Source organism: Pseudopodoces humilis, chromosome 19 (genome assembly GCF_049639895.1).
Source record: "Pseudopodoces humilis isolate 2021_Gansu_Grassland_sample_001 chromosome 19, ASM4963989v1, whole genome shotgun sequence".
NCBI classification, from domain to species: Eukaryota; Metazoa; Chordata; class Aves; order Passeriformes; family Paridae; genus Pseudopodoces; species Pseudopodoces humilis.
Genome location: NC_142218.1, coordinates 1,711,846 through 1,775,930, shown reverse-complemented (window position 1 = coordinate 1,775,930; position 64,085 = coordinate 1,711,846). Strand labels below are relative to the sequence as shown.

The 64,085-nt window shown below is 47.6% G+C and overlaps 3 protein-coding genes across 8 annotated transcripts; 2 read left to right on the top strand and 1 right to left on the bottom strand.

The window, feature by feature from the left end:
• Positions 1–4,719: 4,719 nt before the first annotated feature.
• GDF5 (growth differentiation factor 5) lies at positions 4,720–8,310 on the bottom strand. The gene is made up of 2 exons (XM_005533286.3): positions 7,677–8,310; positions 4,720–6,121 (listed from the first exon to the last, which is right to left on the bottom strand). Exons 1-2 carry the CDS (start codon positions 8,308–8,310, stop codon positions 5,253–5,255), a joined length of 1,503 nt encoding a protein of 500 aa, XP_005533343.1. The 3' UTR covers positions 4,720–5,252.
• A 4,121-nt stretch (positions 8,311–12,431) lies between these two features.
• On the top strand, positions 12,432–39,854 carry LOC102100329 (uncharacterized). 6 transcript variants are annotated; one of them, XM_088064471.1, is made up of 32 exons: positions 12,432–12,548; positions 13,135–13,191; positions 13,880–13,962; positions 14,530–14,695; positions 15,334–15,440; positions 16,711–16,938; positions 17,003–17,119; positions 17,510–17,606; positions 18,085–18,183; positions 18,905–19,066; positions 19,372–19,550; positions 19,988–20,170; positions 20,298–20,442; positions 20,720–20,866; positions 21,038–21,268; positions 22,729–22,922; positions 23,283–23,410; positions 23,577–23,746; positions 24,516–24,695; positions 25,309–25,443; positions 25,665–25,808; positions 26,257–26,537; positions 29,615–29,774; positions 30,353–30,665; positions 31,053–31,180; positions 31,427–31,547; positions 32,147–32,280; positions 33,226–35,742; positions 37,304–37,459; positions 37,837–37,950; positions 38,087–38,137; positions 39,168–39,854. In XM_088064471.1, the coding sequence occupies exons 1-32, from the start codon at positions 12,432–12,434 to the stop codon at positions 39,456–39,458; spliced, it is 7,335 nt and encodes a 2,444-aa protein (XP_087920597.1). In that variant the 3' UTR covers positions 39,459–39,854. The 6 variants fall into 6 exon arrangements, with proteins under 6 accessions (XP_087920597.1, XP_087920593.1, XP_014117290.2 ...); XM_088064467.1 differs by lacking the exon at positions 17,003–17,119 and having other exon boundaries at positions 37,307–37,459; XM_014261815.2 differs by lacking the exon at positions 17,003–17,119.
• Positions 39,855–56,891: 17,037 nt separating this feature from the next.
• On the top strand, positions 56,892–59,952 carry FSIP2 (fibrous sheath interacting protein 2). Its single transcript, XM_088064747.1, has 4 exons — positions 56,892–56,997; positions 57,749–57,984; positions 58,317–58,406; positions 58,687–59,952. The coding sequence occupies exons 1-4, from the start codon at positions 56,892–56,894 to the stop codon at positions 59,950–59,952; spliced, it is 1,698 nt and encodes a 565-aa protein (XP_087920873.1).
• Positions 59,953–64,085: the final 4,133 nt, after the last annotated feature.

Below are 64,085 nucleotides of genomic sequence, written 5' to 3'. Positions count from 1 at the left end.
AATGTTTTGAAGACATTTACATGAGCAAACAGAAATGAGTCTGGTTTTATCGGTTAAAGCCTTATTTCTGACTTTATGCCACAATCAATGGCATTGTGTAAAAACAGCCAGATGGAAAATGGATGTGCAGAAGCAGTACCTTCGTATAATTCAATTTAATTAGTTTAATGGCATTTCTCTGGCAGTATGATGGGCAGAGGCTGCTTAGCCTGGATTCTTGGATGGCAAAGTATAGCTTAAGATGTTATATCGAAGAGATTCTAAGGGAAGAAAACAGTGAAAAGAACATTTGCTGTCCCCTAGCAGAGGGTTAGCCAATTAATCACTGTTATTGTTGACTAAGTCATTTTTTCTTGACAGCTGTGCCCTTCAAAATGACATCAGGGGAAACTGAATCCATTTGCATTACTTCAGCTGGCCAAATCACTGTAGAAAGTTGAAACTAGTTCTGAAAAAAAACAACGAGGAAAACAGGGACATCAGTGAACTCTGAATGACAGAATAAATGGGCTATTCTGAGTACTCAGCAAAGTTCATTTACTGCTCTGTATTTACTATTTCTCAAAAAAATTTAAGATTATTGTTTATTGAATTTGTTGAGAAGCAATGAAATCTCCTGCAATTTTATTTTTAAATATCATTTTGCTACCCAACAGCAATAGTAAATCCATAAAATAACACGATCGACTAGGACTATGAAGTAAAAAAAAAAATATTGTTTGCTTTGTACATTCTTACTAGTCTTGGCTAAGATGTTATAAAAGCAGTATCTTTTAACACCTTTTATTATACAAGGGTCAAGGGGTTTTTATGTTTCTTAAAGAAAGCTTCAAATAGCCCACATAGTGGGCTCCTGCATCTTTCATATGGCTGCTGTATAAACAAGGCCATTTTACACAGGAAATGACATAACCATGTAAAAGTGTACATGGAGTTTAGGCACATATTCAAACACTAATGGGAATGCATTGTTTTCAATGGCATACTTTTATGTTTACCTATTGAGCTTAGTACCCATTTTTTAGCCAAATACAACAAAAATTATCCACACATACCTGTCTTATAGTGTACTGTTTATTTGAAATTTGGACCTTCACAAAGACTCTCATGGGACAGATAATGACCTTAAAAAGTAAATACAAGTGAGGCATTCTCAGTGAGAGAGTGAAACCTGCCATCATAAAGGTGGAAAGCTAAACTTTTAACCTGTATTGCTTTACAGCTCAGGTTTCTGCCATCCAGTTGCTCACACCAACTCACCCATGGGAAGAAAGTCATAACAATAATTTAGGGTGTCTATCTTTGCACATTATATAATTACCTGGCTAAAGAAAGTGGTGCCAAATTCCTACAGTCATAGAATCACAGAATCACTCAGGTTGGAAAAGACTTCCACTAAACCACATCACCAAATGTCACATTTGCTTGTTTGTGGAACACTTCCAGGGATGGTGACTCCACCACTTCCTTGGCCAATGTCAAGATTCCCTGTTTCTCTCCAGTTTCTGTGCTGAGTGTCAACTCCAGGGTGTGCCTTATTCCCAAGCCCCTGCATTTGGAGGGGAATGAAGATTGAGTGAACCCTGCCTGGGTCTTTCTTTTGTGCTGATCCGTGCCATTCATGTACTTTGGGAAACTTCAATGCCTGTTTCTGTTCACATGCCAGGTAACTCAAACTGCAGATTGCTGTGTAAAGTCTTGACAAGATTGGCAACAATTTGTGAGAAGACAGAAGTTTGTGCCAGGGGATTCCAATGCCTCCAACAGTGTACCAATAAAGCACCTATAGGCTAGTACACATTTACACCATGGAGAAAGTCAGTAGAGCATTCCAGAATAAAATAGTGTTGAACTGCAATTCCCAGACTTATCGAACAATTTCACAATATAAATGCAAAAAGACACTCTGGACATGACAATACTGGTTTATAACTAATGGTATAAACCAGAATAATCAATTTGAGACCTAAAAGTGGAAAAACCCTACCCTATTCCTATGCCCACAATTATAAACTCCTTGTTTTGAGCTGACCCAAACTTGAGCAGTGCCAGGGCTGTCCCTTCTGGATGCCACCACATTTGAGAGACCAGCCAAGCAAACTGAATGTCATGTTACCTCCTAATCCATACACTTGGGCTTAAACTGCTTCTGTTTTGGCCAAACCCATTTCTGAAGCAGTAATAATCCATTATGATTTCAGCATTTTACTGTCTGTAGTTTCAAATTTGTTTAATCTGATATTACAGACCTACTGGTGTTTTTTTTTTTTAATTTTCCTTTCTAACTCCCATCAAGCAGAATGTAGGCTTTTGAATGATTAGCAAAGGGTGTTTTTTAAGGCTTTAATTTGTCAGTATTTCTTTTAATTTTTCCTCAGATCATACTGTTTGCTTTGGGATTATTGCAAAACCTTGGCATATTTTTCCATTTAGGTGCTGATACATCCTCAATTTAAATACCATTTCCTTGAGTCTTTAGCTTGCTTTATTCATGCATTGAAAAAGTCATACAAGGACAGCAAGAAAGAACCTCAGAGAGGTTAACACCTTAGGTTTTAGAAACTTGCTATCATGACCAACCTCACCAGGACTCTTAGACTGGTCACCAGCTCTGCAGTGTGAACCAAACAGGAACTGCCCTTGTCAGATTTACAAGCTATCATGCCTTGCGTGTAACACCAGTGCTCCCGTCCACAGTTGTTACAGCACTTGATGAATCCAGGTGGTACTGAAGCAAACTGCCCCATGCAGGCACGCCTAATCCCAGGAGTTAACTTGTCTTAATTTAGATTTGCTTCAAGTGTATTTAAATAGGCAGTATTTGCTATTTTAAACTGATCACCCTGAGCCATTGAGGAACGTGCCTGTGTGGTTAATGACAGGCATGGCACAGCTGTGTGTCACACATCAGAGCAGATTTCCTTGGGAATGTGGAAACAGCATTCCCAGAGAGTGGGAGCAGCACTTGCCTAAGGAAGAAAGGAGACAACCCTTTGTCATGGTCATCTGGCAAACCTCTCCAGGAGATAGCTGGAGCCAGTGCTAGAGGAAGTTGCAAACACACCTGAGAACAGCCAGGAGCAGGAAAAGAACTGCTTGAGCAGATTGGGGGAAAAAAAAGCCTGAGCTGCTCTCCTGGCTTGGGACTTGTCAGGGGAATGTTTTGCCTCCTGCTGTGGCAATGGTAAAAATCAGCGGTACCTAAATCAGCTTTTAGTAAATCTTAGATTTGTAGTTTTGAAAGACTGGCTGGTGATGAGCAGTTAGTGCTGGGGTCAGTAACTTCTGTGCCCAGCCTAAGGCTCCATGAGGATGAGGAGGAGCAGGACCTGGGAAGGGCGCACTGAGACTCCAGAAGGGAGATGCAGAATTCCTGTGGGCAGCCCTGACCCACCAAAAAGACCCATAAAATGCCCAAATTTCTCACACACTTGTTACAAAGTAGCTTCAAGTGCTTGTCATTCTAAGTGCCTGCTGCCCTGCACGCTGGGGATTCAGCCGCAAGCGCAGTTTTGTGGTCCCCAGGTTTGCAGCAGTCAAGCAGTCCCTGCAGGCAGGAAAACCAGGCAGTGTCAGTCTCTGCAGGCAGGAATGATGGCACTGAGGAAATCCCATAGACCAAAGCTCCCTGCAGGGCCGTTCTGCATCCCTGAGCTGCAGGTGAGGGCACAGGGCAGGTCACCTGCACAGGGGTCCCCCAGGTGTCTGGGAGCAAGGCTGCTTATCCAGGTACATTAATCTGGTTAAAGGCTGAGCTGCCCAGAGAGTGCAGGAGGAAGGGCAGAGCTTTATGTCACTGTTTATGGCCATTGATCAGGAATTTAGGGTTGTATTCTGCTGGTGTGAGCTTTAGTATGTCCAGACTGGGGTAGTGAGCAGAAGGACCTTGGGGACTGTACTCAGCTCCTTGCCTCTATCCACACCTGTGATGCTGTGCAGAACCAGGAAATCTTAGGACTCAATGGTCTAAGCAATATCAAACCCTAGCATTTATATTTTGTACTATTGGTAAACTCCTTCAGTAATTTCTGATGGTTCATAGGACCTTTCTGATCCGTCTGTAGTTGAATATTTGGTACCCACTTTTGTGGATGGAAATATACAGGGTCAATCCCATTTATAATCCATGTCTATAATAGATAAAGGGGATATACAAGCACACAGCCCTTGGAGGATGGAATAAAAGAATACCAAAGCTCTTTTGCAACCATCTGCATAACTCATTTTTGCCCTAGACACATCAAGTCATAGTGTCATTCCCCACCAGATCAAACCAGTCCTTCCTTTCATATCTTTCTTTCAATGTTCCCACAGCTTCTCTCTGTGGCAGCAAAAAACACAAATGTGTTTTGCATACCCCTGGTATTCTGCTGCATGGAAAAGTCCCTTTCACTTGTATTTATTGTACAAAAACATAAAACAATTTCTTAATTGCATTATAATTATGCAGAGTTGGACAGCTAGGCACAATGCAGCACTGTGTCAATAATTTATTACATTTTATGCCATAATTGAACACTTTTACTATGAGCGTTTGAGAACAACTTGGACCTTATACAGACTAATATATTTTGCTACATAATAATGGAAAGGTGGATACTTAAGAAAGATATGTAGCTTGGAGGAAAACATACATGGAAGCAAATAGTTCCTGCATCACCTATCTTCACATAAAACTTAAAACTAAACCAACATATTATATTTAATGACCCCTTTTTATATATGCATAGTTTCAAGAGCTAATCAGAAAGAAATCATATTACAGTGCAACTATTTACACCAAGATGGGGGCACACCAGAACACAACACTTCTCAACATTGGGACTCTTTTCTCACATTTATGAATGGACAAAGCCCAAGGGAATCAGGCAGAAATTCAGTCTCAAGAACAATGTTCAAGGAACAAACAGGTCATATCCACAGCTCACTGATACCATCTCTATCCACTGCCTCGAGGCTAAAAGCAGGAGATCTCAAGGTGTAGAGGTATCATCTTCTCTGTCATGGACTTCACTTAAGAGTCAGTCCTGTGTTGCCAGCGGCACAAGGCCTTAAATCCAGCTGTGTGACAGCATCCAAATGCTACTGAAATATGTCCATGGGGAAAACACAGAAACAGTGGACTTATTGCTACATCCTTGTAAACGTACTTACCCTAGGGGTAAGAAATCTAGTTAACTTTGTTTGATGAGAAATTATGTCCAATGTGTCATATTACCTTTCATAATATATTCACACAAGCAACTGTTCTGCTACCTACAACCACACGACTCCACCACCATGTCCTCATACTGCTTGTAGACCACATTATTTGCAGAGTCAATGAAAAGAATGCTGATGGGGCTCAGCCGGGTTGGGACACAGCAAGTTGGGGGGGTGGATTCGGGATCCATGGAGTTCATTAATGTCTGGATAACTGCGTGGTTGGTGGGCTCCAGGTGGGATCGGAGGGGGAATTCACAGAGCCCTTCGCAGTGATACGCCTCATACTCCAGAGGAGCTATTATCCAGTCATCCCAGCCCATATCCTTAAAATTCACATGGAGGGCTTTTCTGCTACACCTTGCCTTCAGGTTCTTGGTGGGCCTCTTCCCTTGCCGTGTTGCTAGAGGAGCTCTTCTCTTCCTCCTCTGGTTGAATAAGTACTCATAAACAGTTTTGTCATCTTGGCCGGATCTAGCTTTGATTTCATTGAAGAACAAGTCTCTTTTTTTTGTCCTCCCAAACACCAAGAACAGAGCCTTTTCATTGACCTGTCTTCCTGTTCTATTAAATCCCACACTCCTGAGATCAACAGCTCTCCCCCTGTCAAAAGTTTCCAGTTCAAAACACAAATTAGCCAAGTTTTTAAAGTTTCTGAAAAGCTTCCAGATGTCAAACACTTCCCACTTGGGTGTATCAGTGATACTGACAGTCCGAGAGTCCAAGAGCGTTGAGGCTTGTCTGTTTGTAGAGCAACTAAATAATTTTACTTGAGAAGCTTTTCCAGAAGAATGAGACTTCCATGTATCAGAAGGTTTTTTTCTCAATATTCGAAGCTCTGCTCCCAGCAAGCCATCTTTTTCTAATGCACTGATGTCAAAAATATATTTTTGTTTTCTTATAGTTGGTGCTCGCTCATCTAAAAAAAGCACACAGATTTTTAAATGTATATCAAGCACAGACCAATATAACTTAATCAGTTCTTAGTGGTTTTCCTCAAATTTGCTTATAAGCCTTGAAGTTAGCCCACTGAACAGAAAGAGCAATTTTTGTCTAAGGGATCAGCTCCATGCAGGGACTCAGAAGAACTCAGGGACTCACCAGAGAAATGAGTTTCTGCATCCGCCTTGGAGAAATCTCCTTTCTTTCATCAGTGGGAATTTTCTACCTTCAAAGTTGTGATCAGCCACTTGAAAAATAATACTTTTTCAGGGCTGAGCAGTGACAGGACCTATTCACCATTTCTATCCTACTTAAATTACTGAAACAGAGCTTGATAGTAGCCAGGCCTTATGCTGGCTCCAAACATGAGCAAATTTACTCTTAGATGATACAATGGTAAATTAGTTCTCTAAAACCAGCATCCTCAGGAACTGCCAGACACAAGGATAATTGCCTAGTTAACTAAACACCACATAATTCACAATTTTTCAAACTGGGCAGAAAATCGTTCCTTTCATTATCCTGACTTTACATTTGCTTGCTTCAGCTGGTGAGGAATATGGCTGAGCCACCCTTCCAGTGACGTGAAACTAACAGTGCCTTCCAGTGGCAAGCTGGGAACCTGGAGGCAGCACTTGTGAGCAGAGTATCCCCCCTTCCCAGCAGCCAAGCTATTAATGAAGAGATGGCAAACAAGTCCAGTCCTGGTGAGTCTTTCATCACAATTCCTTCACCAGCTGTGTTGCTTCCTTGATCATGACAAAACTCTTACAAATGTCACTGGAAGCAGCAAGGGCCTCCCAAAGCAGGGTGGTGAGGTGAACATCATTCGTTGGGAGGCTGGTTGTTTCTCCTGTGAAATCAGACACTAGCCCAAATTTTCAAAGGTGTTTGGAACAGAAATGGTGAGCTGCAAATTCTGGAGTCCTGGATGTTATTACCCTTGGTAGCCTTGCTGAGCTATGGGCTTCTTGGTGGTACCTGAAAGCTTTAAGCTAGTACAGATATACCCACTCCACAGGATAATGACTTCTGGGTCTGCAGTGTAGTTCCTCACAATTCTACCTTGAACAAACCAGACTGGCCCTTTCATGGTGAAAATTGTGGGGTTTTTTTCACAGAGTAGCTCTATTCTTAGTGTATTATATGTTTTTAGGCACTCTACAGCCTAATGTTAGCTGTTTCCATGAGCTAGTTTCCAGCTAGCTAGAAAGAAAATAAGACAAAAATGCAAAAGATTTTAAACACCTAAGCATGCAAAGACTGACTGATTTTCAACAATATGCATCTAAAATACTTCCTAAATGTTTTCTTTGGCTGCCACACAACCACCTAGTTCTGCCTGTAAATGAGTTTTCCAAGATAAGGCAGGAGGACAAAATCTGCAGCAAAGTTGTGTGATTTCATTTACATTAAATAGAGCTATTTGACTTTACCAAAATATGAATATTTTCTAATACACTCTGCATTTATAAGCACATTAAGGCATCTCTCTCTGTCCACACTCACTCACACACCAGCTCCTTTCTTACCTTGTCCTTTGTCTATAAAGCTGGTTATTGTATTGGCAAGTCCAGCCTCCAGTTTTACACTTCCATTAACACCCTTTCTTTCTGCATCTGAGAGAGTCCTGTACAAAGAGAGCATGTATTCATGTGGCGTTATCGGGGGATGTCGGAAAGTTTCCTTAGCTTCCCTCTGGGTTACAGGCTCTTTAGTCTTTTTGGTTTTGAAAGAATCACTGTCAGTACTGCTTGTGCCAGTTTTTTTCAAAGCCACCTTGCTGCTAAGATTTTGAACCTTTGGAGTCACTGTCCTTACTCCAGAAGGTCTGCTGGGGAGATGTCCTACCTTGCCCTCCGTGGCTGCTGTTCTTGAGGGAACCTTCTTTGAGTCATCGTTCTTGGCCAGCAGAGCTCCAGCCTGAACAGCACTGCTTTTAGTCCTGGCCTTTGAGGTCCCAGCACTGTATCCATGGCTTGCAGTCCTCAGTGTACCTGCCCGTGTGGAGGGATTCCTCTCCTTTCCTTCTGCTTTCAAAAAACCTAGTTTAGATCCTGGATTACCCTGGCCTGCTTCAGAATTACTCAGCGCTCCAGGAACTAGATCCAGAGACAGCCAAGTCAAATGCCAAAGCAGTAAAGTGAGAAAATGCAGGATTTTCATCCTCTGGTCTTCCTCTGAATGCCACTAAAGAAAAAATCAGAAAAGGTTCCTCCAGTTTGGCAGAAGAAAACATGAAAGAAATTAAAAACCAAAGTTAGCAAAAATGGCTTTCGTTTGAGATTAAAACATTTCAAATATTGTTGTTCAATCCTTGTATCCAGTCCCATAGTGGAAATGCTCATGTACTCAGATACGATCTCCCCTGACTTCAGTTAGCAGCTATAAAGAACTTGTTCTTGAAAAGAGAAAGTTTACCACCTCGTTTTCTTCTGTAAAACTGACTGAAAACTTGAAGGAGTCTTGTTTAAATCCAAGGGTTTTTTTTTTTTTTCCAAGAAGGAAGAATGGCGTAATGCTGCCTCTGTGTTAAAAGGTTTTTTTAAAGTTTTGAGTTTTGAATCCTTTCCAGTGAAAATATTTCACACACAGAGACCTGCAGGTGCTCAGAAATCTTTTACAAACCTGAACTCTGGAATTGGAAACGGAATTCCAACAAACCTATTTAATTACTCTCTGATGTCATGCTGTCTAAACTAATTTAACTGCGATATATTTCTTTAAAAAAATCTTCTTTACCCTTTTCATTAGCATGAGTCATACTCTGCCTCATGTGAAACAGCTCCACAGGCTCAAAACTCCAGAGGATGCCTTTTCAAGTGGCAGTATGACCTCTGCCTCAGCCCTCGACGAACTTCACATTTAGACAGGACAAACTGCAAGATCAACAACTGAGAGCTGTCACACAGTCCACTGGACACATACATAAACTAATTTAGAAATAATTCATGTAGCTCTTTTTCCAGAGAACTTTGTCCCCCTGTGACTGAAGGAAGGGCTGTGCTGTAATGCAGGGGCTTAACGAGGGTAACATTTAATTTTACACAAACACAACAGGGCCGTGCCCGCAGTCACTGTATTTTGGCTTATTTATTGCTGTGCTTTAAAAAACCCCCTTGTCAGCCCAGCTGGAGAAGCAGCTCCTGCCGGAGGGGATGCCCCGCGGGGCGGGCGCGGTGCAGCGGGGCAGCAGTGCACCCTGCAGGCAGCCGTCCTCCTCCTTCTCCTCCAGAGCCGCTCGGGAGCTGGAGACAGGCTGAACCCCATCTTTCCTCCCGAGACTGCTGAGCACCAGCCTTTGTTTTAATTTTAAAATGTCCAAAAACTGCTGACACCGGGGTCCCAAGAAGGCTGCAGGTCAAACCCAGTGCTTCTCACGGTCAGGGCTGTCCTGCGGCTTTCAGCCATCCAGAAGAGAGTGTGGAGCAAATGTGTCTTTCATAAGTTGCCAAAAATGAACTGTTCTAAATGAACCTTCGGGAAAAGAGGCATTGGGCTGGACTCAGCAGGGATTACTGGGACCCTTCTCTCATCTTGCACTGATACTAAGCCCAGTCCTTATCCTGCAATTGCTTTTCTTTTAAGATGAAAGGGAAAAGGTACACCACTCTTTAGCTTGTACTGTGTGTGCTGTAGCATTCCCCACCCACCCTGACTAGCATCAGAAACACTGAACAGCTTTCATAAATAACAACCTTCATGACATGAGGAGCTCTGAATGCTTCATTTGTTTTGATGGAGGAACTGAAGGACAGAAGAGTTAAGTAATTTTACAGATGTCACAAATAAGGTAGATTCAAATCATGATCCTCCTGATTTTGATCTAATGGCCCTTCCTCTGATGTCAGTTGTGCTTTTGATATTTCCCTACAAAGTAAAGCAGCTTCTCCTGGGAGTTACCTCTGGTGAAACCATGCCCCAGTAGTCACTCCACACCATCCCATGGCCCTCCCAGCCATGCCATCACTTTGTCCTTCCCATATTGCCCACCTTTCTGCTGGGTGGCGTGCTGTCTCTGGTTCTGCACCATGGGGGTATTGATCAGCTTGTCAGTAAGCCACAAAAGTAGCTAAATGTTGAGCTTCCACTTTTAATCTATCCAGCTTCCAGTTTTCACAATGCTTGTAAGAATTTAATATCCTTAAAAGGGTATTTGCTTTCTCAAACTTGGCTGAGATTTGCAAGTAGATTTAAAAGTTATTTAAGAGATGGACATGAAAGAGCAGGAGGTTGGACAATGTGATTACATTGGCCTTATCTTAGTAAATCAGATTAAAGCATGATCATTCATATGTTCAAAGAATATTTGCATGTCTGAGATTAAAATATCTTAGTGGGCTGGACAGAGCTAAACAGAAAAAAAAGGAAAAGCAAGCAGAAGAAGGCGTGCAAACTAATCTCCCTCTTTAAAAGAGGCTGTCTTGAAGCAAACTCCATCTCAGTGCTTGGAACCACAGGAGCACAGATGCTGTAGAATGCACTGAGCCCCACAGACCCCAGAGTGGAATGCTGACCTTGAACAAGACCCACGGACTTGGGGGTTCCTATAAACTCCCAAAGTGGAGTAATTCCAGCTGTCTTAACTCAAACTCCACTGGGATCTTCAATATGCAGCTAGAAACCTTCCTGCTGGTGAGGCTTTGGATATAGGACACAGTTCCAAGCCTCTCACTGCTCACCACCTGCCAAATTTCTGTGCACCCTCATGTGGCTGATTCATGTAGCCCACCTGTCCTTCTCAACCTGTTCTGTGACAGCAGCTCCTCCCTCACACGGTGTGTGTATGGATTTCAAAAGGGAGGGTCACCCATGTTCCTGCTCCCTGGAAGTGCATTGTCTCCTGCTCTCCAGGTCCTGAGATGGTGCCTACATGAGCTGTGATGCCTTCTCAGACAACCTCAGCAAACCCTTCTGGATGTCCAGCATGGTCTAGAGGAAAGGATCGGTCTGGGGAGCCAGAGGAAGATTTCATAGTGTTGAAAACATTGCCATTCCCTGGGGATGAATGGCTCCACTGGATATGTGATGCCAAGAGTTAGAATTTGTTCTCTGGTGCACACTTGCAGCTGAAGATGCACATGGAAGTCTTCATTCTAGTGACCTATCAGGAATTTCATTGTCCTTTCCCAGGTGGACTAATTTCCAGAAAGGACTTACAGGACTAAGTTAACTCCACATATTAGGCCATTTGCTGTCACCTTGTTTTGCTTATTGAAATTATCATTATGTTTCTGTGAGGATTTAGACCTCTCTACTATAGCTCTTGGGGGACTGTTTTTAAAAGGATGAAGCTATAATTTTAGGAAGGAAAGTAACAGCTCTGTGCTTTTCAAGGGGAAAGATTTACACAAAACTTACAGATGTTATAATTAAAACTGACTTGTCTTGGGCCAGAGCAAAACAAATGTAATGATGTTTCCACTCCCATGTGAAGGTGGCATAATTTTAAAACACTGTGCTACAATGTTGTGATACTGAATTAAAAAGTGGAAGTCCAAAGAAATAATTGTGACATTAGTTTTCAAGAAACTTGGCTACATCTGCAAACAGTAGTGAAGTACAAAGCACAGAATCTTAGAAACATGGAATATCCTGAGTGGGAGTGTTATTTTTGTTTCTTGATTCCACAGATGTACCTAATTCCTTCAACTCTGAATTAAGTAGAATTTTTTTTTCCTGATTTTTGGTACCTTTGCCTGTACCAGTTAGAAAAATTCAGGGTTTGTTTCAAGCTTCCTCAAGCCTTTTCACTAACAGAGTCCCTCCATTTGGTATACAATGTTAATTAGTCTGAATTGCCTTTGATAGGTATTGTTCGTCTTCGTAATAGAAGCACGATTAAATGGTTCAGGATTTGAGACAGAGATTCAGAGATCTCAAATTACTCAGCTGACCAAAGAGAAATTTGGTGGCAATTAATTCATTCTACCTCTTTAAAAAAAACCTAGAATGTCAGTGATGAGGCATTCACTGTCACGGGAAAAAGCAGGGACTGAAAACAAGCCAGTATTATTCAGCTGCCAAATACTAAACGAAACATGTTTTTAGCATCTAAGTCCCCGAGCAATTTCCGATGAATTGCGGAGGGTTCACTATGAGTTTTTTGTGATTACAGTCCCTGCCGGCGCTGGCGCCGCGGGAAGGCCCCGCCGCCCCTCACGGAGCCTGCGCCGGCTCCGGGCGGCCCCGGGCGGGCCGGGAGAGCCGCTCCGCCCGCGGCCGGCGGGGCGGGACCCTCGGGGCGGGCCGGGCTGGGCAGGGCCCCGAGCTGGGCAGGGCCTGCCATGGCGGGCAGCGCGGGCAGCGGGGAGCGCAGCCCGGACTCGCTGCGGCGGAGGCTGCGGAGCGCGGAGGAGGCGCAGCAGCGGCAGGCGGGGCTGGTGCGGCAGCTGCAGGACGAGGTGAGGAGCGGGCGGTGCCCGGCGGCGGGGAGGGGGTGCAGGACCGCCCGCGCTGCCGGCGGCACTCGGCGGGAGCCCGCGGGGCCTCCCCGGGCGGGCGGCGCCGAGCTCGGGGCGGGGAGGCCGCGGCAGCCCCCGTCCCGCCGCCGTGTCGCTGCCGAGCCCTTCCTGAGTTCGGTGCCCGCAGCATCGCTGCTGTTCTGCCCCGTTAGCAGGGCTTGTCCCGGGCTGGAGTCGGTCCGGTTTGCTTGCAGAGCAAGTTTGAAAACTCATTTCGGTCGCCTCAAGAACCCCACCTTGAACGTTGGCTCGGGGTACGTGGGGGCCGTAGGTCAGGTAGAGCTGCCCACATCTGTCCCATCTTTCTGCTTGCTGCTGCTGTCCCAGGTGAGGAGTGCTACGTGTGAAAGATAGCCCGCCCCAATCTTTGTCATATTAAAGTGAAGCTTCCCAATATTGCAGTGACTTCTTGTTGAGTGTATCAGCATCACTGTGCTTGGGCTGGACGGACTCAGAGAAAAGTTAATATGGGGTGAGCAGAGTATATTACAAGCTGCTTCTCTCTTCATTCTCTGTATCCATTCAGGTACTGCAGTACCAGACCTGGTGTCGAGTGTTGGAGCAGCAGGTGAAAGCTGGAGGGGTGAGTGTGCAGGTTGTGAACTAAAAAGGGTGTATCTAATGTTCCCAAATGCAGACTAATAAAAACCCTCCACAAACGAAGGAGAGGAAAGCAGACTTTTACTGTCTGAGGATTTTTCTGTGATCGTCTGTGAGTTTTCCCATTAGTGTTTTGTCCAGTTGCAATTCTTAGAGCAGTTAGTAGTCCAGAAGACCCAGCGGAGGATTTTAATTTTGTTAAATAGTGCTTCATTGGAGTTACATTTTTCGTGGGTCTCAGGAGAGGACTGTGCTGCATGTTACATGATACAGCTGTCCTGTAAAGTTGAAACAACTTTTTGGGAATCAGGAAAGCTGGTGGTCAACATACAGAACTGGCTCTATGGTTTTCTTTCTGCTTCATGGCTAAAGTAAACCTAGAAGCCAAAGGGTGGAAGAATAGAAGAGTATTCCCAGGCATCAAGTCCAAGTCATGAACTTGAGTTCATGAACTGAGAACACATAGCTTTGGCAGAGTGAGGAGAGCTACTCACACTAGCACCCTTTTCCTCCCTCTTCCATGTAATCACAACACTGTTACACCTGGAAGAAGCCATGTTGCACCTGTTAGAGCTCCTGAGATACCCAAAAAATGGACAGGAAAATGGTAGATGCTGACAGTGGTGAAGGAAACACCATCATTTGACTAAACATTTCCTTTCTTCTTAAAGGGATCCCTTCCGGGCAGGTGGAAAGCCACAGCAGACCACAGCCTGGAGAAAGCACTGCTTCAGGTGGAAGAGGAGCAGCAAAGGTACAAGGAAGAAGCATTTCTTTATACTTGGTATCCTGGCTGCTCATGGAAGTGAGGGAAAACCTGTCAGTGCTACCTGGTCTCCCCAAGGGAAGCAGTTGGGCAAGCTACTTTGACAGGAGAAAGGTCCACAATCTGCTTTTTGTGGTGCAGTAATAGTGCTGTGTGCTGAATGGCTCTGCTTTTAGTGGGGAGGTGGTATGTGTGTTCTGTGTGAAAGGTCCCTTTCCAGCCTGAATTTTTCTGTGGTTCAGTAGATGAACGACCCTGGACAGTGCTAGAAAGGTGATACATCTAGTGACCATCAGCAGGGAGAGGGAGAAAATTCTAACCTGTGGTCATTGTTAAGGTTGAAGGGGAAACCAGAATCATGCATGAAAATTGAAGGCTCAAAGCATAGAGAAGCAAATGATGTTTTCATCACAGAGAGATCTTCATTAACCCTGTAAAGTGCTTTTACTGCCTCTCAGACAAAAAAAAAGTCAGTATTGAGGGAGCTGGAAAATCATAGGGATGATGGATAGCTGTTGTTCAGTGACCTCATTGTTGTTTCTCTCTCTTTCCAAGGTGTGAGAATCTGGCAGAAGTGAACACTCTCCTGCGGGAGCACCTTGATAAAGCCAATGAGGTTAATTCTGCCCTCAAAGAAGATGTTGGAAAACTGACAGCGGATTGGATGAGGGCCCGGGAGGAGCTGGAGTTGAAGGAGAGTGAATGGCGCAGTGAACGTGAGGTGAGGATAGGCTTTGGGAATGCCAGCTGTGATGCCAGATGGGAATTTTGTTCCTGGCATGGACAACTTGCTGTGTGGAAGCTGTGGCTCTGCAGAGGGTGTAGTGGTGCCAGACAGGAGTGTGAGCGGAGGGTGCTGTGAGGAGATGCCCACCTTATGTGACTGCACTGCTCGGTTGTGAAGACAGAGCTGGGCACTCTAGGGCAGTCACAAGAACACTTGTCTATTTAATAGTTCCTAAATCCTTGTTTTGAGCAATGGAGATCAGGGAGGTCTGTGTGTGTTCAGATTGAAAGTGGCCAACACAGGAACAAGACAGGCCTCCTGTACTGACTAGCTGTTGTAAAACAACCTGGCACTGGGCTTGGAGGGGCTTGTGTTTGTTTTCATCTGCTGAGACTTTGAGGTGGTGAATCACAATCAGCTTGCTTTGGTGCTACCCAGTGTTATGGGAGAAGTGTGGATGTTCCCTTCTTGGCAGATGCTGTGGGCCTCTGTGGTACCTCTTCAGTCCTTGATGCCCTGGTGGAGTAATTATTAAAGGGCACCTGTTGATGGTGATTTATTCTCCTGTCTGAGAGATGTTACAGTGACAGTGAAGGCTGAATTGGCATTTATTTTTGTCTTTGCATGTTTAGCTTTATGACAATCACTTAAGGGGGGAACATAACCGCCTGCTCAGCCTGTGGCGGCAGGTGGTGACCTTCCGCCGCCATTTTCTGGAAATGAAGACTGCCACAGACCGGTGAGTGGAAGCTGAGGTGAGATCTCTTGCAGAAAAAGTGTGGCTTGCTTGCTTTTCAGCCCTGCTTTTTGAACCTCAGTGTTGCATTGGTTACAGCAGAAGTAGGATTTCTCCTTTGGCAGTCAGAAGCAATGCCATTCAGCATGCTTTGGGCTGTTCTCAGAAGAGTTGTTTGCTGCTGGTCTTCAGATAAAGCTGAAGGGCTTGAGCCATGAGGACTGCAGAGGCTCTGAGCAGGTGATGACTGTGGTGATGTGTGGGTATGTGAACACAGGCACAGAAGTGCATGGACACCTGGGAAGAGACTCACTGAAGCTGTGCATGCAACATATAGAGTGGCCCCTTTTATGAAATTATAAAAACCCACCTTTAAAAAATCTTACCAATTTTCTTTTTCCACTGCTGCTAAGAGAAGTATGATTAATGCCTATTTTTTCACTTTTCATTTCTAGCATACATTTTATTCTGGTCAGTTTGTATCCGCTTATTCTTCTTCCAGCATTGCTGAGAGAAAGAATATGCTGTTACTGCATTTGTCCAATTTATTTTGCTTAGTTTGATACATCTTTTTATGATTGTTTTCTTGTTCTTGGGCTCTCTGAGGTTCTTTTCTCCCAAGAAAAATAGTGCAGCCATAATAGTACCTTCTGGTGTCAGCATGCACTTGCAATATCTGGTTTGTAAGTTAAAGTTAACGTGTTAATGTTAACATTGTAAGTCATTTGTCTTAATTGATTATGAGTTTTCCCTATTGTGTAGAGTCTGCCTGACCTGGTATTTAGTCCTTGTATTGTTTGTGCTTTTACATTACAGCATTTCAGGCTGATTCTTACACCACCTTTCTGAAATGCTTTATTATATAGGTATAGTCTTGAGCCTCTTAACAAGTCCAAGTGGGGATGAAAACAGAGCACTCAAGAACACAGTGTATAAAAGCTGGGGATCTTGGTAAAATTCGTGATATGTATTAATGATAATTAGAGTATGATAATGAGAGTAATTAGAGGTGCTTGTGGCCTTCTGGCCTGTACCATATCTTACTTCTTATATCTGAGGAGAAAACAGACTCCACTCTTGGCAACCTGGTAAAGTCATTACTCAGCTGTCAAGATGTGTCCTGGTCCCCCAAGTGTCAGAGGAATGACTTGTCTCCAGCAAAGATGTCACCTTGCCTGCCAGCATTTCCTGATGTATGATTGCATGCTTCAGAAGTGAATCAGCTGGTAAAGATGGTGGAATGAACATTGGCTCTTTCTTGGTTCCTCTTCAGAGATTTGTCAGAGCTGAAGGCAGAACAAATGAGGCTTTCTGGATCTATTCTTGTGAACTGCTCCCGCCTGAACTCCTGTGTGCAGCTCAGGGAGTCCATCCCTCTGGGTAAACCTGTCCAGAAGGATCAGGCAGAGCAGCAAGTGGAACCAAAAATAAACCAGACAGCTGAGGAAGTGATAGCCTTACAAGTCAGGTGGGACATGGAGAAGAAAGAGCTTCAGGACAGGTAAAGGTGTTTTAACTTTGCTATTACCAACATTATCTTCTATGGCAGCTTCTTGGGTTCACAGATGGGCTGTGTTCACATTTATAACAACCCTGCACAGCCCTGTATCTGTCCCTGGTCAAACTCTTACCTTCAACAGAAAGGATGGAAAAAGGTATCTACCTGACAGAAATGCTTCCAAGTAAGACAAGACTGGAAAAGAGATGGCCTCTGATAGTGCTTTTACTGTTAACTGATTCTTGATGAAAAAATGAATTCAGCATAAAGAGAACTGTGTTTCTTGTACAGCCCTTTTACTGCTGAAGGAGTTGGGAGGAATTTGCCCAGAACCATCATAAGCACTGCAGCACCTCCGTGCTGACAATTCCTTGCAAGACTGAGTGCAGAGGCATTTGGGGCAAGAAGTGCCATTTTGCAACATCAAGCTTATTAACCTGTTGAGATGAATGCTGCCTTTGCTGTGTTTCCTGGTTTGAACTTTGCTATGCTGTGCTTTGGGGAGCTGCTTGGCTCTTTAACAGGTGCTGGTGTGCAAAGCTTTTGGAATGGCACGTAGACCTTTTCTTCTCAGGGTGATGGAGCTCTCAGCCTTGCTTGTACAGTCTCAGAAGCAGAACGAGGAGAAGGAGAAGACCATGAAAACACTTAACGACACAGTGGAGATTCTAGTATGTTTTACCTTTACCTGGGAGATAGCCCAGGGTTTGCTCTCCAGGTGAAGACAGAGGTGTGGTTTCCTTAAGAGCAACAGTGGTAAAGATGCCAGTGTATGGGAACGTCAGGCATCTTGCAAAATATTCCTTGTGTGTTTGGCAGATGTGGAGTCAGTCCAGATGCAGGCAGTGGGAGAGGAACTGCAGGCAGTTCAGGTGTCTTCCTCTTAGGGGTGCACCAATGCTCTTCTGCCTGTGATTTCAGGTCTCTGGGGATCAGAGTTCCTTGGAACTGACAGTTTAATAGCAGTCTATAAAAACTAGTTTTTGGTCTTCCTCTTAGTTTTAGCAGAGAAGAAATGGAAGAGATATGGGCAGGAATATACTGGAATCACTAAAGCAGAGACTTAGCAGTGTGACTGCTACTGAGGATGGGAATGCTGCAGATGGGAGCAGTTCTTCCCTGCCCACACTTTGTTTATTCTGTTTTCAGGAATCAAGCTGGATAGAGAAAGAATTTGCAGCTTCATTGACTAACAGTGCCAAAGAAGAGAATATTTTACTTCAAAAGCTCATTAAAAATATCACTGAGGTGAGTATAGACCTGGTACAGGGACCACATCCCTGTAAATTTGATTTTGAAGATCTTGAGGAAGGGAACAGACTGGCCTAGGGGTTAGAGATAGATATTGTGTACTATCTGTGTTAACTACCATTGCCTTTTTAATTTTTAGACCACTTTTCTGACACAGAACCTGTTCTAGCTTGTGAGTTGCTGTGACAATTCAGCTGAGTCATTAGAAGTTGCCTTCACCACCCTGCTAAGGTCTCTCTTGGACTGTGTTTTTGGAGAGTGCTACTTGACGTTGTATTCCAGTGTTTCTTGGGCAATTCCCTCACCCTCTTTGAGCAATGAGTCTGTTCTTCTTCAACAAGTTCACTGACTCCGTTGATGCACTTATCAGCTCTGCTCCTTCCCTCTGTGTTCACTGACTGTTATAATCTCCCCAGAACTGCAACTTTCAAGGGTAACGTTAACTTAGTCCTAAAGTTCTCTTAATAGAGGAGGGTTTAGTTGTTAGCTCTTCTACACAGCTGTGAGAAGGTAAGTGTTCACTTAAAACACTTGTGAAGAGGTGTATTCAGAAAACCCTGGAGTACTTGTAGCCACAGGGACAAACCTTCTTTGTGGACTGAAGAAATGAGAGAATTGAGTTTTTAATGACTCCAGGGTAAAGTAGGAGGAAAGGAGAACAAGATAAAGAAAACCAAGTAAAATGTGTAAAGACTAACAGCTGGATGTGGGCTTTCAGATGGTACTAGATGACAGTGACAGCATGGTCAGCATTATCTGCACTGACGGTTCCCAGCATGCAGTCTCTGGGGACATCTTCTCAGCTCCGAGATACGTTGATACAGGACATGCCTTTGGATTGGTTCTGGAAGCACTGGCAAGGATGCGAGGGGCAACACAGGTGAGAACTTCTGTGTCTACCCCAGTGGCCACAGGTTCAGTGCTCAGGCCTTGCTCAGCTTGACACCTTTCCCTTTGCTCAGCCACTTGAGGCATTTTTTCTCACCTTCATACTCATGCTCTTGCACTGCTTTGCTGGTCTTCCCAGCTCTGTTCTACTGTTTTTCTTTGCTTGATGCCCACCCCTTCAGCACAGCTTTTGCCTTCAGGGGAGCTGTCTCTGCTAGCTGTTTCTTCCTGCCCTCTGGAGCCACCATCCCTGCTCCTTATTGCTCATTTGTGCTCCTTCCCTGCTTGTTCCTGCAGGCCCTGAGAGAAGAACTTTCTGCTAGGCAGGACTCAAACAACATTCTGCTGCAGCAGCAGAGACATCAGGAAGAGAAGTGCAGGGAGGTGCAGCAAAGGCTTGAGCAACTGGAGGAGAAATGCAAGAAGTCCAGCAGCCACCAACAGCACCTTCAATCTTTAGTAGAAACACTCAGAAGGTGAGCTTTCCTCCTCCTGCATTCCAGAGGCAATCTGCTTCCAGGTCTGGGAGTTCAGAGGTTCCTGGGTGAAGAAGTCACCTGCCCTACCATGTGTGGCTCTTGAGCATCGTCCTGTCAGGGTTTTTCATGCTCTACTGTGACTCCTAAGGCTGTGTGGGAGATGCACAGTCATGTTGGAATAGAAGACTCCTTCTTCTCACCATACCACTTCCCTGAATTCTGTTCTTTGCGTGCCCCTGCCCAGCCACTGCTTCTCACTGAAGGAAGGCAAAATCCTTCCTTCCTTTCCCTTTTGCCTCTGGAGGATTTCCTTGGGAGGGAAAGAGCAAGGTCTTCCTTAGCCCACTGCCCCCTGCTCCAGCCTGGAGTGCTGGAAATGGGATCGGTGACTCTTGAGGCCACTTTGTTCTTCTGACTGAGCCTTGTCTCTGCAGTGACTGTGCAAACCTCGAGAAAACTCGGGAAGAGTTACAGGAACAGCTTGGATTAATGAAGCAAGAAGCCTCATGTCTGCGTCAGAGTAACGCTGAGCTGCAAATGAAGGAAGAGTCAGCCCTGGCAGAAAAGGCAGAGCAGCAGGACAGGATGGAGAGAGCACGCCAAGAGCAGGAGCTCCTGTAAGTGTTAAAGCTTTCTCTGGCAGTGCTGGGCTTGAGGAGGCCAGTGTGAAGGAATGAATGGTTCCTGCTCCTCTCTTGTAGCATAGACTGTTTTTCTATAAAAACCTCTTTCCCCTCCTCACAGAGTGAAGGATTTGGTTGCACTTGAGGAAAAGCACTCATCACTGCAGAGCGAGCTGATTGTCAAGAGACAGACACTGGAGAAATTGCAGCTTCAGAAGGATCTGCTGGAGCAAGAGAAGGATGAGTTTGCCATGGCTCTGGAGAAGGTATGGACACCTTATTCCTAGGCAGCACTTGAGGGAGTGGGAGTTGTGCCACCAAGATCACATGAGATGCTGTATCTGGCAGTAGAAGAGAGGAACACTGTTGTTCATCTTGGAAAATGGTGATCCAACCACACGGGCTCTTTGGGGTCATTGGTCCCCATGACCTTATCGGGAGCTCTGCCCTAGGAGTAAGTCAAAGACACCCAGGGGAGGTGGAGTTGCTGCCTGCAGTCTGGGATTTTGCTGCCTTTGTCCCATTGTTATTTTGCCTCTCCAGGCAGAGCGGTCAGTGGCTGAGCTGATGGGGACTCAAAACAAGATGAATGCTGAAAGAGCTGATCTACAGGCTGCAGCAGCAAAAATGAGCAGCATCAATGAAGCTCTTGCATTGGACAAAGTGCAGCTGAACAAATATGTGTTGCAGGTGAGTTGTCAGAGATGTTACTGTTTGTCTCCAGCTGCTGCTGCTTCTCAGCTTTCTTACCTTGGCACAGTCTGACCAGCTGACTGTGGCAATGTTTCTTTTGTGTCTGAGCCATTCTTTCACAGTAATTCTCCCTCTACTTTTATTTCCTCTATGCTTCTGTGGCTGTAGCTGGAGCAAGAGAAGGAAGTTTTGTCTGCTAAAGTGGGTGAGATGGAGAGAGCAAAGATCTGTGAGCAGGAGAAGCTGAACTTCTGTGAAAGAGCAAACAAAGAGCTCTATGCAGAGAAAGCCCAGCTAGAGCAACTGCTGAAGGAAGCAGAGGAGCAACAGGAGAAGCTGTGGTTAGAGCTTAGGACACTGGAAGAGGAGAAAGCAGAAACCCAGGAGAAATTCTGTCAGGTGACCAAAAGTATGGTGCATCCATGTGGGCACTGGACTGCTTGTATGGGAAGCTTTACCTGTTGGATTTTGCAGTGGTGTTGTCAAGGGGACACATGGTAATGCTAGAGGTCACAAGACTTTGTTTGCTACTTTTTGGAAATGTGTGGGTGACTTGCAGAGCTGTTCCACAACTCTCAGAGTTGTTCTCTGCTTCTACAGAGTATTTTAGTCCACGTGTTTTTGTTGGCCTCTTTTTTGGCTCTTGATAAGCAGCAAAGAGATGACTCTGTTGTCCATGAATTTGAGTGGGTGGCAAAAGATGCAGCAGAAGAATCAAACCATGGCAAAAGGATCAAACTGTGTAGCTCTGAATCCTATTTCTGAAACAAAAAACCAGGTCTGCACGTTTTTGTTGATGCTTTTTGTCATGAAGTTGAAGTATGTCCAGAGAAGGGAATGGAGCTGGGGAAGGGTCTGGAGCACAGGTTTGACGAGGAGCAGCTGAGGGAGCTGGGGGGGCTCAGCCTGGAGAAAAGGAGGCTCAGGGGGCACCTTCTTGCTCTCTACAACTTCCTGTGACAGGAAGGTGCAGCAGCTGAGGGTTGGGCTCTGCTCCCAGGGAGCAAGGGACAGGACACGAGGAAACGGCCCCAAGCTGTGCCAGGAGAGGTTTGGATTGGGTGTTACAGGATAGCTGCAAGAGAAGGGTTTGTTTCTGATGGTCCCTCTCAGACAGTCTCCGTTCTGGGGTATGTGGTAGGTTTGGCAAATACACAGCAGAGATTTTGCTTTTGAAGAAAAGAGCTCAAAAACACGGTTTGGTCATCTGGCTTGAATAGCAGCAAGGGCCATTAGACACCTTCTCTGTGTAAGACAAGTAAGTGGTATTGTTGGTGTGAATTGCTGCACCAAGACAGCTGCATTGGCCACATCAGCCAGACTTCCATCAGTCACTAAATGTCTGCTCACCACAAGAACCACTTCCCTGCCAAGCATCCCCTCGTTGCAGAGAGCTGCTCTGAACATGTGGAGAGGTGACATTTTGATGGGGGTTTTGTTCTAGAAGAGGAAGTCCTGTGTATTTTCCTGTGCTTCAGGGAGCAAAATTGCTTTCCCCAACCTTCCTGAAAATGTCCAGTGCTGAAATAGATCCTGATAGAAATTTTGTTTGCCAACTGTCACTTGAGGAAGATGCAGTGTTTTTGGGTCACAACATCGCGTTTGGAGTAGGGATGTTTGTTGGCAAGGAGCTGTCAGGTCCCAGGCAAGGCAGCAGGGCCTGACACAGCAGCTCCAAGGTAACAGTGGCAGAGGCTTTTGCAGCCCAGGGTATCAGAGCTGCATAGGGCAGATGCTGTGAACCTTTGAGCCCAGAGCACAGGTGCTCCTTGTCCTCTGGCTGCCTGCGAGGTGGCACTGGCTGGCTCTGCACAGGGCTCCTGAGGATGGGCTCAAGCTGTACCTTGTCCTGTTTCCAGGTTTCCCAGGAGCAAGAGTCATCCAGCAGGGCTCTGGAGCAGCTGCGCCGGCAATCCTCTGGCCAAGGGCACGCTCTGGCCCAGGTGCGCAGAGAGAAGGAGCTGCTGGGCCAGGAGAAGGCTGCCCTGGAGGGACAACTGGCAGCTATGGAGCGCCATCAACATGACCTTTCCAAGCAGCTGGCAGAGACCAGGTAAAGGCAGGGAGCAGACACTGAGCAGGACAAGGCTGAAGGTCTGTAATGATAAAGATGGTAAGCACTACACAGGAGTGTATTGTATCCTCTGTGCTTTTCACATGTAGATTTGGCTGTTGAGGTCAAGTTGGGCTGGGCTGTGTGTGCTGTGCCAGGCCATAAGGAAGGCCAGGGCACTCCCTCAGAGGGCCCTGCTTTGCTATGGAAATGGCACAAAAGTGCCTTCTCTGGACGAGTTTCCATGTGACCCATTTTCCATAGTGATGTGTGGGGATCTTGAGCCTCGTTGTCCTGGAATAACCAGCTGTGGGTGTCAGGAGCAAGCAGCTCATGTCTCTCTGTATTTGCAACTTGTAGGTCAGCAAAGGACATCCTGGAATCCAGCCTGTTTGCTGCTCAGCAGCAGATATCTCAGCTGGAGATCACCAGGAACCATCTGGAGGCTCAAGTGCTCACAGTCAGGGAGGCCAAAGAAGTGATACAAGGTGTGCTTTGTTGTGGTGCCACCCCTGCTGAGAGAAGCTCAGCACCCTGTAAAGCCACCTCAATCCACAGGGCTTCTGAGGAGTGGTGGGGCTGGAGGCACTGAAAGGGCCTGAGGTCAGTAAAGTCAGTAAAGACTCTGACTCCTGCTGTTGGTGATGTTTGCAGGAGAAGTGAAATGCCTGCTACAAGAGCTGGAAGCAGAGAGAGATCTCAGGAGAAAGGAACAGGAAGACACAGCTCAGCAGCTCTTGCAGGCAGAGCAGCAGTGTCAAGAAAGCCTCAGGCTTCAGGGAACAGCTCAGCAACTACAAGTAAACAAGCTCCTGCAAGACCTGGTAGGGGACAATATGCTTCTGAATTGTCCAAGCTGGGCCTGTGGGAAGGTTTAGCTCAAGCAGAGCCTGAGGGTGAGAAAGGGCAGCAATCCTCTGCCAGAGGCCTCTTGCTGCTGGGCTGGGCAGCAGAGCCAGCAGCTCAGACTTGGAGGTGTGTGAAGCCCCCCAGGATGGTGCCGGGACAGTAAATGCAGCCACGGCTCCAGTGAGGGCGTGAGACGAGTTCCAGAGCAGGTTGGGCAGTGCCCACCCAAAGTGTGGCAGCCCAGGGCAGGATCATCCCTGAGTCCCTCCTGCCACGGAGCAGATGCCAACGTGGAGCAGATGCCAACATGGAGCAGATGCCAACATGGAGCAGATGCCATCAGTGCTTCTGTCTGCAGGAGTGGGAACTCGGGTCCTTTCTTGCTGTGCCTCCATGACTGACACAGGGATTAGGTTTGGGCTGGAAGCCAATGGAACAGGCCCCTGGTCCTTCAGTCCTTGTGACTGGGGCATCAGGGAGGGGAAGGTGACACCTCCTTTTGTGAGTGCTTGGGCTCAATGCTTGTGAAGGTTTTTCCCAACAGAAATGATTCCATGAGGCTGTGATTCTTGCAGCTGCTGAGCCTCCTTTTAAATTCCCTGACAGGACGTGGTTTCTGGAGTGCAGAAAGCCAGTGCTGTTGTCTTTTCAGGTTGGGGTTTGTGGGATGGATGAAGCTTCACATCTTTCAGCCGGGAGCTTGCCTGCAACTTCATCTTGCAATTTTTTTTCTCCCCTCTTCAGAAAAATGAGCAAGAAAGACACCATGCAGAGTTGCAGGAGATGCTGGAGCAATGGCAAGAAGAGAAGGCAAAGAGAGAGCGGGAACACGAGAAGGTGCTGCTTGAGCTGAGGCAGAAAGTTGCCACCCTGCAGGCCCAACAACAAGACGAACAAATTAGATTTGAAAAAGCCAAGGGACAGGTAATGGTTCTGAAGGGAGAACTGGTGTGGATTTTTGCAAGGCTGGAGCTGTGGAGATGGCAGGCTATGGGGGCTGTTTGGAGCATGTCCTCCATGTCTTCTCCATTGAATTTGGGCAGGTGAAAGGTGATCGGGTCTGTCTTTGGGACCAGGAATGAGCCCTCTCATAGGAAGCCAGGCAGAAACATCAGCTTTCAGCTGAGATTTTTGTGCTGCTCTTGTGTTCTGTTTTTCTAAGACATACCTCAGAGATTCTTCACTGTTCTCTTACCACTTCCTTTTTGATGTGTGCCGGTAGGTGTTCAGTGCCAAAGTGAGATTGTAGGACTTTTCTTCTGTGGACCCTGTGGGAGGGTGAAGCAGAAATGCTGACAAGGATGAGAAAAATTGTTTTAACGACTTGTCGGGATTATTTCTGAAGAGTATCCCAGAGATGTCTTCTGGGCTGTGTTTTAAGTCACTTCCTGGGCAGCTGTGGCTCCCCAGGGCAGACAGTGGCCCAGGGGAGCAGCAGCCAAGTGCTCTGAGGGCGCGTGAGCCCATCCGTCTTTGCCTCTTGCCACACAGATGTTGCAGGCAAGTGTGAAACCCTCTGCTCTTTGCTTCTGTGCAGGTGCTGCAGGAAGAGCAGAATGAAAAGAGGGCTTTAACAGAGGCACTGGTCCAAACTCAGGGAGAGCTCAGCCAAGCGTGCCAGCAGGTCCAGCAGCTCAGGCAGGAGGTGAAAGAGCAGCAAGAGAAAGGACAGGTAAGTCTGAGTAGGCAGGGAATGGAGTGCAGGGCAGGGACAAGGGCACAAAAGGCAGCTCTTGGGACTGAGGGGGCAAGGGCTGCCTCAGGCTGTGGGAGCACAGAGCCTGGTAAGCTCCAGAGCTCAGCCCCAGGAAGGAGGGCTTGCAGTGCAAGTAGAGCTGGGTCGAGAAGCCAGAAGAAGTAGGTGAAGGAAGTTACTCTGCATTTTGTTGCCAGACCATCAAGGCAAAGCTGCAAGCTGAGCTGCAGGAAGCTCATACTGAAATCCAGGCAGAGCAGAGGAGGCACAAGGAAGAACTTCAAGGTATCCGAGATGAGATTAATGTCCTCCTTGAACAGAGGGATGCTCTACAAAAGCAGGTGAGTGAAACAGCGGTGGCACTGCAGTCACCCAGGGAAGACTCTGTGGCCTTCTTGCTTTTCCATGGCAGAGCAGCAGCTGATGGGCTGATCCCTGGGGCTGCCTCATGCTGTGGGGGCTCCATGGCAGCTGCTCTGGAGGACACTCAGTGCTCTGCTGAATCTCAGCTGCTGCCCCCTGGACAGCTGGGCCAGTCCTCTGGGCTGTTGGCCAGCAACCATCAGCATGGACTCCTGCTGGCCTCTTCTTGGTTTGGGAGGTGCTGTTTTAGGTGCCCATAGCGGGCCACTTAGAGAGACTTGTTGTCCATATCCATTGTGAATCTGGTGCTTTCAGGACAGGGAGAAATGGAAAGTTGTCCTTTCCCTTTCCTCATGGCCTCTACTGTGGCTGACAGTAGCAGGCTGTGGCTGTCACCTCTGACTGCTTTGTTCTGTTTGACTGGAGGTGGAAGAGTTGACATCTCAGCTGGCAGCCTCCCGAGAGTTCCTGGAAAGCACAGTCCAGAGAGCCCAGCAAGATGTGAGTGAGGCGCAGGAAGAGTCACGGCAGAAGATGCTGGAGACTGAAAACATCCAGAAGAGGCTGGAGGGGGCAGAACAAGAGAAGAAGGAGCTCCAAGTGCAGCTGCAGAACTTGGAGAGGGAAAGGAATCAATGGGTAGAAGTGGCACAGCAAAATGCAGAACTGCAGGATTCCATGAATGTCCTAGAGATGGAAAATTCCAGGTAAATGAAAGCCTGTGGGACTCTGCAATGTGGTGAATGCATTCCCTCTTTGCCATCTTTGCACCTGCCTGGGGCTCTGGCAGCATTTCCTAAGTGGCAGATTCTGAACTCTCCATGAAGACACGTCTCATGATCTGTATGTTGTGTTCATTCTCTAACATTTTAAGCCTTCAGCTGGAGTTTTTCTGAAGACAAAGGCTTTCGGGGTAGCTCTTTCCCTCAAGGGAGTGTTGTGCTGTTAGGTTAGGTTAGGTGGGTGTGTTAACAGTGCTGGAGCTGCAGTGTAAGGAGCTGGCTACATCCATCAGCTCCACCTTGGCTGCTGTAACTTGAATCCTTTGGGATCTGATCAGCCTGGCATCTGATGTGTTTTGTTGACATAGGACATGTTAAACTCATGATTTTTTATTTAAACCAGAAGAACAGAATCACAGAATGCATTAGGTTGGAGAGACTACAGTGGCTCATCTGGTCCCACCTCCCAGTTCCAGCAGGGCCATCCCAGGGCACAGGAGTGCGTCAAGATAGAATCTCTGGTTCTGGAATATCTCCACTGAGGGAGATTCCACAGCCTCTCTGGACAATCTGTTCAGGCCTTGGGCTCTGCACAGCAAAGAATTTCTTCCTCCTGTCTCCAGGTGGAACTTCCTGGGCATCAGGTCCTGCCCGTTGCTCTGGTGCCATTGCCGGGCCCCAGGGAGCAGAGCCTTGGGCCCTGCTCGGAGCCCTCCCTGCAGAAAGGGACACCCAGGGCTGAGGGCCCCTCTCAGCTGGGGCTCCAGGCTGAACAGCCCCAGCTCCCTCAGCCTTTCCTCATCGGGAAGGTGCTCCAGGCCCTTTCTTATCTCTGCAGCCTCTGCTGGGCCGTGCTCCCAGAGCTCCCTGGCCCCCTGTCCAGAGGAGCTCAGAACTGGACACAGCACTCCAGATGTGCCTCACAGGGCTGGGCAGAGGGGCTGGATCCTTTCCCTGACCTGCTGGCAATGCTTTTCCCAGTGCTTTCCTGGATCCCAGGGGCCACAAGGACACACTGCTGGCTCATGGAGAGTTTCCTGTCCACCAGGATCCCCCAGGTCCTCACAAAGCTGCTTCCCAGCAGGTTGGCCCCAGCCTGTGCAGCGCTTGGGGCTGTTCCTCCCCAGGTGCAGGACCTTGTGTTGGCCCTGCTGAATTTCAGAAGGTTCCTTTGTCCATCTCCAGCCTGCTGAGATCCCTCTGAGGATGTGACCCCAATGGGGAGGCATCGACCGCCTCATCCAAGTCATTGGTGAACAAGTTCAACAATAGTGGGCCCAGGAGTGAGCCCTGGGGGACACCACTAATGACAGGCCTCGAACGAGACCCTCTGTCACTGATTACAGCCCTCTGGCTTCTGCTGTTCAGCCAGTTCTCAGTCCAGCCCATTGTCCACTCCTCCAACCCCCACTGCCTGAGTTTCCTCAGGAGGATGTTGTGAGAGACAGTGTCAAAATTCTTGCTGAAATCAAGGTAAACAATATCCGCTGCTCTTCCTTTGTCCACCCAAGTAGTTGTTTCATTATAGAAGGCAGTCAGTTTGATCAGGCATGATTACTCTTTATTGAATCCATGCTGACCATTCTTGATCACTTTCTTGTCCTTCCATGTGGGTAGAGGGGGCCTCCAGCATGAGGTGCTCCATCACCTTTCCAGAGATTGAGATGACCCTGACCAACCTGTATTTCCCTGTGTCTTTCTCCATGCCCTTTCTGAAGACCAGAATGACATTTGCTTTCTTCCAGCCCCCAGGCACCTCTCCTGATCTCCATGACCTTTCAAAGATAATGGAGAGTGGCCTCACTCTGGTGTCCACAAGCTCCCTCAGCACTTGTGGACATGTCCTGTCAGGGCCTGTGGACTTGTGAATGTCACGTTTGGCCAGGGATTCACTAACCCAGTCCTCTTTGAAAGTCTTGCCAAGGGATAGTCTTCCTTTCAGCATTCCTTTAGCATGGTCTCCTGCCAGAGATCCTTGAGGGCTGGTCTTGTGCAGTACAGACCAACACAAAGAAAGGCACCCAGGAGCTCTGCCTTCTCTGCATCCTCTGTTACCAGGGTCTCCCCTCCATTTAGGAAGACAAGACACACATCAATCATCCTTGGTTTTCCATTTGTTATTGATGTATTTAAAAAAGCCCTTGTTGTTCTTGACATCTTTGCCCACATTTAATTTCAAGGTGATGCTTGGCCTTCTTTGTCTTATTTCTACTTACTCCAACAATCTCTCTATATTCATTCCAAGTGGCCTGAGTCTGCTTCTATCTCCTGTGTACTTCCTGCTTGCACTTGAGGAATGACAGGAATGAGGAATTGTTTATTCACTCAGGTCTCTTGCCCTCTTTGCCCAATTTCTTGCTTACTAGGGTGCATTGTTGTTGAGCCTGGAGGAGGTGATCCTTGAATATCAGCTTGGACCCTTTTACCCTACAGGGCCTGTTCCCATGTGCTTCTTTCAAGAAGTTCCCTGGAGAGGCTAAAGTTAGCTCTCATGAGGTCTGTGGTTTTAATCTTGCTTGCTGCCCTGCTTTTTAAAACCTCACCCCCAGCTGAACTCCACAATCTCATTCATAGGCAGTGCAACCAAGGCTAACCCCAAGTTTCACATCTCCAACAAGGCCTTCCCTGATTGTTAGGATAAGGTTGAGCAGCATGCTGTTCTGTGTGGGATCTTCCACTGCCTGTGACAGCAGGTTTTCATCAATGCTTTCCAGGAACATCCTGCACTGTGTTGGTTCTCCAGCTGGTGGCAGGGAAGCTCAAGTCCCCCGCAAGAACCAGGATCTGTGACTTAGAGGTTGCTTTATGTTGCCTGTAGAAAGCCTCATCTACTTCTTCTTGTCCTGTTCAGGTGTCCTCTAGCAAACACCCACAGCAATGTCATCCCTACTTGTCTGTCCTTTTATTCTGACCCATAAGATCTGGACTCGCTCATCATCTACCCCAGACAAAGCTTGACACTTTCCAAGTGTTGCCTCACATAGTGGTCAACTCCACCACTCCTCTGAGGCACCCAAGGGATACAAATGTCTCTCATGGCCATCTGTTGCCTTGTTCCACAGGCTGACTCTGTCTCTGGAAGAAAAGGACCTGAGTCTCAGAACCCTGGAAGAAAACAACCTGGCCCAGATCAATCAGCTGTCTCAGCTTCGTTCTGCCCTTAACCAGGCTGAGGAGCTCCACTCAGAGCATAGAAGAGAACTGCAGGAGCTCAACACCCAGGTAAGCTGTGCACTCCATCCTCTTCTCCAGGGACACACAACACCACCTTTGGCACGGAGGCCCCAACCTCTTTCCCCTCCCAGCAGCATCCACTGTCGCCGTGTTCTGCCCAGGGCTGCTGCGGCTGCACCCTCAGGCCAAGGCTGGATCTGGTGTCTGCTGCCGATGTTTTCTCCCATTCTCTCCTGGGTCCCAGCAGGAAATCTGGGAGGAGAAGCAGCAGCACACTCCTCTGGAGCTTCTCTGTCCCTCTGTTAGCAGTGCTGTCCCTGACAGGATTGCTGCCTGTGCCAGGCACTGAGCAATGTGGGGACACAGACGTGGCTATGGCAGGCTGGGCAGGGCACTTCCACCACAGCCAGTTCAGCCTGTGTTCAGAGCTGCAGCCTCAATGGTGCCTCTTGCCTCCCTTTCCCTGTTTTCTCTACCTTTGTCTCCACTGGAATCCTTGGTTCTGCACCTTCTGTTTCTGGTGTATTTCTGCCTGAAGTCATTTCTCCTTCAATGCTCTCCCTACTGCCCGCTCTGCTGCCTCAGGAGCAGCCCAGTCCCTGAGGCTCTCTGCATCCATCTTCCAGATCCAGGCTATGCAGGATGCAGTGACAGAGAAGGCAGCTCAGCAGGACACTCGAGAGAAGGAGCTGCTGCAGGAGTTGGAAAAGTCCCGAGCAGAAGAACAGAGCTTGAGGGACGCTGTGCATGTGCTGGAGGCTGAGGTGTCTGAGCTGCGTCTGAGGCTCCAGAGCTCTGAGGAAAAAGCAGAGGCCATGGCCACACAGTGTCAACAGGCCAGTGGTGCCCACCAGGAAACTCAATCCCAGCTGGACAAACTGCTCTTGGTTCTCTACCACATGATCAGGGACAGCAGAGACTTGATCACTTGGAGCTCAGGCAAGTGTGGGAGGCTGGGGGAGCAGGTGGAGTGAGGGGGTGGGTCCTTGTCATCCTGGTATGACACACTCACCCTGACAATTTAGGCTGACTCAGGCCTTGGGAAGTCTTGACAGCTTGACTTCCCTGCAGAGATACAAGTCCATGTTTATATGTAGAGAAATGATCAGAGTCAGAAGGGAGAAGGGCCCAAGTCCACAGGGGCCTGTGCAGTTGTCTTTGGGGAAGTGCTAACATTAGTGGTCATCAGAATACTGTCAACCTGTGACATACATTCTGCTGCAAGGTGAGCTCTAGGACAATGACAAAGGCACCTCCTCCTAGGTAGAGAGGCCTTGTTGGAGACCCTTGGATTAAATTTTGAAACAGAATGTCTTCTCTTTCCAGAAGGGGGTCATGTTGTGGGCCTAACTGATTCTCAGGCCGGGGATGTCCCTGCAGACCTCACAGTGGACAGAGTGACAGCAGCTCTGCAAGACCTGCAGCAGCACCTGGAGCATTCCCAGAAAGATCTGGTAATGTGTGCCCAGTGCACCCAGAAATCCTGTCTTGCTGCTGGACAAGCACAGTGCCAAGGCCAAGATGGGTGTCAGTCCTTGTACACAGGTTGGCTCACTGGCATGGGGAGGAAGGAGGATCACAATCACATCTACCAGTGCAGTCCAGCTGCCCTCTCCCACCTGGGCTATTTCTGCTTTAGTGTTTGTAGCACTACCAGCAGTGGAACTGACAAGTGATTCTGCTCCTCTTACCTCTTCCAGAATAATGCAAGGAAGAAGATACAGGCCTTGGAGCTGGAGCTGGGTACAGGGCAGGCTCAGATGGACAATCTCAGAGCCAGCAGTCAGAAGCTGCAGAAGGAGTTGGATGAAAGTCAGGCAGGTACAGCTTCTCCTTCCACCCACTGCCCCATCCTGTCTTGTCAGTGGGAATCTCTGATTCCATGAAGAGGAAAACTGCCCAGATATGACAGTGGGCAAAAAAACAACCAGTATGAGATTTATCTATCCAAGTGCCAGTGAAAGCTTTTTCTCAAGAACAATGCCATGGCTGGCAGTGCCAACTGGCTCTGCTGTGGCTGATCCCATACACAGCTGGTGCCTTTCAGGTGCTGTGTCTGTGCTAAGCAGCTGGAGCTGGATGCCTCAGCTCAATTCCACCAAGCTCCAGGCCCTGCCAGAGCCTCCAGGCTATTGGCCCCTCTGGAGCAGGGCTGCACAGGCATCCCTGCTGCTTTGTCTCTCTTGGATTGTTCACTCTGCACAAGGCCAAGAGCAAACACACGTTGCTATTCCTGTGAACCTTGCCCCTGCCATTCCTGCTTTTTTCTCTGCCTGGAAATTTCCTTCATTTCTCTCAGTTTTGGCTTAAGACTTGGCAAACCCAGTCAGGCAGAGAAGACAGTGCCATTGTCTCTGCAGGATGCCCATCAGTTTGCTTTACTTTGCTTTCCCCCTTCTCTTTCCCTTTCCCTCCTGCAGCAATATGGAGGGCAGAACAGCAGAAGACCTCTCTAGAAACTGCCTTGAAGGAAGAGGCTGTGACACTTCGTCAGGAGGTGGCATCACTGCAGAGGAAATTGGAGAGCCAGGAGAAGGAAAGGAAGGATCTTCTGGTGAGAATGGCAGATGCCACAAAGGGCCATTTCCCAGCTACGTTTGCACCCTGTGTTACCAGTTCTAAGGAGCACCTTTTTCCAGTTTAACTTTCCTAATTGCATTCTTCTGAATAAGGAGGAAATGATGTTGTAGCCATGTCAAAGCCAGTTAGCACTGAGGCTGCTGATTTTCCTCCATGCTGGAGTTCCGTGCCCTGGAAGCTTTAGTTCTCCATGTCCACACTGTCTCTATTGACATTGCATGGTTTGGGCAATTTCTGGTGTCCAAATCCTTGTTCAGATTTCTAAATATCTGGAGCTGGCAGGAGGGGTGAGAAGACCAAGTTTGCTGTTAATTGAAAGGTGTTTGGCCTTGGCCATGTGAGAGCAGGCAGTGGGGAGAGAAGAGAGGAAAGCCAAGTGCTGATGCAGATCAGGACGTGTGCCTGCAAGGGGAGAACTCGTCCTGAGTGGCAGCAGGGAATGACAGACTGATCTGGCCATTGGTGCTGCAAGAGAGGGCAGTGGGGCTCTCGGGGATGCTGCCCTGGAAACTCTACACAGGAGTGTTGGAAAAGCACTCCTGTTGCCCCAAGGCCTTGGAATGAAATGCTGAGGGTGTTTGCTCTCATTCCTTCCTGATGGAGAGCACATCCTCATGGCACTGCCTAAATCCTGCTTAGCATTGACTTGAGATCCTGGCTGCAGTTCTGGCAGCTCGTGCCCAAAGGAACACAGGAGTGGAGCTGCCAGAGGTCGGGGAAGGGCAGAAAGGAAGCTGGGATGGGCTGAGCGAGCTGGGAAAGAGGCAGCGTCAAGGGGGGCCCAGCCAAGGTCTGCAGCAGCCCGAGAGGCAGAGAGAGAGAGAGGGGCAGCACGTGCCTGCCCCTGCAGCAGGAGTCCAGGTATGAAAAGTAATCCAGGAGAGGGAATGAGTGACCCTTTTTCTCCCTGTTTTGGCAGCATGAATGGGAAAGGCTGCAGGCAGATAAAGAAAAACTAGAGTATGAGATAAAACTTCTGGAGGAATCGGTCACAGCCTCTGAAACCCGAGCGAATACAGCTATAGACAAGAATCACTCCCTTGAACAAGAACTCCAAACCACGCTCTCCATGTTGAAAATTAAAAATGAGGAAGTGCAAAACCAGGGGAAGAAAATGGAGATTCTTCAGAAAGAGGCAGCAGAGACCAAAGCTTTGCAGGAGCATCTCACTCGTGTGACTGCCATCCTGTCAGAGAGGGAGGGAGAAATGAAGTTGTACCAAGAGCAGATGAGAATGTTGGAAAAGCAGAAAGAAATGCATAAAACTGCTCTTAATCAGGTTATCAAGGACATAACAGAGAAAGAACAGAAGACAGAATCCCAACAGGAACAGATACAGGAGCTGGAGAAGCAGCAAGAAAAGCAAAGGATTGTTTTAAGTAAAATGAGCCAAGAGCTGGAAGAGAAGGACCAGGAAATCAGATCCCAGCAAGAACTGATAAAGGAGCTGGAGAAGCAGTTAGAATTGCAGAACTCTGCTGTCAGCAGGGTGAGCAAAGAACTGGAAGAGAGACACCAGGAGATCAAATTCCAGGAGGAGAAAATAATGATTCTAGAACAGCATGGTGCTATACAAGTCAGAAATCTGCTTGTGGATCTTGATGATATGAAAGGAAACCTGAAAGAGAAAAGGTTGGAGCTTCTTTCTCTGACTCAGCAGATTCAAGAACTGGAAAAGGAGAGGGAAGATGTGAAATCTCTATATGCTAGCCTTGAACACCTGAGGACTGTTCTTAAGGATAGAGAGAGTGAGTGTGACACTCAAAGGGAAGAGTTAAGGCTCTTGCAGCAGCACAAGGAACAGCAAGACGGGCATCTGCAAGAGCTTCTTGGTAAAGTAGAAATCATGACACTTTCTTTATCTAAAAAAGATGAAGAGCTTGAGTCACAACAAAAGAAAATGCAGGAAGTTGAAGAAGTCATGCAAACGCAGTTAAAGACTGTCCGTGACCAACTGGAGCAGACCTTAGCAACCTTAGAAGAAAAAGACAGACTTATGGATATCCAAAAGCAACAAACAAGGAGCTATGAGGAAAAAACAGAAGAACAGATGAATGTCTTGCACAGAGACTTAGAGTACTCTAGGACAATACTGAAAGAAAAGGATTTAACAATTGAATCTCAGAAGGAACTGATTGACACCTTCCAAAAACAAAAGCAAGGCTCTGAACAGCAGAAGCAAATTCTACAGTGTCTTCAAGTGGAACTAAAGGAAAAAGTGCAGGAAATTTTGTCCCTTAGAAAGCAATATGAGGCATGCAAAGAAAAGGAGGAAAAGCGTGAAGCTGAGCAAAGAAATTTCCATGCAATAACACTGACTCTGAAAGAAAAAGAGGAAAAGATTTGTGTTCTGGAGGATGCCATCACAAAGCTTCAAGAGCAGAAGGAAGAGACAGCAGTACAAACTAAAGCCATACTGCAAAAACTAGAATATGCTGAATCTTCTATTGAAGCTAGAGATCAAGAGTTAGTGTCTTTGCAAGAGCATGTCCAGGACCTTCGAGAGCAGAAGGAGGTGGCAGGCAAGCAGGCCAAAAGTCTAGAGCAGGATCTAGACAAAGCAAACCAGATGTTGCAGAAGAACCATTTGGAGTTCCTCAGGCAGACAGAGCAAATTAACACATTCCATCTTCGTGAAGAAAGCATGAAAGTAGCACTAACATCATGCCAGAAGCAAGTGACTCTGCTTGAGGAAGTGGTGAGGAAGAAAGATGAAGACAATGACATTCTTAGGCAAAAACTCCAGCACGTAGAAGAAGAACTGAAGACTTTGCAGAATCTCCAGCTTAGGCTAAGTGAGAAGAATGAAGAGGTTAGACATGATGGAGAGCAAGAGTTCCTGAAAGAAGCCTTCCCTGAGAGAGAAGGAGAGATCATGGCTCAAAGTGAGCGAAAGCAGTCAGAAGAGGAAATAAGAGCTCTTCGGGAAGATCTCCAGCATGTTCAGCAGACTCTGACAAAGAAGGATAAAGAGATCAAGTACCAGACAGACAGAGTCAAGTATTTAAAGAAGACTCTGATAGAGCGAGAACAAGAGCTTAGGAGGCAGAGTGAAGTCCTGAAAGAATTAACACTGGCTTTGCAATGGAAAGGTGAAGGAGAAACCCTAACGAAACAAATCCAAAAACTCCAAAAATGGGAGGAAGAGGAAGAACAGAAAAGGAAAATTCTCCAGGAGAGAGACCATTTCTTGCAAAGGCAGAAGGAAATTACCCAACAATTGGAAGCTGAGAGAGAAGCCAATAGCGAAGAGTTGGAGTTTGTGGCTGCTGCTTTGAAGCAGAGAGAAAGCAGAGAACATGAATGGAGAGAGAATGCGCAAGTCCTAAGTGCTGCACTGAGCAAGAGTGAAATGGCCAATGGGAATCTGAAGAAAGAAATAACCATCCTGCAGAGAATGGTTGCAGAGAGGGACACAGACCGATTTCATCTCCAGGTAGGCAGAGGCATTTGCCTGCAGTCCACTCCAATGTCCCTGAAGAATTCCAGTGATATTTCCCATAAAGAAGTGGGACTCTATATCCCTGTCAGTCCAGGCCTGCTTGGGCAAAGCAGCCCAGGCTGCAGCAGGCAGCCTTGTCTGTCTGCCTGGCCCCAGCCAGAGACCATTGACTGCCAGATTGTTTCCTGGCACGCCCAGAATGACTGCTACAGCTCTGGAGTTTGCTGTTGCTGATTTGGATTTGGTGTGGGAAGGAATGGAGCAGGTGAGCAGGGCGATGGACTAAACCCAGCAGAGTTTTGTACCAAGAGATCTGAGCAGCAGCAGCTGCACTGCTGGTGCCTCAAGGATGCTTGCCAAGATGGAGATTTCTGAGGGACAGCTTTTCTAGTGTATTAAAAGATTGGGATTTCTATTATTGCCTGGTCAGTTTAAATGTTTAATTACGCATTCAGGACATGTTTGTACTGCCATCCAGAAGTCATGGAGGCAAACTTGTGTGTATTTCTCCAAAGTGAACTGATTCAGGTTGTGCTAGTGGAACAGCTGCAATAGCCTGTGCTACAGCTTTGCCAAGAATTTGCCTATATTCTAGTGTCCATTAGTATACTGGCATGTAAAAAGTGTTACTAAGAAAACACTGTATTTATGCATTATACATTTACTTATGACTTAAGAAATACTATTTGCGGCCTGACCCAGGATGCTGACAAGTATTGTGATCTATTGATTGAAAGTAAAGATGTGAAAAGGGCAAGAAATGGGAAAAGAGCCTGAGATTGCACTTATATCCATGTAGGTCAGGTATGCAAGAACATTCAGTCAGGTAATGCAGTTGCATCCACACAGATTGGTTTAGTGCTGATACAAGACTACATTTATAGGTGCTCCAAGGAGCAGTTCATGAAGAAAGGCACAGAGGAGGAAGTGGCTCCTGACTAAGTTCAGAGTAGTGCATATGATCTGAATGATAGTGTGATATTTTCAAAGGGCAGTTCTGTATGAGGATGTGACAGGTAAAAAGAGAATAGAAAACAAAATGGTAGTGTTTTATCACTGCAGAAATATCTGCTTCATCCACATCTTGAATGTCTGGTTGTCTAAGGACAGATAGAACTGTAGGTACAAGAATTTACAGTGATGATCAAAGAGGATGACCAAAAATGATAAATAATTTCCCTAAGAGGAAGATGTAAATGTTTAAGTATTCACTGACAGGAAATGGCTGAGAGAAGTGGAGACACTACAGAGCTTTGTAAATCCATTAAGTGTCTGGGTAGGAAATTAATGCTTCCAGTCTCTCAAAACCAGAATGGGGAACACTGAACAAAATTAGCAGAAAGCAGATCCAGAACATATTACACAATTCTCCATGGGGATTTGGAGGAGGACCCCTAGAAAAGAGGGTGTGGTGTTTTGGCCTGTGGACAAGGAGGAGAAGGAGGACCTTCGCATCGTCCATTCCTGCTGTGGTTACTCTCCCTGATGTATTGATTCTGACCCTTCTAACCTTTAAGTGGCACCAGCTCATGGAATCTCCTTTCTGAATGCCCAGCAGGCTGTTGCTGAAGGGGAGCAGCTGTCATGGCTCTCAGAGAAGAGACTCATGTTGCAGAGCCTGGAATGTCTGCAGCAAGCAATTGCAAAGCTGGAAGATGAAAAGGTGGAGCTCAAGCAACAAAACACTGAACTCAGGAGAACCCTTGAGCAGGTAAAATGGGCTTTCTGTGCCTCCACGGAGCCTCAGGCTCCTCTGGAACACAGCACGTTTGCCCAGGCAGTGCTTTGCACTGCCCTGCTTGTTTCCTTGCCTCTCCCTGTCCCTGCTGTGGGCACACCCTTTTGTTTGTTCTGTCTCTTGCGGCAGCCCAGGGCTTTCTCAAAGGTGCCTTCACTGCACTGTCTCCCTCCCTGGCCCCGTGTCCCTGGACACACACTGGCCTCTCTTGCGCAGCCCCCAGCGAGAGCTTTCTGCCCCCAGTGTTGTCTGGTGCAATTCAGGGTCTCAGAGCAGAGATCTTGCATTGATGTCCAGAGGTTCTTTTGCTCCATGTTTGCTGACAGGTTTCTTTCTCCCATCCACTGCAGGTGGAACACGAACGGAGGAGACTGAAGAGATGTTTTAGGGGTCGGTTACTCCCAGATGCCTGTGGATTCTCTCTCTCTGAGTCTGAGCAGTACAATTTTCCTACTTCTAGACAGGTGAGAACAACTTTTTCCTTAGTTCGAGGAGGCTTTGGTCATACAGAGGAATGATGGGAAGACCTGGTAGAAGTTGAATATTGCCTGTGCCTGGGACCAAACAAACTGACAGAACATCCTTTCATTTTCTTCACAGGAGGAGTCTCATGCTCACTGCAGTCAGCGCTTAGCTGAGTTACAGAACCAGGTGAGGAGTAGGAAAAATCACCAAAGGCTGCTGTGGCTGTACTCACAGGTACACCTGTCATGCTGCTACAGCCTGAGTCTTGTTTGGCTGTCAGGAAGTTAGTACAGCAGATATTGTCAGTCATGCACCTGTTGGCAACAGCCAAACAACATTCTTTATCTTGGTCTTATCTCTGACTTGTCTAAGGATCAGGTGGTGGGGGAGAGAGATGGGATGAAATTCAGATCACTGGAAGTCATCTGAAAATATCAGAATCATAGAATCATAAAATGTTTGAGGTTGGAAAAGCCCTCTGAGATAATCTAATCCAACTATTAAGCCAGTGTTGTCAATCCCAACACTAAACCATGGCCCAAAGTGCCACAGCCACGTGTTTTCTGAACACTTTCAGGAACAGTGATTCCTCTACTTCCCTGGGTAGTCTGGACCAGGATGTTCTCCTTTGTTGCCTGTTTCCATTTTCCCTTAGCTCCATATCAGTGGAGCTTGCATCTTAGCAGAAGTCCAGGGATCTGAGGCAATGCCAGAGACTTATTCCACTGGGCTTAGTTGACCACATTGTGCTCTGCTCCTGTGTGGAATGGTCTGAAGTTTGGGAGAGTTTGCTCCCAGTCCCTCAGCTGTCTGTCCAGCAGCTCAAGGAGAAGAGTTCTCCAGCAGCTCAGGGGAGCAGCAGTAGCCCTCCTGCTGATGCACTGTGGAGCCTGTGGAGCAAGGGCTCAGTGGCCCAAATGTGTCCTTTGGAAATCAGAGTTGGGTTCCTCGCTGCTGTTGGAACTCTCTCTGCTAGACCTGTGGGGGCTGAGGGATGTACGTGGGAAGGGTTTGGCAGCCTTGGACCGGACTTGTTGATCATCTGAGCTCTGTTCAGGGCCAGTCTGGGAGCCTGTTCCTTTCCCCTTCCCCAAGGGCAGAGTGTTGGTGAGGGCTGCAGTTGGAGGCTGTGTCTGCCCTGACAGCCGGTACCGTGGGGCTGTGGATGCTGCTGCCAGCGTGGGCTTGTCTGAGCCGGGCCTTGTGCCTCTTTCAGGTGTCCCTGCTGCAGTCACAGCTGGCCCGAGACCGACAGCACCGGCAGAACTACATTGAGAGCTGTTCAAGGACCAGCCAGGAGCTGTCAGACCTTCACCAGGAGCTGTCCTGCTCCTTTGCAGCTGTGCTCAAGGAGCCCAGAGCTGCTGTTCTGGAAGAAGAGACTCGGAAGCTGGATCGGTCTCTGAGCCTTAACTCAGCACGGACATCCCTGACCCATCAGTCTCTGCAGAGAACCCCTGAGCATTCAAGAACCAGACCTGCCAGAAGTGATGATGACCTGAGGTAACAGCATCTCTGGTCTCCATTTGAATGGAAGGATTTCTGCTCAGACAAAGAGCTCATGGATGTGAGAAATGGGATCAACTCTTCAGGGCAGGGCTGCTCCCTGCCTTTAGCATCTGTTGGTCTCACACCTTATGTTGAGGATTAGGATCTATGAAGCATTATTTCATGAAGTAGATGACTTCTGGAGCCAAAATGTGAATATGTGAGAACAACAACATAGGTAAGGAGAGAGAATGATGTGTGGAAAAGCCCAAACAAGAAATGAATAATCCCTGAACAGTTAAGACTTGTGGGTGACCTCTGTCCAAGGGCAGCTACTTAAAATAAAAGGACACAAAGAGTGCGCTACAAACAGTTAAACTAACACAAGTTTGTGGTGTTTGCATTTGCAAGCATCTCCTAGGAATAGACATTTTAAATTTAATTTTAATAAAATTTTTTTCAGAAAAAAATGATACTCATTTTCACTGGCACAGGGCGGCTATTGTGAGCTCTTATACCATTTCCCTTCTTGAGGGCAGAGGTGTTCCCTGTAACAAGTAATGGGAATTTGAGGTGCTGTCAAACAAAGGGGTGAAGAGTGCACAGCAGGGTTCAAAGTTCAGTGAGAAATGGGGCTTCCCTTCTCCCTTTTCTTCCCTTTTTCCCCTGAAAGCCCTGGTGGCTTTGCCCCAACAGCCACCCAAGGGAGGGCTGCTCTCCACAGGCTCTCAGTGCCCAGCTCCAACCCTGCCACAGCCCGAGGCCATGGATGCCATGGGAGGGTGTCCCCGGGCAGGGGGAGATGCTCTCCAGCAGTGGCTGAATCCCCTCGCTCCAGTGCTGCCCACACTGCTGGGGATGCAGCCCAGGACATGGATGCTTCCTGTGTCCTCTGACTCTTATCCCCACCTATCAGCCCAGCAACCCTGTATCTATAGGGTCTCTAGGTCATCTGTAGGGTCTCTGAGGAGCTGGCCAGGCTCAAACACAGCTGAAGGAAGCTGTAATCCTCTGCTTGGACCCCTCTTAGAGCTGCTTTCCTGTCCTAAATCCTCTTTTCTAGTTCCCCCAGGACGCAGAGTAGGATTGTGGCTGGGGGGATGTCTCACCTCTCACCACCAAGTCCAGGGTGTTGCTGACAGCAGACCATTCTCTGGAAGCATTGATGGTGTAGCACTGGCAGCTGTAGCGGCCGCTGTCACCGTTCTGCACGTGGGAGAGGTTGTAGTCACCTCGTTCGCTTGGCAGTAGCTGGGCTCGGATCTGCCCCTCCAGGTACAGGTAACAGCCGGTGCTGGGGTGTGTGGAGCTGCAGTGGAACATCACATCAGCTCCTGCAGTCACCTCGTGGCCAGGCAGGACAGAGAGGTGGGGTCTGGGGAGACGGAGCTCTGTGGGGACAGGAGAGGGAATGAGAAGGTGCAGAGAGCTTTGATGTGGTGCCAGGAGCTCCAGCATCTCTGTGAAGCCACCAGCTGGCTCAGGCAGAAGTGAAGATGGTCCCCACCTCTCCAAGCCAGGGAAGAGGAGGAAGAACCCTGCCCATCATGGAAATGGCTATGGGCATCTTGGTGTGCCCTGGGGCATGTGACCCCATAAGAGGGGAAACAGCATCTCTCTTACCTGCATCCCCCCCACCATGGCCGTACTCCTATTGCCAGGTAGCTCCCACAGCCATATCCCCATGGCTATGGCCTGATGGCCATGGGCCTGTAACAGTATCCCCATGTCCCTTGCCCCATAGCCATGGTCCCCTCACCACCCATGTATGTCTTCCTGCTCCTCTGCAGCTGCTATTTCTGAGATAAAAGCTGTATTTTCAATGTGTACAGCAGGGAATTAAAACTGTTGGGCCAAGAGAAGGTGCCAAGGCTTCAGCGCAGGGGGCCAGAACAGAGTGCTGGGCAGCAGCAGCTCCGAGCAGCGGGCAGGGGTCTCCCTGCTGTGCCCATCATGGCCTTCAAGCAGCCAAAGCAGTGAGTGGGTCTGGGGAGTGTCACTGGGGTCACTGGGGGTTTGTGGGGGGACACAGGGCATGGCTGGAGCGTTTTGGGGTCACGGGGGGCTGTTGGTGGGGCAGGGGGCTCAAGGGGTGGGGGGGAGAACTGAAGGGTGACTGAGGGAGGTGGGGACTGCAGCGGTCAGAGCTCACAGGGAGGGGGTTTTGGGGGCTGCTGGGTGTCTTGGTTTTGACTGGGAGAGAGAATTTTCTCCCCAGAAGCTGCTCCAGCACGGTTTGGGATTCAGAGTGAGAACAATGTTGGTAACACACTGAGCTGGAGCCCCATCGAGCTCACTCCAAGTCAAAGACTTCTCAGTGTCCCTTGCACGGCCAGCAAGAGGGAGCTGGCCAGGAGACCCGACCCCAACTGGCCAGAGGGATATTCCAGACCACAGAACTTCTTGCCCAGTGTAGAAACTGGGAGGGGTTGGCCAGGAGCCACCGATTGCCCCTGGGGGACGGGTGGGGCATTGGTCAGTGGGTGATGAGCGACAATTGGGCATTGCTGGTTTCTCTTGCACTTAATTCCGTTCTCTCTCCTTTTCACTGGTCAAAGTAGAAGTAGTAACAGCAGCAATATAAATATATTTAGTTGTGTTTCAATTATTAACTGTTCTTGTGTCAGCCTGTGGGCTTTACCTTTCCCTAATTCTCCCCCATCCCACCAGAGCAGCGAGCGGCTGCGTGGGACTGAGGGCTGGGGTTAAAGCACGACGGTCCCGACTGGTGCTCAGCTGGGGCACAAGGAGTTGAGATAACAACAGATCTGAGCAGGATGTGTTAAAACAATGTTGTTGCAAGCATCTTTTGTATTTATTTCATAGCTGTGGGTCACAGTTTGCTCTTGGAGTTCCTGCCCATGCGCTCACAGGTGCATTTTATAAAACCCTTCCTGGTGTGTGTGTTCCCGTGGGAATGTTAATCCGCCCTGGCTCTGGGCTAAGGTTACCATTCTGTTGGGGTTGGTAACACCGGGCTGTGGTACGAGAGAACGGCTGGAGCTGAATCGAATCTGCCGGCTGTGCTCAGCATTGCCGTCCCCGCTGGATTCCGGGAGCCATCCAGTGGGAACCGTCAAGAATTACAGCTTTAGGCTTTTCTGCGAGAGCCAAGCCATGAGACAAATCTTCCAGCGTGGTCTTGCCTTTGCCTTGCCTTGCCCTCCCTTTCCCAACGCTCTGCGCCTACCCTAACCCTGAGGTCCAAGAGGATGGGCACGCAGACAGAGGAGTCTGACAAAACTGGGGGTGTGCTTTACCTCGTTCCTTTTCCTTTTCTGCCTAGCCACCTTTGTCTGCCCAGGTGTTAAGGACTGAGTGGAAGCTTCAGACAAACCCTGCCCCAGGTTTAGATTTTTGGCAACAGTTTGAATTTAGGTGCCCCCCACCTAAATTGCTTCAGCCTGCAAGTCCTCAAGAATGGCTGATGAGGTCTGTTATAAAATGAGTTATTTATTGAAGAGGAGGTAAGAGACAAAAGGCCTTAAAAAGTGTTACTTACTACACAGGTTAAAACAAAGAACTACTGGCAGATTACATAGAACAGTGCATGACATTATGGTACCTATACTATAGCTAGCAAAGAAATAGTAAAGATTAGGAGTCAATGTAATTTACTACCAAATTGATGGTGTACAGAGTCCTTTCACTCAACCCTTGAAGGAGAAACTGCAAGGTAGAATCTCAACTCTGGGTTCAGAGTAAGAGCAACATATTTCCAGGGAATGTGCAGAAAATTTCTGTTTTGTTCAAGTTTGATACAGCTTTCATAGTTTGTAAGATGGAGTGTTTGTCACTTAGAATATCTTTCCAAATCTTGCTTCCACAACAAGATGTTTACTGTCAGCTACAAGTGTCACTTCCATGTCTCCTGATGAGACAAGCGTTCTTAACAGAGTTATTTGACCAATTAGCAAGAACAAGCAACAGATAAGCTCTTATGGCAGGGGAGATGCTCTGCTACACCAGGGCACTCTGCTGTGCCTTGCCTGGTTTCTTACAGGCAGAGCCCAGCAGATGCACGACTCTCAGGCAGCCTCTGTTGGTGAGGAAACTTCCCTGTTGGAGCATCCCAGAGACACTCTGACAGTCGCACTCCCACCACCAGACTGTTCCTGGGAACAGCATGTTGGCTGGGACCAAATCCCCTTCACTGCGGGTGGCTCAGGTGAGCCCAAGGGTGCCCCCACTGACTCCCACACTCTCCCCCCTCTCACACAGTCAGACCAGGTTTCCCAAAGCAGAGTCTCACATGTCTCATTCCACAAAACAATTTATTCACAGCGCAAGAACCCAGAAACAGCTCGAGCCAGTGCCCTCAGGGAGGGGCCTTGAACCCCTGGGCTGTTACACCTGTTATAAATGCAAAGGCAAATTTGGGTTAAATAAAAGAACAATTTATTATAAAACAATTTTTATAATAAAAATAAACAATGAGGAAAAACCACAATAAAATAAACAGCGCAGCGCTGGGTGGACAGGGGTCTATACCCAAAGGTATAGGTGTTCCCAAATCCACGAAGGAGGGTAGACTGTCCGGGGTTTTTATAGGGATTTTGTGTCCTGAAGCCAAATTCCAGGCAGGCACCATTCACCAAGGGTCCTTGATTGTTGGATGAATTGATTTCCTGGCGTTGGAGAATAGAGTCAAATAGACGTCCGGGCAGAGTCTCCTCATATGTAAAGAAGTTCTGAGTGTTCCTTGATTTCATTTTGGTTCAGGCCATCTGGATGGGATGGTTGGATCCGGGTTGGAGCTGATGGATATCTCGGCTGGACTTTTTCCCTTTGTCAGCCTGATTGCTTCCCCAACAGTGGCCTGCAAGGCGGGGTGTTCAGGTCCGGTGATGAGTATCTCGTCTGAGCCCTTCCCTGTCAGCCTGATGGCCCGTGTCCTGCTCATTCTTTTCCGTTGATGGGCGCTGGCTAGGATCGTTATCTCTCGAGTGGGAATTCGCGACTAGATCTGGGAAGGACTTGTGGGCCACACTGTACTTTATATTTTATATTATTATCGCTACAAATATATTTATTTAGATCTCTACGAATTTTTATAAGTTCATTTATCACAGTCCCCCGCCTAATAATCCATCACATTAAAAATTCGTGTTATTTTATCTAATTCTACGGGGGAAGGACTATAATTTTCACTCACATTCATTTTCTTCCCAGTCCGTTAACGAATTCCCACAATATTCTTGTGCCAGGTTATGTTTATTTTCAAAATTCTTTAAAGCCTTCATTGCATTTTTGTTTTCCTTTTCCTCCTCTAATTTCATTAGTTTAGAGAGGGAAGTAGGTTTCCCTTGTGCCTTCTCAGGATCGATTGGAAGGGTGGCAATCTGCATTCCTTGCACAACAGGTGAATTAATCTGATGAAGCAAGGAATTAAGCAGGGAAGGAAAATGATTCCGGCAATTGAACAAACTATGAAGAATACTAGCTTCTTCCACCAAGCCCCTTGCCCGAATATTTGGTCCCACCAGGAGGATTGTAGGATTGAATTCCATTTTTGGACTGGTACATGCACTACTTTCTTTATTTCAGCAGCCAATCCTTTTATTGTTTCTCTGTAATCGTCTATTTCCATACAACACTCGGATTCGTTGTATCTGCCACACACTCCTCCCTCCTCGGCTAGCAGATAATCGAGAGCTAGTCTGTTTTGATACACAAAAGCTCTCATTTGTGAATGTTGTTTTGCTAGGAGTTCCAGGGCTTCTGAAGTGTGGTTGGAAACTACCTCTACCACCGCTTGCAACCTGATAAGTCTGTTGAGGAGATAAATGGGGGTTCTGTAACCCCAGCTGCCATCGTTTGCCCAAGTAGCGGGCCCATAATATTGAATGATTCTTTCGGCAGGCCATTCTTCCTCGTTCCACTTCTGGTTGCCTCCCGCCATTGGTAGTTCCCGTTTTAATTCCCTCCTTTGTCTGTTTAATGTCTCAAAGAGAGGGGCTCAATGATTTACTCTCTGTTTTAGGTAGAGTAAAGAAAAAGGGCCGAATTATTCCAAGTGTGCAGGATCCTTTCCACCTTCTAGGTAGCTCGCTGTATGCCTTTTTCCACATATCCAATATATACCATCAGGAGCTTCCCAACCCTTGTTCAACTTTGCCGGATCATCCCAATATTCTTTCAGGCCTACTAGCTCATGGAAGGGATTGGCCCCAGAGTTTTTGTACCAGCAAAGTCCAATTATTTCCATCCATTCACAGTTATTTTCCCGGGAGTGACTCCAATAGCCCGCGGGTGGTTCAGGTTGCCAAACTTTTGTTTTGCTGTCAGAATTCACTGTGAGTGTGCTTACACACGGGGTATAGCTTACTAAATCAGTGAATTCTTTTCCTTCTCTGCTAATGCAGACGGTACCGATTATCCTTTGGTCTATAACCCATCCCTCTGGTCTTCGTTTTGTTTTTGACATTTTAGAGCCTTCCCATTTTAGGAGTTGCTCTGGGGTGAGTCCCTCTCCCTTCCAAGGCCGCCTTTCAGCCGATTTTAAACTGCCACAGATCCAACAGTTAGATAGACCTAATTCTGTGGCTATTTCTTGCATTAGATCTATGAAAAGATTCTGGTTGGGGGCTGGCAATCCCCAATTGCTGTATTGTCTCTCTAATTGCTCATAGTGCTCACTAAGAGAGTTAAGCCTCTCTTGTTCTAGTCTCTTTTTCCGAGTTTCCACTTCTCGCCTCTTTAATTCTAGGGTTAGTTGTTTTATTTTGTTTTCAGGGTCCATCCCTTCCTCATCTCTGGAGAAGCAGAATTGCAAACATACTCGGTCATCATCACTTTTTAACAAATCAAGAATTATCGGTTCATTATTAAAAGAGGCTTTCTCTTCATGTTTTAAATTTTTACCTTCCCAATACACTTTCCCTCCCATGGTACACATTTTTAAGTTTGCTTTATTGTAACATAAAGGGTTAACCTTATAATATACTAAAAAGGTGGATTGTCTTTTTCCTCCTATCCAGACAGTTTTGTTACATTGGCTGCAGATTGGAATTGGAGGGAGCATTCCCAATTCTCTCTTATACCTGAAGTGGGTAGCTTTAGTTTTTCTTCTCACAGGAGTTTTAGACTGCCCGTCCTTAAAACCTGCCCCTGAGTGGTAACACCAGACCTCCCCCTTTAGTTCACAGAGATTATACCGAGTGCTGTTAGACAAACAACGTTCTGGAGGACAGTCAATTATTCGTCCGGCATCTGTGGCAGTCAGGCACTGCTCACACTTCCCTAGGGGACGCTCCCCCAGAGGTACCTCGGGACTCATTCCCTTGGTCAAGCACATGGCTAGATTCAGGACAGTCAGGATTCCCCACCGGTGTATCCCTCTGCCTTGCCCTTCGCCCATATAAAAATATACAGCGGGGATTACCATCTTCTCGGCAGCAAGGATATTCTTCAGGGGCCCTTGTAGTTCTTATGGCGTACCTTCTTTTGAAAGTAGCCCACCGAGACGACTTAATCGTGTCTGTCCTGCATGGTACCTTGACTGTCTTTCGGCACTCGATTTCCAAAGCTTCTGCCTTGGAGTCTAGCTTCCCCCTTACCCCTTTTTGGAAAAGTAGGAACCACTCAGGAGAGTCGAGTTCTAACAACCCCGCCCTGGTGGCAAGTATTAAGAGACGGCTAGTCAAATCCTGTTCTTTTTCTAGACACTTTGTACACAATCCCTTAGGTTTGTACCCTCCCCAACAGTGGGTTACCCAAATCTGGTTACAATAAGCGCACTTAAAATGTATAAACGGAAAACAATCACACTCAGGGTTGATACAACTTATCTGGTCGTCACTGGTCATTTGTGGTGACGCTGAAGCCTAATTTTCAGTTCTCCCGGAGGGGTGGTGACTTTCCACTCGGAGGTGTCGTATTCCTTTACTTTTTTTACTCGAGATGAGTGCGTCCAACCTCTTTCTGCAGTCCAGACAGCTGTGTCTGTGGTCAGCAGAACCAGGAAAGGTCCTTCCCAATGGGGGGTGAGGGGAAGCTCCTTCCAAGCTTTGACGAGGACTTTATCCCCAGGCTGTATCTGGTGTATTGCGAATCCCAGAGTGGCGCTTTGGGGGATCAGTCCTCGTTTTCGCAATTCCTGTAAATTTTTGTTGATAGCAATGAGATATGGTTGTATTTGCACATCCTCCACTTGAGGGTGTCCTACTGGCATTCCATGTTTGTATGGCATCCCATACAACATTTCAAAAGGGGACAGACCCGTTTCAGAATGGGGCATTGTTCTAATATTTAGCAAAGCAAGGGGGAGACACTTAATCCATGACATTTTCGTCTCTATCATGAGTTTAGACAATTGGGATTTAAGTGTTTGGTTCATTCTTTCCACCTGCCCTGAACTCTGAGGATGCCAGGGAGTGTGGTATTGCCACCTAATACCCAGGGCCTCTGAAATTTTTTTTATAATTTTTGAAGTGAAATGAGTTCCTTGATCCGAATCAATACAGTCCACTATCCCATACCTAGGGATGATTTCTTCTAATAGAATTTTTGATACTGTTTGGGCTGTAGCCCTTGCCCTGGGAAAGGCTTCTACCCAGTGCGTTAGTTTGTCAACTATTACTAATAAGAATTTATATCTACCGATTTTTGGTAATTCGGTGAAGTCCACCTGGATCCTCTCAAATGGTCTGTATGAGAGAGGCCGCCCTCCCCAAACGGTTTGTTTGGAGTTGGATCTATTCACTTTTTGGCAAACCACACATCCCTGTACCTCTTGCTTGGCAATTTCAAAAATCCCCTTGCACCCGAAAAATTTCAGGAACTGATCAGCCAGTGCCCGAGTTCCCCAATGGGTCTGTTTGTGTAGTCTTTGTAATACTCTCCTTGCCACTCCCTTCGGGATTAGTTCCCTCCCATCAGGTAACCACCATTTTCCCTGTTTCATGACTCCCCCTATTTTCTTGAATTCTTCAATCTCTTTCTCTGAAGGGAGCATAGGAATTTCCGGTGATTCCTCCGGAGTCACCTCGGGAATACTTACGGTGAGCAGAGCTGCTCGTTTTGCCTCTTTATTGGCTAGGTTGTTACCTCGGGTTTGAAACTGCAACCCTGTCTGGTGTCCTTTTACATGGACAACTGATATTTCTCTCGGTTCTCGGACAGCCTCTAGAATCTGTCGGATTATTTCCCCATGAATTAGGTCTTTTCCTTTGGTATTTATCAGACCCCTCTCTTCCCAAATTTTTCCAAAAGTGTGTACCACACCGAAAGCATACCGTGAGTCTGTGTATATGGTCCCTCTCCTTCCTTTCAACCTCCGGAGGGCTCTTAGGAGAGCATAGAGCTCGCAAGCTTGCGCAGACCAGCTTGCTTTCAAAGGACCAGATTCTACAACTTCCCCGGATGCACCATTTATTATCGCATATCCTGATTTTCTTTTTCCCTCAATAATTTTCGAAGATCCATCTACAAACCACTTCTCTCCCCCTTCCAACTCCTGATCCTCTAAGTCCGGTCTTATTCTGGTCTGCAGCTCCACGATCTCAGAACAATCATGTACTAATTTCTCTAGAGGTTCACCGAATAAAAACTGAGCAGGATTTTGTGCAGTGGTTTTCAATTCCAAACCGGGTGAGCTGATTAAGATGGCTTCATATTTCAGGAGCCTGGAATCAGTCAGCCACTTCTCTGCTTTTTGCTGCAATATGTTTCTCACATCGTGGGGAGTGTAAACTACCAGGGGAGCCCCAAAAGTTATTTTCTTCGCTTCTCCCACTAACAGAGCCACTGCTACAATTGCTTGTAAACACGTAGGCCAACCCCGACTGACTGGATCTAAGATCTTTGAAAGAAACCCTATAGGCTTCTTTTTGTCTGCCCATTCCTGAGTCAGGACTCCCTGCGCTGTTTGTCCACTCACATCCACAAACAACTGGAATTCTTTATTTGTATCTGGTAGAGTTAGTACTGGGGTAGTCATAAGAACAGTTTTTAATTTCTGGAAATTAGACTCATCCTGTTCAGTCCACTTCAGCCTGTCAGTGTTTAATCTTTCATACAAAAACTTCACTTTTTCACTGAAACCCTCAATCCACTGCCTGCAATATCCCAAGAGCCCTAGAATTTGTCTAATTTGCCTTTTTGTTTTTGGTGCAGGCAATGCAAGGATGCCTGCTACCCTCTCTGGGTCCAATTTTTTTTTCCCTTGAGATATCCAATGTCCGAGGTATTTTATTTCAGGCTCTGTGAATTGCAGCTTGGATTTTGAGACTTTCAAACCTTTCCTTCCTAGAAAGTTTAACAAGGCAATCGTGCTTTTCCTCACGCTCTCTTCAGTCGGTCCAGCTATTAGCAAGTCATCTACATATTGCAAAAGCTTTGTCCTGTCCTCAAGAGCAAATTGGGTTAACATTTGTTCTAAAGCTTGTCCAAAAAGGTTCGGAGACTCCACAAACCCCTGGGGGAGGACCGTCCACCTTAGCTGTTGCTTACGGTTTGTATCTGGGTCTTCCCACTGAAATGCAAAATAATCTCTACTCCTTTCATCCAGAGGGCAAGTCCAAAAAGCATCTTTCAAATCAATCACACTATACCACACATCTTCTGGTGAGAGTCTATTTAGTAAAGTATAGGGGTTGGCCACCACCGGGAATCTAGTCCGGGTCCTAGCGTTTACCGCTCGTAGGTCCTGGACCAATCGGAAGCTGCCATCCGCCTTCCTTACAGCCAGGATGGGGGTGTTGTGTTGAGACATGCAAGGTTCTAAAGTACCCCCTTTTAGGAGGTCATCAATTATTTGTTTCAACCCCCTTCTCCCCTCCATCGGGATGGGATATTGTTTAACACTTATAGGGTCCTCAGGGTTCTCGATTTCTATTTTGATAGGTTTGATATCTAGCTTTCCTACCTCTCCCTTTGAATGCTATACTTCAGGGTTTATTTTCTCCTCATCTTTAGGAGTCAACTTAAATATTTTCACCACCAATTCAGAATTTTTAATCATGATATTAATTCTTAAAGCAACAATCATGTCCCTTCCCAACAAATTGTAATCTGCTTCTTCCACTAATAGTAAATTCCCTAAGCAAATTTTATTTTCAGATTCTATTTCCACATCTTTTATTACAGGCACTTCAAAGGGGTCTCCCTTTGCACCGATTACAAAAACTTTTTCTCTGCTAGCCACACATCCGTATGGCAATTTCTGCAGGGTACTTCTCTCTGCCCCAGTATCCACAAGAAAACTTACCTCCTGTCGTTGGGGTCCCACTTTTAACTTTATCAAGGGATCCTTGGATGTTCCGGTCCCCAAATTAAAGAGCCCCTGACACCCCTAATCCTCCTGAAAAATTTTCTCATCTTTTATTCTTTGTCTACAATTCCGCTGAACGTGTCCTACCTTTTTACAGTAGTAGCATTCAGGGGGTTCTCTTCGTGGGGCCGGGGCTGCCCGGTGAGAACCTCGACCTTTTCCGGGCAGTGTTTTAAACTTACCCTGCATCTGCTCTTGTTTCTGGACCTCTTTCACCGCAGTTACTAAAACCTTAGCCTGCAATTTCTGCTTCTCATCTTCTCTCCTCATGTATACTTTTTGAGCTTCCCTTAGGAGCTCCTGGAGGCTTTTATCTTGCCACCCCTCGATCTTTTCTAATTTTCTCCTAATGTCCTCCCAAGATTTAGCAACGAATTGTGTTTTTAACAGAACCTCCCTCACAGGAGAGTTCGGGTCAGTCCCAGAGTAAATCTGTAAACTTCGCCGTAATCTCTCGATCCATTCAGTGGGTGGTTCCTCTTTTCCTTGACACTCTCTAAAAACTTTGCTAATATTCTGGCCCCTAGGGACCGCTTCTCTTATACCTTGGACAATTATGCTCCTTAAATCCATCATGTTCCGTCTGCCTTCCTCCGTCTGTGCATTCCAGCTCGGGCTTACACTAGGCCATTTCTGGTTACCTGGCGTCCCCTGTGGATTGCGTCTGTCCCAGTCTCTGATACCGGCTTGTTTAATCATCTCTCTTTCCTCCTGATTAAACAATGATCTCAGGATTGCCATAAGATCGTCAAAGGTATAGATACTACTCCCTAAAAATTTGTCTAACCTCTCAGCCACACCAAAAGGGTCATCCAACAACCGCCCCATCTCTTTTTTAAATGCCCTTACATCTCCAGAGTTAAGGGGTACATTCACAAAACCGATCACTCCCGGGGCCGTCGGTACTTCCCTAAGAGGGAACAACCGGTGCCCCTCTTCACTCTCTCCCCATTCATTATCCATCATTCTCACTCTCAAACGGGTTCTACTTGCGGGAGGGGAGTTGGTGATTGTGGGTTGCCTCCCCGTTATCAATTGTGGGAACTCCGCCGCCACCCGGCTGATGGGAGGGATCCCCTCCGTTGTATGGGAGGGTCCCGGTTGTGGCGGCTGGACCGGCAAGGACGGATAGGGTGATCCCCAGCCTTGTGCAGGAGAAACCTCCGAAGAGGCTGCTGTGGTTACGGTGTTTGCAGGCGGGGAAAGGGGAAGGGCTGCCGGCATTGCTGCCGGCCGCGAGTCTCCCGCTTGAGACACACGTATCTCAGTGGGTTGGTCTCGGGGGCCCAAGGGTGCTGAAGGCACCAATTGATCTGCAGAGGAAGGTCCCGCCGGTCCACGATATGGGGGTGGTAAGTGATCGAGGGGTTCCCAGGACTCAGCTCTCGACTCACGTTTTTCTTTTTGTTTCATTGGGAATAGCCCTACTCTGACGTTTACCCAGAGCTTAGCATATTCCCTCTCCTCAGGATCTGAGGGGACCTTGTTCTCCACATAGGAGAATAACTTATTACACGTCCATTTTTCAAATGTGCCTAACACTGGCCAAGTGAGATGACTTCTCAACTCCTGTCCTCCCCAAACCTCCATACAATAATGTATCAATTTTGCCTTTGATTTCTCCTTCCTCTGGGGACAATCTTCCCAGTGTTTTAGCATCCACCCCAAGGGACTTTCCAGCGGGATGTCTGGTGATTCCTCCCCCTGATCGGAGGAATTTTTCCCTGTGCTTCTTCTTTGAAGCTTACTCTTTTTCTGCCCCATACTTCGCAAATATATTTTCTTACCTGTCTTCGACTTCTCCGTGAATCGGTATCCGTTTCTGCGTTGTGTACTTACTCTAGGAATCAAAATTTGCCGATACTCACCCTTCAGCGAGCTGAGCTGAGGTCTCTTGTAATCGGTACTTTTGATCCTCTTCCGGACCTCTACCTGGGTCCGTTAACTAAAAGGGTTTACCAGTTCCCGAGCTCGACAGGACGTATCCTTCCCCTTTTAGTTCCTTGCGATCAGTCCCCCGAGACACCCTTTGGCCTCAGGTTTTTACAAGTGTGTGTCGAGAAAAAAAGCTTTCACTCTGTATCGCTTCCTTCGCGGCTGGCCAATTCCCTCGCGGGAGGATGGAAACGCGGCCTTGAAGTCCACACTCGCCCCGTGATCAGATCACGTCTCACACACTCGCCCGATCGCCCACTCAACCAGCAGTACTTACAGCTATTTTCCTGCGTGGGTGTCTTTGTGCACAATAGACGTTTTACGAGCAAAACAAGCCGCGGCTTCCCGAAGGCTCCGTGCCTTCCCGAGCTCTCCGATCCGGATCCTTTTCTTTTTTATTGTGGTTTTTATCTCAGCCTAAATTTGGTTCGGACGTCGGAACGAGCTACGGGGGCTCTCAACTCACCAGGCCGCCAAAATCAGCGGGGGTACCCGTCCTGGGCAGTGAGATTCCCCGCAGTTTCTCCGATCCGAGTCACGGCACCAATCTGTTATAAATGCAAAGGCAAATTTGGGTTAAATAAAAGAACAATTTATTATAAAACAATTTTTATAATAAAAATAAACAATGAGGAAAAACCACAATAAAATAAACAGCGCAGCGCTGGGTGGACAGGGGTCTATACCCAAAGGTATAGGTGTTCCCAAATCCACGAAGGAGGGTAGACTGTCCGGGGTTTTTATAGGGATTTTGTGTCCTGAGGCCAAATTCCAGGCAGGCACCATTCACCAAGGGTCCTTGATTGTTGGATGAATTGATTTCCTGGCGTTGGAGAATAGAGTCAAATAGACGTCCGGGCAGAGTCTCCTCATATGTAAAGAAGTTCTGAGTGTTCCTTGATTTCATTTTGGTTCAGGCCATCTGGATGGGATGGTTGGATCTGGGTTGGAGCTGATGGATATCTCGGCTGGACTTTTTCCCTTTGTCTGCCTGATTGCTTCCCCAACAGTGGCCTGCAAGGCGGGGTGTTCAGGTCCGGCGATGAGTATCTCATCCGAGCTCGTCCCTTTGTCAGCCTGATGGCCCGTGTCCTGCTCATTCTTTTCCGTTGATGGGCGCCGGCTAGGATCGTTATCTCTCGAGTGGGAATTCGCGACTAGATCTGGGAAGGACTTGTGGGCCACACTGTACTTTATATTTTATATCATTATCGCTACAAATATATTTATTTAGATCTCTACGAATTTTTATAAGTTCATTTATCACACACCTTCACAGTCCAAGCACAGCAAAGTCTCAGCTCTTCCTCCCGAGGCTTGACATCTGCCCTGTCTCTGGGTGGCCACTGACCCACCTGTGGCACAGGTCCCCAGGCTCCTTGTCCTGCCAAGGGTCAGCAGGTCATGGGCTCTTGCCTCGGGCTCCTGCCAGCCCGAGCTCAGCCTGGAGCTGGCACTGCAGCTCACCCCGAGCTACCTGCACCAGGTGTATTCCTCAGCACCTGTGCTTTGCTGCTGCCAAGGAACTGCACACGAGGCCTCCTGCTCGGCCTCCTGGCACCGCACGCTGGAGCTGCCGGAGCTGCCAGAGCGCTGCCCCAGGTGCGGGTGTGTGTGAACGCGCTGCGGGGTCACGGCCCTCGTGGCTGAGCAGGACATGTGGCACAGGGAAACTGAGGATGCTGCTTCTCCCCTTGCCAAGCTGGAGAAGAGCTGCAGCTGGAGCGTGTGCCAGAAACAGCTTGGGGAGCAGAGGAACACCGTCCCTGGGCTGTGCCCCTCACTGAGAGCCCCACGGTAATCGCTGCACCTCCAGCAGATTGCTCTGCCTGTCTCTTGCCTTTGTGCAACGAGCGAGGCTGGCAGGGCTCGGCAGTGTTCCCCAAGGAACCAGACGGGCTGCAGGAACGGGCACCAGAGACCTCACCAAATCCAACCAAGAAGGCCTAGGAAGTGAGAATGTCACCAAACAGGACAACAGAAACTTACCCAATATCAGTTTGATGTGAATAAGCAGACTCTTCTTTATTGAAAAATCACTCAGCCTCTTCACGAGTCTTCACAGAAGTATAGTGAATGCCGTTTATTTCTATCTTTAGCACACCTTTTATAGGGTCTGACAGGTTCCGCGGGCTTAGCAAGTTACTGTTGGTTAATACATATGGTTTACATTCTTTCCCCAATACACAAGGATATTATTTTGCATCATTCTCTCTGCTTCAGGCGAGTTTCAAGGGCATTAGACTTTAATATTGTCGCTTATACCAAAGGCTGGTTTGTGCAGACAGGCTGTTACTAAAATATCATGCCCACCTTGTGTTAAAATATTCTCTACACTTCTTCACTTCTTTATTCAAGCACTGGGAACACAGGGAATAACTCCTCCAGAAATGTGTTCCACTTAACAAAACCCATCCAATTTATATACTTTTTCTACTCAATTATTGTTATGTATGTTCTTTTATGTACTATGCATACCATGCCCACTCTTAAATTTAACCTTTACATTCATTAGTTCTAATACTTAATAACTTCATCAATATTCTTAATCTAAAACAATCCTTGGTCATCTCTCCTGAGGTCTACTGATTGAAATCCCTAATATTATTATAAGTGCATATTATATTATATTATTGGCTTTTCACAAATATTATAATGAATGTTTTATGTATAAGGTTAGAAAACTTTGTTGTACTAATGTAGTTTCTTTTATTTCTGGTATTGATGAAACTTAGAAATAGTGGAATAATACATATATATGTTAGGCTATAACATGATGTTAAAGCACAAACTACTTTTGTTTATATAACCCAGAGACTGAATGGATAGTCAGAGACCCCCCTGCATTCTTAAGATTATTTTGTCCTCCAAGAGAAGGATTTATTGCATCCGTTATTGGAGCATATAAAACCCAGTGGTGCCAAGAAGATTGATCTATTGGGAAGGGGGCAAGGTAAAAACTAAACAAAAGAACATCAAAAAACTTAAGAAGAATGTATGAATATGTATGAAAATTTATGGATATGTAGTAGGGTTCTGCTTTTAAGGGACAATCCTTTGTTAGTAAGGTGTGCTCTCTTGGCTGAATGCAGAGAGACAACCGGCTGTATCTGTATATTTTACTTTATCTCCTAGTTGTCTTTCTATTAAAATTTTAAATTCTATAAAAAATATGTGAACCTCCTTTTTAACAATATTGAAATCAAGATGGGAAGGGTAGTGAGTTTCCAAGCAGCGTTACTGGTGAGAGTCACCAGAAGAGTCCAGTAAATTCCTGGGGAGGTTTCTACGGTTACACATTCCAAACACAGCACACCTGATATTTCTACACCTTACATTTCACAATTTTCTATTTCTAGTCATAGCTAACCCTTTTATATGATTTGACTATTTGATCAAAATATTCATAACAAGAGCAGACAGGAGCAGCAGAAGCCAGGGCAGGGGAGACTGGGAAGGTGGCAGAAAGGGTCTGGGCTGAAGGGGAGCCCGAGGAAACGGGAGGACAGGGCTTTCCCTCAGCCCATGCTTCTCTTCTGTTTCTCAAAACATGACCAGGGAATCTCGTGTTGCCAGGGATGGATCTCCAGTTTGCTGCAATTTCTCCAGTTGTGGCTGCTTGGCCATGACAGGGAAGAAGGTTTTAAAATGGAAAGGGAAAAAGCAGAGTCCAAACTGTGCATCTCTGGAGTGGCAATTCCTCCCATTCCTTCCTGTTGGTGAGGAAACTTTGCCTCACAGCATGACAGGACAGGGGAGGGGGGAAGGAGCCTGTGGGCAGGAGCTCTCAGAGCCGGGTCACACGGAGGGGATGGCCCACAGGGCTGTCCAAAGGGACCTCCAGGTGTGCCCCCCTCCCCCCCAGGTGTGGTGGGCAGTTTCTGTGTGACACAGTGTCAGTGCAGTGATGTGACAATGCGGTGATGTGACATCTCCGTGATGTAACAATGCCCCATTGCTGGGAGACCTCTGGAGCATGAGGAGTCAGCGTGGGATTGCAGCACCACGAGAGCCTTGGAAGGAGCTCTATCTCACTGCTGGTGTCCTGCCAAAAGGCAGAGGCACTGCTGAGTGCACTGGGAATTAGGGGGAGGAGTGCAGTGGGCTGACAGAGCTTAGCTGGTGAGCCTGAGGCTCTGGGGGCTGCTCTAGGGTCTAAGGACCTGTGCTGTCTTGCACCTGCTGTGTTTACTGAGCTACTGAGTGTCTGTGTCTTCCCAGCTCGGCCCCAGAACTCCATACCTGATGGATTCTTACCTGCTGAACCTTCCACTTGGAGCCAAGATCCATGTGGACCTCAAGTCCAACCCTGTCTTCTGCAGGGGAAAGCTGGGGGAAAAGGTAAAGGAAGGGCAGAAAAACTCTCCTCTTTCATGGGGTCCCCATCATGCACAGAAGTTCTTGTGGCTTCTTCTTCTACAGCAGGATCTGCAGCCCTACAGTCAGGCAGGGTCATGCAGCAGAGGGAAGCTTCAGGCTCCCTGGAACACAGAGAAGCACTTGTCAGTCTCCTCACTGATTTCTGGCACTGTGCTTGTGTGTGGCCAGGCCCCTGCCTGCAGCACGTGGCTGTGCTTGTCTGGGTGCCAGGACAATGAGCCCCTCCAATTCATCCTGCCATGCTGAGCCAGGCTCTAGTGCACCTTTGGGGGAAACTCCAACCTTCTCCTGCTTATTCTCTTGGCATATTTGGAAGAGCTTGGGTTTCCCTGGTTGGGGAATGCAAGCACTGTCCTCCCCTTCCAGCTTGCACTGCACCTTTCCAAGGCAGAGACTTGCTGGAGGCAAAGGCAGAGGCACCTAACACAGCCCTTAGGCCTGCCTAAGCTGAGAAGACTGGTTTCATCCACTCTCCCCATGGATACATTTGAAGCACTGGGCTTGATCTTTTTGGTTGGAAAGTTCATTTCTGGGTAGGTCAGCAGTTCTTCCTGGTGGGCAAACGTGTCTATTTGCTGGTGGGGTTGCTTCTGGGGTTTGTCTTCTCTCCCTCAGCCCAGCCTGGCCCAACACAGCCCCACAGTCTCTATAAGGGTCTCTGTGCCTTCAGAAGGATGGAGAAGAGTGTTGGTCTTCAAAGTATCTTTTCACAAAGTGCTCTTTTCATAAGTCCCGCATAGCACTCCTTTGCAGCTCTTTCCTGCCTCCTTCATACTCTGAGGAATGTCTCTTACAGCTTAATGGGCCATGTCCTTCTTTCAATCTGGATGATCCCTACATCTACCAGCCAAGACTGAAATACAACTGCCTGCATGACCCCCACCTTCGGGACTACCACAAGCGCAAGGACATCCTGCGGATGCTGAAGAGACAAGGCTCTGTCACCAGAGACAACAAGGTAGGTTTGGGTGTTGGGCTGATCAAGAACAGCCCTCTTCAAGCAGGGCTCCCACAGCCCTTGCTGCAGCCTCCTGCTGCTGTCAGAGGGCAGGGCCATGTGCTGGTGTCCCTGGGAGCAGAAGCAGCACCAACATTCCTCTGGCAAGCCCCTTCTCAGCCTGCCCCACACTGCCTGTTCAGCCCTGGCTGGGGGGACATCAGTGCCCCAAACACTGGGGTTTGTGGGGAGGGCTTGGGGACAGCTCCCCTCCCACTGGGGTCGGGCTGTATCAGGGAAGGCCGTCTGCGTGGCTTGACTGGGCTTGGGATTCTGCCCTCGTCCTTCCATAGGTGGTTTGCACTCTGAAGGAGTTCAATGAGTACAGGGAGTACCTGACCAGGATCAAGATGCAATCAGAGAAGATCTTGGGGCAGCAAGAGGTAGGCAAAATGTTGTGTTCATGGGCACTGTGCAGGGCTGTGCTGCTGGGCTAGGTGCTGTGGTGGGGAAAGGACTCCATGGCTGGGAGCGCAGGGCACTGAGCTGGGCACGGGCAGCAGAGCCATGTGCTGGCACACGCAGTGCTGAGGGAAGCCCTTCTCTCTGCCCTTGTGGCCCACCTGAAGCAGAGTGCTGGCCTGGGCCTGTGGGAAGCCTCAGCATGCAGGGGCTGAGTGCTTGTCCAGGCACCATGAGCCACAAGCTGGTGTCACCTTTCAGGAAGGGCTTCTGCCACTTCTAGGCAAATTAAAGGATGGTCCCAAACTGCCAGGAACCACTGACACTTCCTGCTGGGCAGAGCGGTGGACACAGCCTCAGAAACCTTCTTGCCCACATCCACAGAAGAGCAAAGAGACCCCCCTGAAATCACGGAGATTCAGAAGAGAGGAAATAGCTTTGGACGAGGGCCAAACTTACTCCAGAGCTCAGCTGGGTCAGGAAGATGCCAGCACTGCTGCTGACTCCCAGAGGAAGCCAGACAGTGCTGCTGACAGCCTCTTTAAAGCTGTCTTTGAGCAGCTGACCGCAGCAGAAGCCCAGAAGCTCCAAGAGCTGATTGAGGCTGTTGTGCAAGAAGTCTTTGGGAGACTCAGGGTCCCTCAGGATCACTATGTCAGCTTTTTAAGGAGGGCTGCCCGGAAGATCAGAGGAATAGTTTTTGGTGGCTGTGTGAGAACAGAGACACCTCTAGACCACCGTCAAGAAATAGAAATGGTGGCCAAAGAGCTTGTAGCGACAGTGTTGGAGATCTTAGGGAATCGTCTGGAGTCCAAAGCTTCTGAGTCAGGGAGGGCAGCCAGGCGGAAGGAGCAGCCTGTTGATGGAGGAGCCACTCGAGCAGACACATTCAAGGAAGCTGAGAGAGCACATTTACATGCTTGCCTTGACAAACTCATCAGACAAGTAGTTAAGAATGTTCGCTGCCTCCTGAAATCCATGGTAGCTTTGCAGTTTGAAGGAGACTCCAGCTGTGAGTACACCAAAATCCAGAAGCTTCCCAAGGGTAAAGTCTCCAACAGACAAATGCAGCCAGGAATCTCTGGAGCATCTGAAGAACAGGGCCAGGAAGAAAGCACAGGAGTAAAACTGCCTCCCTTAGGACCACAGCTCCAAGCAGAAGGGACTGGCTATGCCAAACCCATGGAGCCTGAGGATCCTGCAACAGTGAAGGAGAGCTTGGTGAGAGAAGTGAATCCAACAACCTTAGGAAATACTGTGGACATAAGGACCATGGCAAATCAGATTGTTCAGTCTCTACTGGACCAGACTGGTCAACATGGGCATGCGCCGACCCCTAGACAAAATTTTCAAGGATCTGTCCCAAACCCAGCCACATCCCAAGGCAGAGAAGAGAGCTGTGCTGCTGAGAACACTCTCCCGTCCGTGGACCCACAATTTTCCCAACAGCCTGTCCCTCCGGAAGGTCCAAAGCCCTCTGCCCAGTCTGGAGCACGGCGCAGATCAGTGCACCCACAGCTCGCCTAAGGCGAGTGAGGTGTGTGGCAGGAGAGCTTTAGGGCCTCCAGACAGCAAATCTCACACCCTTGCTCAATCAATAAAGAGTTTACTCCTAAGGCCTTGCTTGTGCTTCCTCCAAACCAGGCCAAACTGCATCTGCTCATTTTCCCTGCTGTAACCTGTCCCATCCTTTTCCCTTCTACAACCTCAACCATGCTGCAAGGCAATTTTACAGGGAATCTGGGCTAGGGAGACGAGGAGTACCCAGCATTTTTGTCTTGTACAGCAAGCTTTGCTGTTGGGCGAGTGGAGGGATGTGTCCCATTGGAGGCAGCCTGGCTTTCACCTTGTGTGAAGGACAATGATGTCTTTGCCCTCCTTTTTGTAGGGCCCTTTCTCCTCAGACCAAGCTGCCCCAGAAGCTCTGCAGAAGCATTTGCTGTCCCTGTGCTGGGTGAGCAACAGCAGCTCCCAGAGGAGGGAGGCAGGGAAAAGGTGGAGACCCGAAGTTTGTTCTGAGTTTTTTCCTTTTTTTCCAAACCCTGCCCTGGATTGGACTAACCCACATGCCCCTGGGGTAGTGTAGTGCAGCTGCTCGGCAGCGGTGGTCTGTGAGAGAGGGCTGGTCTGGCACGGCAGGTGGAACGGCGCCACTGCGGGGAGGTTAAACGGGCTGGAAGCCGGGATGCCAGGGCACAGCTGCCATCAAGGGCCTGTCCTTTCCCCTGGTGATAAGGAATAGCTGGGGACCTAAGGAAGGCAGCGGCTCCCGCCGCTTCCCCCGCCACTGGGGCTGGGCCTGCCCCGCAGGAAGGGCTTGGGGCCCGCCCGGCAGCCGCGGTCTGCGGCCGGCAGGGCTCGGCTCCATCTCCCGCCTCAGTGCTCCTGCGGGCCCTGCTCCCCTCGGGGGCCGGGCAGGGCCTCGCACACGTCCCGCTCCCGCCGAGGCTGCCTCGCCTCTTCTCCGGCTGCAGCCCGGGTCCCTCAAGGCACCCGTGTCCCGCATTTACCTCATCAATGTGTGTCACTATCTAAAAGAGAGGGTGCCAAGAGGCTGGAGCCGGGCCCTGCTCAGCACTGACCAGCAATGGGACAAGAGGCAACGAGCAAAAACACTTAACCAGGAAGTTCCACAGAACATGAAGAAGAAATTCCTGTGAGGAGACTGAGCACAGGAACAGATTGTCCAGAGAAGGTGTGGAATCTTCCTCACTGGAGATATTCCAGAACTGCCTGGACACAATCCTGTGCCACTTGCTCTGGGATGACCTCTGTTGAGCAGGGAAGTTGGGTCAGATGAGCCACTGTGGTCCTTTCCAGCCTGACCCATCCTGGGATTCTATGGGAGCAGGAGCCCGGTGGTATCATCAGCCCCTCATGCCAGCCTAGGGAGCTGTGGGACCATCAGGCTTGCCCTGCCCTGAAGGTGTTGCAGGGAAGATGTTGCCAAGCAAGCGAAATTATGCACAAGAAATATTCACTTGTTAGGTTTGCATAGTTTTATTGCAACTTTGCTGCTTTCAGACAACTTGATGTGTGAAATACACAGTCACCAATAAAACTGAACAAAGACATCAGAGCAAAACTACTAATATAAATGGGCCAGCTGAGCTGGATGTGTCTCACTGAGGAGGCACACCTCCCCCTAAAATGCACACACTTTTATGCCCTTCACCCAGCTGGGTTCTCAATAACTCACAGTCTTCCTAACCACCTACCACACTCAAACCAACACTTCCTTTCCTCTCCCCTTTCTCTCCCTAGTGACAAGCACTGATTCACTCCCCTTTTCCTCCTGCCCCACACTCATGAGGCCTAACACCGTGCTAGCTACATCTTTGCCTATGTGACATAAGTGTACGTTCTTATGGCTGAAACAATGGCTGAAGCAAAACATTATTGTATCTCTCACAATCCACCCCCTTTTTATTTATCACCTTTTTGCTGAAGCCCTTGGTTTGGTTATCTCTCTGGCCACTGTGGGCCAGTCCCTGTTTGTGAAGAGGTTATATTCAAATGTAACAATTACACTCCAGTGCTAGTATTTTGCAAACTCATTCTTGTGCTGAGCTATGCTTATTCTAAAATTTTAAGTTTGCATTTCCTGCTGAGACCCATAGCTTTGCTCTAACCTGTGTAGAATTAGCTGTAGGTCTTCTTGTTTCTCTCTCTTTTGATCTTGCCTCCTTAGAACCATAATCTTCTGGGTTCCTGTTCTTTGACTAGCATCATTTGTTTCAGGAGCTGGCAACCATTCCTCCTTTACCAGGTAAGGTAATCCAAACAGTATTTCATAAGGAGATACTCCCATATCTTTCCTGGGAGTGGTTCTAATGATGTAATGCTAAAGGTAAACACTTGGTCCACGGTAGTTTAGTTTCTATCATTAATTTAGTTACATGGATTTTAATTGTAGCATTCATCCTTTCAGCATGTCCCAAACTCTGAGGATGCCAAGGAGTGTGGAAGTTCCAATTTATATCTAAAGCCACACGCAGAGCCTGTAAGATTTTTGAGGTGAAGTAAGTCCCTTTATCGGAGTCTATCACATTGGGCCAGAGTTTATCTGGCTCTACCACTTCAGCTTGCGCCAGGAGTGGGTCACACCCCAGGAGCAGGATGACCCAAGGTGCGACTAGAGCTCTACTGCTTTTTGCCTGTCTGCGCTCTGAGGAGGCACAAGAGGGAGGTCTTTTGCATGGGATAATAGAGGATTTCTTCCTCTGAGGAATCTTGGGGGCAAAAGACAGAAAATGCGAGTGTGCAACAGCTGAAATAGGGAGGCGGTTCAAAGGGAGGGTACAAAGCATCAGCTAATCGGAGATATCCTGGGGAGGGTAAAAGGCAGGGTTCACAAAATCATTGTTTAATGGGAGGGAAGGAGGAAAATTAGGTCACATGGACTAATCAAACATCGAAGTTTAGGGGATTTCCAAAGTGGAATTCCAAGCATGTGGTGGGCCCAAGACAGAATTGACAGGAGACACAGGATAGATTGACAACAATAGTGGGGTGGGAGCATCTCATCTGCACCAAATCATCAACTTAGGCAATAACAGAACATACCATTAACAAGAAACACACTGCAACAGGAGTCTATTCTCTTGATTACTTCGTGTTCAGGAATGATCTGTTTGAACAGAATTTTAGCCACCTTATAAGTGGTAGCTGTTGCAGTGGGAAAAGCCTCTACCCAGTGGGTAAGATGATCGACTATTTGCAGTAGGAATCTCCATCGCTGTACCTTGGGGAGTTCAGTACAATCTACCTGTATATTCTGGAAAGGTCTAAGAGCCAAGGTCCTTCCCCCACTACAGGTTTTTCTCATCACTTTCTTATTTATCTTGTAACAAATGGAGCATTGTTCAGTCACTATTTGGCTGCTGTATAGAATGCCTCACAGCAACAAGTTCTTAAAAATTGATCACAATAGTGCTTGAGTTCTCCAGTGTGTTCCTTGGTGCAGCTTAATTAATATTTGTCTAGTAATGGCTTTATTCAATATTTGTCTCCCATCTGGAAACAGCCACCATACTTCTTGAGTATTTACACCTTCCATTTTCTGTATGAATTCCTCTTCCATCTTAGTAAACAGTGGGATTTTTTTATTCTTTTTTTTCACTTTGCAGATAGTTATTAAAGCAAGCATTTTGGTTTATTTTTCAATGGCAGCTTCCTTAGCTAGTTCATCAGCCAAGTGATTTCCCCTTATTTCCATGGTCCCTCCTTTCTGATGCCCCATTACATGAACTACAACAATCTCCTCTGGCAAGTCAAGAGCTTCCAGAACCTCTAAGACTAGCTGCTCATGTAGTAACTCCTTTGCTCTAGAGAAAATTAATCCATGCTCTTTCCGGATTTTCCCAAAACTTTTACTTAGTTCACCACAGGGAAAAGGAATCCTTCCCCTTTAACTCAAATTATTTTGGTCTGTTCTGTTCCTGCTTCACATCCTTGTGGGATTTTCATTATACTCAATCTCTCAGCCCCCAAATCTACCATAAATATGTATTCTTCTTCCTGTGGTCCTAATTTTAAATTTATCAAGGGCTTTTCATAGTATTTGGACCCCAGGAAGTAGAGCCCCTGACATTTTTAATGCTAGGAGTAATTTTCTGACTCCATCATTTGGAAAACTTTCTTCTGCAACATGGGACACT

Coding starts and splice junctions, on each gene's coding strand:
- GDF5 (XM_005533286.3), bottom strand. CDS start 8,310: ATGAAAATCCTGCATTTTCTCACTTTACTGCTTTGGCATTTGACTTGG. Junction 6,122..7,676: donor CTTTATAGACAAAGGACAAG/GTAAGAAAGGAG, acceptor TGCTTTTTTTAG/ATGAGCGAGCACCAACTATA.
- LOC102100329 (XM_088064471.1), top strand. CDS start 12,432: ATGGCGGGCAGCGCGGGCAGCGGGGAGCGCAGCCCGGACTCGCTGCGG. Junction 23,411..23,576: donor GGCCAAAGAAGTGATACAAG/GTGTGCTTTGTT, acceptor TGATGTTTGCAG/GAGAAGTGAAATGCCTGCTA. Junction 25,809..26,256: donor GGGATGCTCTACAAAAGCAG/GTGAGTGAAACA, acceptor GTTTGACTGGAG/GTGGAAGAGTTGACATCTCA.
- FSIP2 (XM_088064747.1), top strand. CDS start 56,892: ATGGATTCTTACCTGCTGAACCTTCCACTTGGAGCCAAGATCCATGTG. Junction 57,985..58,316: donor CTGTCACCAGAGACAACAAG/GTAGGTTTGGGT, acceptor GTCCTTCCATAG/GTGGTTTGCACTCTGAAGGA. Junction 58,407..58,686: donor AGATCTTGGGGCAGCAAGAG/GTAGGCAAAATG, acceptor GTCACCTTTCAG/GAAGGGCTTCTGCCACTTCT.